We start from the raw sequence: 72,089 nt of genomic DNA, 5'->3' as shown, positions 1-72,089 counted from the left end.
GTGATCTTTGTCAGGGTTATTTTTGCTCCTTTTACCTGCGTTGACGGACACCTCCAAACATCCAGATCTTGACAGCTTGCCACGATAATCCTCCATCTTAAATTTCAGGCTCATTTTCCATCCATACCATCCACTCACACTTCCAGGCTCTTTAAGACAAGGATGAGCTGTAACAAGAGCTTCAGCTGCCATACCCACATCATTGTCACTTGGGTAAGGTTTAAAGTTGTACATCACTGTAGCCATGTTCTCCAAGATATTGTGCTTTTGGGATCTGGTTAATTTCAGTCTCTTTCCAGAAGTTGCAAAGGCATCGTTTCCCTCTTCAAGCACATGCTCCACTTCATAAGAAAAAGTTGGCACAGGGAAGACGTCAGGCCAGGACTTCTGACGCTGGCTTATAGGTACAAAAGGAAGGATGTCTGTATCAGAAGATGCACTTGAGCTGATATCACTTTCTGATCTGATAATTTTCAATGTTGCCTTGTCTGGTAACTCTTGAATATCAACTAGACAGCTGAGTTGTCCACCAAAGTCAGGATCCTCATAATGCAAGGTAAACTCAAAGTCCAGTCTTGGCTTGGCTTTTTCTCGCAGTATGTTGATTAGTTCTTTCACCGACTCTGGTCGCTCAGTCAAAGTTACCTTTATAGCAACATCTGTGGTAACATAAACACGCAGCAGAAATTTTGGGGCTGCTGTCATCTTTCTGAGGGACAAATCTATGTATGAAGATTGACATGGAAAAATAAGCAGATTTAGTAGTGCATACAAAAATGTAACAGTTTACCCTTGTCTTAAAATATGATTTAAGATCTAGCTAGCATTTTTTTAAATCACAAGATTTAAATGTACTTTCAGTGCAACACTATGAATCGTTTGGGCGTCAACAGCAATTTTCCTTCTACACTGTATGCAGAGAGGGGTGAGTTGTCATTGAGGTCTGATACACTGTGGATAGTTACATTGCCTGGGTAAAGTTCATATGATCTCAGGTGTTCAATGTACTGTGATGTGTGTCCTTGGCAAAGAAAAGTGACATCATTGTTAACAAGGAGGATCTGCTGTATTTTGCTAAACTGAGGCAGTCCCCCTTCCTGCCCCACAGATACAAACATCCCAACATCATAATCAGTACCATCAATAATGATTTTTGATGAGCTGTAAACCATGTTGCTGTCTGTTTTTTGCTTAATGTGTTCTTTTGCAACCTCAGGAAGCTCTGAAACCAAGACAGAGGAGACATTTGATGTCTGCTGATGTGGTTTGAAGAATGATGGTGCACTGAGATAGTAGGCCATCATGTGCTGATGCCTAGTCGCTAGCGTTTTCAAAACATTCTTAAAGTTTTGTGTGTCATGTACTACACGCTTGAAAAAGCGGTGTTTGCCCTCAAACCGCATAGTCCACAAATTGACAAGAGGCCCAAAACACTGTATGAGATCTGGGTAGTGTTCAACATAATGATGTTTCGGGAGCAGTGTGAACTCTGGGAAAACCTCCTGAAGCATGCATCTGTGATCCTGTATCTTTGTCTGCAAATACTGGCTAGATGCATCATCAAATGTTGGGGACAGCACAAGCTCCACAACATTTTTCAAATCCATCAATACAGTCCAAGCACCATCTCCCTCAGGGACTCTATTACCAATCATCAACGGGAGTAGTCTCAACAATGTGCAATTTTCGTGGCCATTGCCACCAATTGTCCTCTTTGCAGCAAAGTTTGTGGAAATAGGCCGTGGTTTATCAATCTTGTCTGTGTGTTGGTATGGGAATGACACAATTTTACAGTTCAAATACTCAAGATTAAAATATTTGAGCCGAATCATCTCCTTAATACATAGGGCCAACTCAACAGGTACAATACCCTCAAAAAGATCATGCAGGGCATCAGGTGGGAAACCAGTGATGGTATGAAAATACTGCAACTTCTCTCTCAAGATACAGTCCCCTTTGACGCCAAATTGGCTTTGAACAACCTCTTGCGTAACATCCTGCACATCACAGTCATGACTGGCTTTAGTCCTTGGACTAAATTCACCATCTCTGACTTCGATAGACTGAGTTTGTTCTCGTGTAGCCTTGCAGAATCTACAAATATATCCTGCTTTAAAGGATTGCATAAAGCCTGCCAATGAGTGGGCTGCCAGATTATCAGCCACAACACATAAAACAGTACCACGGACTGACTGACCAAGGCACTCAATGAATATGCCATCTTCTTCAAGAATGTGAAGGTCCCGTAGCAAAGGACCAAGTACTCCTTGATAGCCACATCTCTTAAGATCAGCTACCTTGCATAGTGCTGCTAGCTGAATCACATGCAGCGCTGATCGGTATTTAACTGGCAAATCAGCAACCATCCAGTACACTGAACAGAGTTTATGGATTTTCCTTGAAGTGCCTAGTGGATTTGCAATTTCAAGGTCATCAATGTACAAAATCAGTGGCAGTGATATCTCTGAAGATGACAACAAATCATTCTCTTGGAAATATGAGCCATCTTGATGGCTCATGTAATGGCCTTTTTCTGAGCTCTTGGTTTCTCTGATTCTGTCAAGGATGTCAGTATGTTTGAACATTTTCTGGATCATCTCGAGCACAGGGACATAAACCACTGTGCATCCAGGCTCTAATTCATACTGCACTGGCATTACGACGGGGTAGTTTTTCTCAACAAATGTTTTTCTTCGTTTAGTTGAGGACAACTCCTCACCTTTAGCTGTGGCACTAACAAAAATATTTGTGTCCATTACAGCATTCACCAAATCATTCACGATTGCTTCAGTAGGAGAGACATGATGCCTCTGTAGTATCTCTTTTATAGTATCTTTGACAAGAGGTTGAGACAGGGAAAATATCTGAGTCAGGTGATCAACTATTTCTTGAGAGGCCATGTCAGAAACATGTAGAACAGTTTGCATCTTCAAGAACAAGGACGACAAATTATGGTGTAACTGGGCCCTTAACTGGCTGGTGTCACAACTGTCAGACTCAGGAAAAGCAGATGTGCCTGCATGGTCACACTGAGCAGGATCCTCGTCCTCAAGGACATCAGTGTTAATGACTGGTGCACCATCATTTTCTGAGGCTACAATGTCATCACAAAAGTTTGAACTGCCTTCATGTGTCCTACTTTTGTGTGCATTAAATGATGAATAAACATTTGTGCGGTAGTTGCAGTCCTTAAATGGGCACGGTACATTCTCATGTTTTTTTAAATGTCCCCTTAAATGACTGAAAAGTGTCACCTCTGAGAAAGGCTGTTTGAAGTCACACAATGGACAGTTGAAAAATGTTTGTCTCAATTGTGCTCTTTCTCCTGCACCAGTTCTGCATGTGTCTTTGTGGATACGTGATAAATGAATTTTCAATGCATTAAATGACGGAAATGTACAAATACAAGAGTTGTGGAGACATGGCAAAGGGCTAACTCTTGAATAATGACTATGCTGTAAACGGTAGTGCACAAATAAATTGGCCCGGGTGTCTGAGGTGACAGCACACAACTTGCACTTCCACTCCATTGAATCATTTGACCATTAAAATGGCTTCATTATGCTTCAGACTCACTACTTCCTGCTTGTGAAATGCGTGATTACCACAGAATGGTGGGACTTCAATATTTGGAGTTAGTTGGTCCTGTCGGCACAGATAAAACAATCAATATGAAACCAGTCAATTTATGCAATCAACCTCTTTACATTAATGATACAAAATATGATACAAAATTTCAAGTGTTAATATAACTTACCGATAAAGTTGCTCCTTGGTGACAATGTAGGTCTGCAGACATGCACACAAAAACAGACAGCAAGATATTTAATTTTGATTGATTTACTCAAGTACAGAAAAAGCTCAAATAATTGTCAAAGACTGTGTTTTATAGACACTATTACAACCCACTTTGCAAAAAAACAATCAAAGTCTTCAGTGTCCTTGCATTCACTGCTGACTGCCTAAAATAGCTTAACTAATCTAGACCAGGAAAAGCAGTGAGGCACTTTATGACCAAGAGTACAAATAATGTTATCAGATTTCAAAATACAGGTGGGATCTTATGTGCTTTATGCTTTGATGTTATGAAATCACACAAAGTATTGTCTGTTTCCGCTCTTCCTATACTTTTAACCCTTGTGTTATGTTGTGGGTCAAATTGACCTGTTTAGATTTTATAGTTGTTGGAAATACTGGTTAACCCTTTTTTATCTTTTACCTTTATTTGTTTTTTGACATATACAAACAAAATTACTATTACATTCGTGATGTTCCGGGTCAATTTGACCCGCATTGGATTCAATACAATTCCTCAAAAATAACACTATGAAAAACAACAAAGATTCAGGTATAAACTGTAAACTTTTGTCATATGTTCCAATAAATATATATATGAAGATATGATTTAATGAAAATGTTTTTAAACCATTTTTAAATAAACAGTATGCTGACTTGGTTTGCATATAAATTTTGTAAACTTTATTTTTTTTTTGCTTTGCTCAGAACATCATAAATGAACAATTAAATGGAGCTGAAAATGAAAACAGAATGAAAATATTTAGTTTTGTAAACTCATTTCATAAAGTAAAGAAGTTACTTCTGACATGATGAGCACACAGCAAGAGTGTGCTTTTCTACATATGAATTTCTTGCACCCACAGAAAATGGAGTGAACACAGATGATAGGGAAAAACAGAAGAGATGCAAGGTGTGCCCATCCAAGCGTGACAGCAAAACCAGCACCATGTGTGTGAAGTCCAAGAAATACATATGAATTTACGAAATGAGATTATTTTTAATGAGTTTAGTTTATGTTTTATTATACAGCTACATTTATTTGCTTAATTTGTTCGTAAAAAAAAAAAAAAAAAAATGTACATGCAAAACAAGTCAGCATACAGTTTTTTTCAACTACTTTAAAAAAAAAAGGTTAAAAAACAGTTTCATTAAATATCTATCTATATATATATATATATTTGGAATATTTTACAAATGTTCACATTAAAAGTTTACAGTCTGAACATGAATCTTTGTTGTTTTTCATAGCGTGATTTGAGGAATTTTATTAAATCCAATGCGGATCATAAAGGGAGTGCACAGAATTCCAACATAACAGGAGAGTTAAATGAATTGTATGACAACACAGAAACCATTTTGTTACACTTAAGAGGGTGGCTAACTTGTTATTCACAAATAATAGCAAAAGAGATATTGTATGGCTAGATTTATATTCTAATCTGAATTTGGCGCCAAATTAAATAAACGGTGAAAAATAGGTTACAGCCTAAATTAACATTTGAGGTAGGCCTACCTTGATTTTGGCGGATGATCACTCTACTCCTTACACTTCGACCTATAATGAAAAAAAAAACGTTTTTAAATGTTTAATAAAAACTTGCAGAGTTCATTCAGTTACAATTATGTCTATAACCTTAACTTTGTTTGAGTAAAAAGTTAAAGCTAACGTTAGCCACTAGCTCATTTGGGTGCATGTAGAAATAACATCTCATTGAACTTGCCAGAGCTGGGTGCTTAACACAAAGAGCAGCAACACACTAAAAAACCGCAATGACTATCGTTTCTGAAAAGAATTATTGACTAACGTTAGCATTATTGCCTTGACACGACATTAACAGTAAACTTACACATTATATTACCTTGTCACTAGCACGCGGGCTGACGGTGACGTTAATCGCGCATGTGCGCGCCAACGTGAAGCTCCGCGCTTAAAAAAAAACTAATCTAGGCTAACAGTCAAATATCACAGAGCGCTTAACACAAACAGCAGCAACACACTCAAAAACAGAAGGACTATCGCTTGCTGCAAATGGTTATTGACTAACATTAACATTATTGCCCTGCCACGACATTAACAGTGCACAGGACGGTCATCGCGCCCGCGCCAACTTAAATAGTCAAATATTAGTCTAACAGTCAAATATCATGTGTAACATGATATTGTTACAATATGACAACAAGCAAAGTAGTTTTAAAGTGTTTTGGTTTACTTACGAGTTATTTCATGCTTGATAAACCAGCAGCTCCACTTCGCTCGAGAGGGTAGCCATCTTGAATAGATTTTTCAGATAACGTCAGCTAGGTCCGCACGTCGTGACGTCATATCACGTGATCGACAGTAGACTTAAAAATAGTGAGTGAACCAGCGGGGTTCACTCAGAAATGCTGAGGTACACAACAATAAAAATACACTTTTGTTCATAGACAGTAATAGTTTAAAGGTGGATTAACTCAGCAAGAGCTTTTAACTGTAGTGACCTCAGTCCTTATAAGCTAGTAGTACTGTTCGGGCTTACTAGCTGCAAAGAACGCGTCAGGTGTGATCGGCCCCTTAAAGTGTATGTTGCCGCTATTGCTGCACATCACGATGCTGTTGATGGTAAGTCTTTGGGAAAGCATGACCTGATCGTCAGGTTCCTGAGGGGAGCGAGTCCTCCTCGCCCACTCTATACCCTCTTGGGATTTGTCTCTGGTCCTTTCGGCACTTCAGAGACCACCCTTTGAGCCTCTGCAATCAGCTGAGTTAAAAATCCTGTCCTGTAAGACAGTACTCCTGGTTGCATTGGCCTCTATCAAGAGGGTAGGGGACCTGCATGCATTTTCGGTCGACGAACCGTGCCTAGAATTCGGCCCGGATAACTCTCACGTCATCCTGAGACTCCGGCCCGGATACGTGCCCAAGGTTCCTACCACTCCCTTCCGGGACCAGGTAGTGAACCTGCAGGCTATTCTCCTGGCTTTTCTCTGTCCCGTTCGCGCTCTGCGTCTGTACGTGGACAGAACGCAAAGCCTCAGGACCTCAGATCAGCTCTTCGTCTGTTACGGAGGCCAGCAGAAAGGGAAGGCTGTCTCCAAGTAGAGGATGGCCCACTGGATAGTGGATGCCATCTCCTTGGCTTACGAAGCCCAAGGCGTGCCCTGCCCGCCCGGGTTGAAAGCCCACTCGACTAGGAGTGTCGCTTCTTCCTGGGCGCTGGCACACGGCGCCTCGCTGACAGACATCTGTAGAGCTGCGGGCTGGGCGACACCTAACACGTTCGCTAGGTTTTATAGCTTACGTGTTGAGCCGGTTTCTTTCTGTGTGCTCACTTCTACTAGCCGGTAACACCAAAGTTCCCGCTCTAGTGTCGGCTTGCTGCGCCACTCCCTTCCTAGGAATGGATAAGGGCGCTTTTGGCTGCAGTCGAGTTCCCCAATTGGTGAACCCTGTGAGTTCCTCCGCAACCCCTTCGGTAGTCGGACGTTGCGGAGCGTCCGACGCCAGGCCTAGTGCTTGTATGCTTGTGTAACATGTGCTAGGCTGGGTTCCATATGTGGTGATCCCTGCGGCGATCCCATATGTGTATTCTTCCACGACCAGCTCCCTGCGGAGCCCGTGTCTTCTCTCGGCAGAGTCTGCTCTGCCGTCACTGTCGGGTTTGTCTCCCCCTTCGGGTGGAGCCACCCCAGTGACATTCCATATGTGCACTTCCCCTTCGGCCAGTCCATATGTGTATTCTCCACATGTTACCTCCCTTCTGGCAGGATGTGGCTCTGCAGCGTCCTTTCCCCTGGAAAGGTACGCTTTCCCAGTGTTATCCAAGAGTTCCACTGTGTGGGGTATAATGGAACAGCAGTTGAACTCCCTCTACGCAGAAAAAAGAAATAAAGTCCAATTCCAAAAGGATATATTAGTGCTTCCCTTACGAAAAATAAATTTATTCAAGTGTTCTATTAGTATACTTCTTTTAAACTAAAAATAAGTATACTTTCAGTCTACATTTTGTATACTTCTCATAAATATACTTAAAATTACACTTAAGTGTACCTACTTGACTTATACTGAGAGAAAAGTCCAAGTATATTTGGCGCGTACTTGTACTCAATATTTTGATCGAGATATACTTAAAAGTATAATTTAAGTATTCAAAGTATACTTGGCTTGTAGTTGTGTTAACTCTTTTGATCGAGTAGCCTGTTAAATATACCTTTTTTTTTACATAGTTTTTCATATAGTCTTATGAAACTTACATTGTTTGAAAATATTGATTAGAATATTGATATAGAACAGATATGTTTTTAATTCTGCGTATCTGAATTTTTGTGTAGTCTAGTCCACTGGTGTACATAGGAATTTACTCTAATTCTACTTTTCCCCTAGCCTGGGAAAACCCAGACAAACTTCCGGCAAATTTAGATTTGCTCTGCAAGTAGTCTGGCAAAGAGCCCATTCAAGACGATTTCTAATCCGTCCAAATCGAGGCACCAATCAGAAATGTTGAGGTGGGCTTTACACGATGACGATCGCTCTGACTGGTTTTAGGTCTATCCAATTGCGCCCAGAGGCATTTGAGCAACGTCCGTTGGTGAAGCGCACCAACTTTTAAATGCATTATTATATTCAAATTGCAAACACATGAGGACAGTCTCCATGAAAGACCCACTGGCAGATGAACGTGCTACTACATTTCTCTCCAAAACGGTAAGAAATTAAATTAGATTTAATTGAGGATTTTAAGATGACAGGATGATTGACAGGGCAGTTTACGTGACAGGACGCACGTGACAGATCTGTCCGATAAAGATAACGAAGTTGTATGTCCCAAAGCTTGCCTACTTTTTTGCTACACATTCAAAAGTAAATACCTTTTCTTCACAAAAAGAGTACATACTTTTATGGCATAGTGTAACTTAGGCGAATTGGGACGCAGCATATGGCTTTACACGATGACGATCGCTTTGACTGGTTTTAGGTCTATCCAATTGCGCCCAGAGGCATTTGAGCGACGTCCGTTGGTGACGCCCCTTTGGAAATGAGTTATTAATGAAGCTTTGCCAGACCATAACTCAGTTACTACTGAGAATGGTCTGGTTTTAACCAGGCTACTTTTCCCCACCATTGACTGAATTTTCCAGCTCTCCATGTTTTCACTGTTAAACGGAAGAGGGCGCTATGACACATCTTCTAGTACAGACTGAATCTCCGGATCAAAACACAGGAGAAGAAGCTGAAACAAGTGATAGAAGATTGCTCACTCAAATGTAAAATAATGTGTTCATCAAACATTAAACAGCATGTTAATCAAAACTGCTTAATGTTACCAAATGAAATGTCGAACCCATGAAAAGAAAACGACTGAAGCTTCAGAGCTGTTGGACTCGATCTACTCCATCTGTGTTTTGATCATCGTTCTGAATCTGATCAAGGCGTAGTCTTTGACAAAAATGTGATTTTTCTCTAACTTTTTTGTTTAAAATGCTGCCTTTCTTTATGAAACTTCCAGACATTCAAGTGTTGATATAAAAGGATGCTTGAAGAGCATAAATGTTTTTAAAATCAAAGTACAGTTAAAGGTATTTTTCAAGTATAAAAAATAATATCTACATTTGATTTGAACAGTGCAAGTGCAAAAATAATATAAATAGTAAACTATAAGTATAATGTTATGTTCACTTAAAGAAAACTTACAAGTATACTTGCACTATAAACTAATAAACTAAATATTACTGAGAGTACACTTCAGTGTGTTCTTTCTTAAACTAAAAAATGTGCTACTAATATTAAAAGAGTAAACTACTAGTATACTTATTTCACGAGTTCACACTTACAAATAAGTCAGATAGAATAAATGCGTATTTGGCGTGCTGTCCGAGGAGAGGGCTCCGGGCTCGGTATTCGGCCGAACCCAGAGTACTCCCCCCGTATTCCTGGCTGTGAAAGAACAAGCCAAGAGTGAGGAGTCGGGGTGGTGGAGGGATGCTGAAAACTGTCAAGGAAGTTAGATGAGTTGACAGAGTGAATATATATGCTTCCTCTCATGCTGATAGGGTAGACATGGTAATTGTTTGATGAGTTGATTGATTACTTGATTATTTGAACGTGCTCCTCCCGAACTTTGTTAATAAAACATCATAAGTTCACTTGTTGTACAGATGCATTACAAATGAGAAACCTAGTTGTGTAGTTAAAGTTTACAACTGTTACACTTATAGTACACTTAAACATACTTTTATATACTAAAAGTGGGCCAATTTAGTCCCAAGCAGTATTGAAATAGTACACTTACAAGTTTACTACAAGTACACGTTGATATTAGTATACTTACTACATAAAGTATACTTTTTGTTAACGACTGTTTATTAAGTTTTCTTTTTTAAAGTCAAGAAAAACAAAAATACAACGCAAAAATCTACAACCCATCCCATCCCACCCCTGGTAGACTTCAAGAAAATACAAACCAAATACAAACATAGAATGTAGACCCAAAAAACAATAAAAAAAAAATAAAAAAAAAAAAATAAATAAATAAATAAATAAATAAATAAATAAATAAATAAATAAAAAATTATAATAATAAAATAAAAAAATTTAATTTTATAAAAAAGAAAAAAAAATACATAGATGTCAAAAAAGTTGACACAATATCAAAAGCAGCATGCCATAAATTCACAGTCTTAACAGTGGATCCATGCATACGAGAGGTTGAGAGTTCCATTGATATTATGTCCAGCCAAGATACCGTCCATGTTCTTCTGTCCATTGTGTAAGGAGGGTTCCAGCGGTTAACTAACATTTTTTTTTTGCCGCTGTGAGAGCGGTTAACAGTAAATATCTTTGTTGAATGGATAAGGTAAGGTCCCTAAATTTGTTCAAGAAAAAACTATGTGGGGTCAAAGAAATATCAGTGTCCAACAGATATGATAAGTCCTGTGAGTGTTGGGTCCAAAAAGGTGAGAGAGAGGGACAGTCCTAAAAGAAGTGCAAGTATGTGCCTAGAGATCCTTGAGAACAAAGATTACACTTGGGAGAGGAGGATAGATTCATATAGAAACGTTTCATAGGAGTCAAGTAAACCATATGTAGTAATTTCCAGTGTATCATTTGATGATTGGGGTTCCTTGAAGACAGCTTAAACATCCTCCATACCTGATCCGAAAATAAAACATGCACATCTTCATTAAGATCCTTGGCCCAAACAGTTGTAATTGATAAGGGTTTGTATGAATGCTCAAGAAGATACTGATAAATAACCGAAACAGAAGAGGAAGATCTCTCAGAAGGAAGGATTAATTTACGCAGTGGGTGAATAGGTAAATGGGAGTCCCAAGGCACCCCATATGCCCGAAGGGCCGATCTTATTCGCAAATACATATAAAAAGATGTACCTTGTAAATTATATTGAGTTTTAAAGGGGTGGTAAAACACGATTTCACTTTTCTAACTTTAGTTAGTGTGTAATGTTGCTGTTTGAGCATAAACAACATCTGCAAAGTTACAACGTTCAAAGTTTAAAGCAAAGGGAGATATTTGCTTTTAAAGAAATCAATTTCTAAGAACTACAGAAACGGCCGATAGGGACTACACGACATTCCTGTGGGCTTGCTGACATCACTAAGCCCAACATTTACATAAACCCCTCCTCTGGGAACACAATACATAGAGGGGGCGAGGCCATTTTATGTTGCTTTGGAGAAGAGTTGTTGTAGTAGTAGAGAGTCGTTGCCGCTATGCCGTCGAAACGCTGTTATTTTCACCCAGATTGCAGGTCCACTTTGTTCAGTCTTCCTAAGGATGGTTACAATTTATTTTTAACTCGGTCCCTCATAATTATAATCCAAACGTCGCTCTCTGTGCTGCATATTTTCCGGAGGAAAGCTTCCTCAATCTACACGAGTTACAATGCAGGATTCACACAACGGCTTGTCCTGAAAGATCGAGCAGTTCCAACTTTAAAAACAGAAGCTGTTGTTTACGAGCCACAACCTGTAAGTATGATTTTTTCGTTGATGAGTTTTCCTGTAATAGTTCGTATTGCTAATTGTACATTGTAGCGAGGAAGTAAATGAAGGACAACGCTGTTTGTCTCCACAAACCAGTTTGTTAAATGCTAACGTTAATTCATACTTATCCGACAAACACACACAAACTTCTGTTTAATATCACCAGTGCAGCGAACTTGGAATGTTCGTGGTTGTTGTCGTTTATGCGATCACTGTAAATTATTCTTTGATTATAGCTTTTATGTATTGTTACATCTGCACTTGGCGGTTAGCGAATCACAACACACTGGGCCAGCTAACCAATCTGAGCCCATTGCGTATTTTTGAGGGCGGGGCTTCTTAGAACCAGGAAATCATCCGACCTTTTTTACAAGGAGGGACAGAGCAGTGTAGAATAATGGTTAAATATGTGAAAAATAATGCGAATTTTAAAAAACGAAGCATGAACACATGTTACAGTGCACCCCACAAACACAATCAAGCCTTCGAAAAAAGGTGTTTTACCACCCCTTTAATGTTCTGAAATGATTTTAGACCCATATCGTCATAGATCTCTCCCAAAGTGTTTACTATTTTTGAAAAGGGGCCTTGCCAGACAAAAGATTGTTATTATGGAAAATAGGTGAATGCCTATGCCAGATTGTAACTTGGTGTGTTTGCTTTTCGACTTCACTCCAAGTGGAGAGAAGATGAGTTACAATAGGATCAAACTGAGATTTACACTGCTTCAGTGGAACCCCGGAAAAAAACAAGATGCTTCAGTTCATAGGGATAAACTATAGATTCCTCAATTGCTCTCCATGACACAGAAGCATCAGGGTCAAACCAGACTGATAAAGGGCGGAGGGTAAAGGCTTGAGCATAAAGTCTAAAATTAGGGAAAGACGGACCTCCATGTAATCTGCTATGCTGTAAGGTAGTCAGCTTGATTCGAGGACGTTTCCCATCCCATATATAACGAGAAACGCATGCATCGAGTTTATTCCAGAAGCCAGAAGGTGGAGAAAGAGGAATCATAGATGAAAAGAAATTAATACGTGCAAGAACATTCATTTTAATTACAGATATTCGAGCGTGAAAAGAAGTAGGGAGACGAGACCAATTTTCCAAGTCTGAGGATATTTTTGCTAAAATACTATTCAGGTTTTTCGAGATAATTTCCTGCAGGGATGGAAAGATATCTATCCCCAGGTACTTAAAGGATTGAACCACTGGAGTAGATATGGTACATAAAGTATACTTAATAAAATTAACTTGAAGTATAGGCTACTTCTTTTTTGTAAGGGTTGCTCCACACTTTAGTTGACGTGGGATGAATAATTGATTAAACAATACATTGCAATATGGTTTCTTGCAATACATTATCAGTACCCTGGCACGAATGCAAATTGCAGCTTGCTTTACCCAAATCAAGCATTTCAGTTCCTGAACAGCTAAGAGTCAGTTTAAGATCTAAAATATTAAATAATTTTAAAAAAATTAAATGCAGACATTTGTCTATTACAAGAAACCCATCTGCTAGAATCTGAACACAAGAAGCTTCAAACCTCACAATTCTCACATATCTTCTCTTCATCTTATAGCTCAAAGAAGAGAGGAGTAGCCATTCTTGTACGAAGGAACCTACAGTTACCATCAATAAAACAATAGCTGACACGGAGGGCAGATATATCATAATTAATTCTACCATTAATAATAACAATATTACTATTGCCAACATTTATGGACCAAACATTGATGATGAAAACTTTTTTTACACTTTTTTTTCAATATTATTAGAATTTACACAATCAGCTGTAATTATAGGGGGTGACTTTAACACAGTTATCAATCCAATTCTAGACAAATCTAACACCTCAAATCAGATGAAAACATGGCACTCTACAGAAATTATAAAACAATATATGACAGATTTTGGACTTGGTGATAACTGGAGACAGAAAAACCCTACAACAAGAGCTTATACATACTTCTCTCCAGTTCATAAATCATACTCCCGCATAGATTTTTTTTAACAAGTAATTCCATTATGTCTGATATTTCAAACACAACAATTGAACCCATTATCATTTCAGATCATGCACCAATCACTCTTACTTTTTATAATAATAGAAATGTAAAAACTTCAAACAGATGGCGTATGAACATATCACTACTTCAAGACGAAAAATTTAATGAATATTTTAAAAGAGAGTGGACATCATTCATTAATATAAACAACACCCCTGATATATCTGCCACAACATTATGGGAGACAGCCAAAGTAGTAATGAGAGGAAAGATTATATCATACGCTACATTTAAACATAAAAAAGAGCAAAAATTAGAAAAAGACCTTGAAGATAAAATAAAAATATTACACCAAACATACTCACAAAACCACAATGAACAAATATTAAATGAGATAAATCAAACAAAGGATCAACTTGAAGGTATTACAAATAAAAAATTAGAATTTCAAAAACAACGACTATATGGTCTATACATTTTGAATATAAAGATAAATCAGGAAAATATTTAGCCAATTTGCTTAAACGTAATAAGGAAAAAACCCATATACCTATAATTAAAAATGAAAATCAAATTACTCATAACCTGCAGGATATTAACACAACTTTTCAGACATTTTACAAGAATCTGTACGAAAATGATAAAAAAGAAGATGAGAAAGAGATTGGTAATTTTTTCCATAACATAACACTTTCCCAATTAAGTCTAATACAGAAAGAAGAATTAGAAATACCGATAACAGAGGATGAATATAAGAAAGCTCTCTTTGCACTACCAAACAATAAATCACCAGGTTTAGATGGTTTCCCCCCAGAATTTTACAAACATTTTTGGTCAATTATTTCACCACAGTTTTTAGATGTGTCAGCAGAAATTAAAAATAGCTCATCTATTCCACAGCATATGAACACAGCATTAATCTCTTTCTTACTCAAACCAAATAAAGATCCGTTATTATGCACAAGTTACAGACCCATATCCCTTATCAATACTGACATGAAAATAATGAGTAAAACCTTAGCTTTACGATTAGAGACAGTCATCTCAAGTCTTATTCACCCAGATCAAACAGGTTTTATCAAAGGACGTCATTCATCAGTTAACATACGTCGTTTATTTAATATCTTGAATATCAACAAACCACAAAATAATACAATCATTGTCTCACTAGACACGGAAAAGGCGTTTGACAAAGTTAATTGGAATTTTCTTTTTGCCGCACTAGAAAAATTTGGTTTTGGGAAATCATTCATTCACTGGATTAGAACATTGTATAGTACACCTAAGGCTTCAGTTATCACTAACAACATCATATCACCATCATTCCAGTTGCAACGAGGGACCAGACAAGGATGTCCACTCTCTACACTTCTATTTGCATTATTCATAGAACCCTTAGCAGCCGCAATTAGACAAAATGATAAGATCATGGGATTCCCAACAAATAAAATCAATCATAAAATCTCTCTGTATGCTGATGACATTCTACTGTACCTACAAAAACCAGAAAAGTCTCTTATGGAAGTTATCAATGTCATTAAGGATTTTTCTAAAATATCAGATTACACAATAAACTGGTCAAAATCTATAATTTTACCATTAAATAAAACATCACAGTGTATAGAACATCAAAATATCCCATTTAATACAGGTAATATCACATCTGGGAATACACGTTTCTCCCAACCTATCAGACTTATTCAAGCTTAATTTCATTCCATTACTTAAAAACATAGAAGATGATTTAAAACGTTGGATGAATTTGCCATTATCTCTTATAGGAAGAATCTCTACAATAAAAATGGTCATATTAATAAACTATCTATTTACAATGATACCAATCCAACCCACTAAGAAATGGTTAGACACCTTAAATAGCAAGATAAATAAATTCTATTGGAAAAATAAAAAAACAAGAATTAGTATTACTACATTACAGAAAAACAAAGATATGGGAGGATTAGGGGCACCAAACTTTCACTATTATTATCTAGCTGCGCAATTACAATATCTCTGCAAATGGATAAACGGCAATTATACCCATAACTCATGGTTAGATTTAGAACAGGCAGACTGTAAAAAGATTTCATTATCCAAATTACCATATATTACTGATGTTATTAAGACTCATGATCTATACAATAACATGACAATCCGTACAACTTTATTAGCATGGTGGAAAAGTAATCAAATAACTCATAATACAATAACACCACACTCTTTCTCTCCTATATGGCATAACCCAGATTTTACCATTAATAAATCTTCACTTATTAATGAAAAATGGAAAATTGCTGGCATCACACATTTACATCATCTGTTTTCAGATAATAATTTTAAACATTTTTCAGAATTAATAGAAAAATATAATTTAGGGAAAGATCAGTATTTTTATTACATACAAATTAATCATGCTATTAGAACTAAGATTGGCAACCTTCTTCCTAGAACTCCACCTCTTATTGAAAAATTAAACAAATCAGTAACACAGACAAATTACTATCTAAATTATACACTATTAATAAATACAGATACAACATATCCGATACCTATTAAACAGTGGGAACATGACCTTAACATAACCACAGATACCAATTTCTGGAAACAAATCTGCTTAAATACATTTAGTTTAAGCAGAAATACCAGCGTATTAATTCAATTTAAAGTAATACATAGAACGCTCCTAACCCAACATAAACTGTTTAAAATGGGATTATCAAAATAAAACAAATGCGAACACTGTATTCTCAATACACAAGATCACTACTTTCACGCCATCTGGTCTTGCCCCCCAGTTACCAAATTTTGGAAAGAAATCACAGGAAAATTATCTGTCTACCTTAAACTTAATATCCCGTCAAATCCGTCATTATGTCTTCTAGGAGACACATTAAACATAAACCCCCCACTAGAACATACATCACCCTTACTTCTGTCTCTAGTTATCGCCAAGAAAACAATTTTGATCAATTGGAAAAATAAAAATAAAATCAGTATTATACAATGGCAACAGCTACTGTATTAATAGATCATATTATCAAAGAAAAACAGACGGCTATTCTCAAACACAAATTATTTATACACATTTTTGGTGCCATTACTGAATCACTAAACATTAATGTGCCCTGAGAGATGAATTGGTGCCTCACCGTTTATTTATATGACGTAAAAGACGTACACAATGCAAATCAATGATATTTAATACCCTCTGAATATACTTATAACCTGTATCAATATATCAGGAAATGTAAAGGATAAAGATATCTGATATATCCATGGTACTGTTTTGCATTTTAATTCTGCATTTTACTAGTTAGTTCATTACGTATGTGTAAGGCATGTGCGTATGCCTAAGACATTATTATTGTTATTAATATTTTTTATTACGTATACGGGTATATATAACTATATATGTAAGTGTGTGTATGTGAGTGTGTATATATGCATGTATTGTTATATATGTTTGTAAGTCTATATATGTATGTATGTATGTATGTATGTATGTATGTATGTCGCAATTACTTTAGATTACCTTTAACCGTCGCTATATGATTTGTATGAAGGGCTTTAAAGGCATGAACCACACATATATCTATGTATATGTATATGTATATATGTATATTACTATTATTATTTTTTTTTTCTTCTCTCTCCTCTTCTCCCTTTCCCTCCCCTTTTTACCCTTCTCACTCTATACCTTGGTCTCCTGTCCACATTCTCAACTCCTTCTTTCTCACCCTCGACAAGGTCATGACAGGACCCAACGGGTCTGTAGACCAAGACAATATATGATACCTGGCTTGAAATGCATACCCTGCTATGACTACAATTGATGGTCAAATATTATTATCATTATTTAATTTTTTTTTAATCCAAGCGCAGGCAGAGACGCGACCGGGTTATGCTCCAATGATCCGGAAGGTCCGGCCAATGTGTTTTGGTGAGCCCTTCCAAGATATCTCTTGAAACGGTTTTACCCGAGTACAGGCAGAAACGCGACCGGGTCATGTACAAATGATCCGGAAGGTCCGGCCAATGTGCTTTGGTGAGCCCTCACAAGACCTCTTGGAGTGGAAGGTGCATGTCCATATTCCATGGAATGGTGCATAAATAGCAGGAAATCAATTAAACCATGCAATAGCCATTTAAACTCTCCAATATCCCCATTTTAATTTCTATTTTATCTTTTCTGATTTTTTTTCTTCTATTCAGTCTATCCCCATCTACTTTCCCTTTTCTCTGCATATGCCTCTTATTATTTTTATTTATTTAATTCTTTCTTCCCTTTTTTTCTGACTGTATGTATGTATATATATGTGTTTATAGATATATGTATGTGCATGTATATGTGTATATATATAGGTATATGTAGCAGATACCGGTTCGCCCTTTGCCTTCTGTTTTATGTTGTTTGTATATTTGTTTATTTGTCTGATCATTTGTTTTCCTTTGCATTATGCACTTCTTTCTGGTTTGTCATTAACAAGCTTATTGGTCTGACACTTGTTTTTCTCCGCATTTATATTTGTCTATACTTATTTTTTGCTGTTGCTTTCTTTATGTATTTATATGTATTGTATTGTTTGCTTAAAAAAAAAAAAAAAAAAAAAAATAGAGTCAGTTTAATCAACTCTAGTATGTTCAGTTTATGTTAAACTCGTGCGAGAGAGATTCAAAAGCATACAGAACTGTCGCAGTACTTTTATATCATACACCGACCGGTCTGTGCAACGCTGCTTTAAGTCAAAAAAAAAAAAAAAAAAAAACCGTGAGCAACTTGAAGTGGACGTATCTTGAAGTGAACGTAACTTGAAGGGGCGTAGCTTGAAGGGGTGTAACTTGAAGTGGGCGTAACTTGAAGGGGCGTAGCTTGAAGGGGTGTAACTTGAAGTGGGCGTAACCTGAAGGGGCGTAACTTGAAGGGGTGTAACTTGAAGTGGGCGTAACTTGAAGGGGCATAACCTGAAGGGGCGTAACTTGAAGGGGTGTAACCTGAAGGGGCGTAACTTGAAGTGGACGTAACCTGAAGGGGCGTAACTTGAAGGGGTGTAACTTGAAGTGGGCGTAACTTGAAGGGGCGTAACTTGAAGTCTTGCAGGCTGTAGAAAATCACCATAAGAGCTGAATACACAGTACAAGAAGCTTTATTCATGGCCGGGAGGATCAATCACATATCAATCACAGAGAATCCCACCAGCAAAAATAATACAACAGTTTATATGGAACAGGTAGGCTACATGGCAAAGGTAAAATGACTCATTACATCATCTTTCTCTAATATGATTAGTTCTACATATGTGCAATTCAGAAACACAGCCGGCAAAGCAAATTAGTTATTTTTTTATTACTTCAGCGTGTTACTTAGGTCATGGGGTTAATATGTTTAATTAGCCGTCTAGCCATGTCCATATGCTTCCGTTATTTCAACACACTAATTTTGGCTAAAATGTTTGTAAAAAATATTCTCAAAAGCATACAAATATTAAGCATGCAAGAGAAGAGTAAAAAAAAAAAAAAAATAAGCACTGAATTTATTCAAGTAAAAAAAGTATGTACTATGCTAAATCATTTTCACAACTCTTTCCGTTGGTTAAATCAGAAGTTTCACTGCATGCATGATCACAGGTGTTGAGCAGCATTTCTGTCCGGCAGGGCACTGACCATTATGGCAACAGTATTCGGCACACACTGGATTCCCCTTCATTAGGCCATATAGCCTGTCGTTCTCTTCTACTTTGTAACATCTTTCCCAAATCTGTTTGACTACCTTGGGGGGCATTTCCATTCCCTGTGTGTCACAGCCTGACAGAAAGACTGCTCCCACATTCAAATGCCCAGGAATGTAAATCACCCTGAGGGACAGGAACTTGTCCTGATTTCAAAGCAGAACCTTTTCAAACAGTGCGAATGCAGTACGCCTTGGAGATTTATGTAGGCGACTACTGAAGTGTTGTCCACCCGCACTAGGACATAGTAGCCCCTTAACTGTTGGAGGTAGTACATCAGGGTCAGAAATACAGCCATCAATTCAAGGCAGTTGATGTGACAATTGAGATGTTGACCTTTCCAGATTCACAACAAAGATGTTTTCCCAAAGCGCAACTCAGCGCATCGAGAGTAGCTTTTGATAGGGATCGTCAGAGAGAGGTTATAGGGCAACATCCATCAAACTGACAGTTTTATTGCCCTCAAGCCCCGCCCCCTTTTTGACGTGAGAATTTTCCCACGCTTGCCCCGCCCCTTTCTACCCCCTCCCTCCCACCTCCGGACAGGTCACGTGACCGTGAGAATATTCCCACGCTTGCTCCTCCCATATGGGCGTGATCAGAACCAGGGATATATTATAAATTAAATGATATTTTAAATTATATATTTAATAATATAAAACGTTGTATAAAGTTAAAATACACATGTGTTCTCACACATTTGTAAAACACATTAGTTGCACATTAAAAACTTTAAAATGTCAATGAAAAACATCTAAAACAACATTTTATGTTAAAACATAAACCGTGGGAAATTTTCCCACGATCCACATTAAAACATTTAAAACAACATGTATTAAAATTATGCCGAGCAAATAGTTCTATTTTCTAATACATTTGAAGAAAAGTTGTACATTCACAATTACAAGAAAAAGTTGTACTTTCACAATTACATTGTGCTTAAAGACATTGAAAATAAATCATGGTTCAGTCATTTACAGGAGAGTATAACAAGTTAAGAGTTTTTTCATTACAAAAAGATAATTTTTTAAAAATGTAGATCCATAATCATTTAACTTTCACACATTATTTATAAAATGTTACATTTTACATAAAATATCTTTAAAAGTGTGTATTTTCTTAAAGATATAAAAAATGCGTTAGCATTAAAACATCTAAAACAACATTTTATGTTAAAACATAAATGTTCAGTCATTTACAGAAGAGTATAACAAGTTAAGAGAGTTTTTCATTACAAAAAGATCATTTTTTTTTAAATGTTGATCCATAAGCATTTAACTTTCATGCATTATTTATAAAATGTTACATTTTACATAAAGTATCTTTAAAAGTGTATATTTTCTTAAAGATATAAAAAAAATGTGTTAGCATTAAAACATCTAAAACAGCATTTTATGTTAAAACATAAATGTTAAAACATTGAAAAATCAATGTTCAGCTCCGGACCGTGGGAATTTTCCCATGATCCCCTTCCCTACAAACACCCCTACCCCTCCCCACATTTTTTAAAAATGTTGATCCATAAGCATTTAACTTTCACACATTATTTATAAAATGTTACATTTTACATAAAGTATCTTTAAAAGTTTAAATTGCATTTTCTTAAAGATAGCAAAATGTGTTAGAATTAAAACATCTAAAACAACATTAAACAAATATAAAAACATATCAAATGCGTAAACACATACGTACATTTAAAAACTGACTTACGTTTTTACAATTTCACTTGTTGAAAGAAGTAGAAAAGTCTCATTATCTCCAAAGATATATCCAGTTACAATAATGTTTAAACATCATATTGTTTAACAAATAACATTATGACAATATATATTAAAACTTTTTTAAGAAATGTACAATAAAGACATGATCAGGGATGAGATCAGTGTTTTTTATTTATTAAAGAAGGCAGATGTAATTTCATTACATGAAGTGTCCATCACTTTTAAAACATTAATGAAATAAGTTAAAATTGCATTTTTCTCTAAAAGAGTTATGAAAAATGAGTTAGCGTTATTTTAAGATGTTAAAATCAATAATTTACAGAAAGGTAAATGTATCCATCCACACATTATGTGTAAAATGCTACATTTAACATAAAATATCTTTAAAAAGTGTCTCAAACACATAATATTAAAACCACACCATGTTAAAAATCACAGTATCTAAAAAATAGCCTTACGTTATTGTAAATCCGTTTGTTGAAAGAGAGCCAAAAGATATATCCAATGGTGTATTCCACATCAAAGGTATATCCAATGTGTATCCAAAAGGTATATCCAAAACACGAAAGAATAATCCAACACCAAAGTAATATCCTGGGAGCTCAATGAAACATGTCCGAACAGTTACACCCCAAAAGTTAGACTGACCTGTGTGACATCTGCCCAGTAGCCACAGGTAGACCACTCCCACCCTAGACACCTCCCACCCCTAGACACCTCCCACACCAAGACCCCCTCCCAAGCCACCTATGTATCTAGTAACAGATCAGTGAGTTGTTTTAATTAAAGAAGAGTTTTGTTTCACCTAATCATTTAAAAACTTTTTTAAAACAATGTATGTATAAAGTTAAAATACAACGGTTTAGTATTCGTACGTTTACAACGTTATCTGAAAAAGCTAGAATTAATAGCTAGATTTTAGTTCAAATTAATAGTTAAAATTATTAGTAAATTTAGAGTTAATTCATGCTTTAGTTGAGTTATATTCACTAATTTACTGATTTATTCACTACAGCCCAATGGAGAAATCTGATTATTGTTTGAGAATGTGTATTTGGAATAAAAATAACGATTCTGTTCAAAACTATGTCCTTTTAACTTTAAACCGTGAAACGTAAGCGCTAGGCAAACATTTTCCACACACATGTGACACTTTCACATACAATTTTAATAATAAAATAACTTTAACTTTAATAAAATGATACAGACCTTTAAAATACAAAGGTGTATAGGGTAGTATTTAAAACGTTAGGCCTATCAGAAAAATGTAAACAATGTCTTCTTACATATACAGATTTTAAAACACTGTTAAAAACAAAAAGTCAACGTTAAATCATTTAAAACAAGTTATAGAATGTCTTTCACTAACAACTTTTAAAGATAGCAGAAAAATGGTAAATTATGTTTTAAACGTGAACATCATATCAGACATATCAAACAACAACAGTTAAAAAATAATACATGAAGTGAATAGTTTTTAAGCAAAACTTTTAAACATTACAATTCACTATAAACTTTTGTTTAGTTTTTAGCTAAAATATATATCTTTCACTGTCTCACAAAAGCATCCATGCGCTCGGAAAGCAAAACATGAATGAGAAATCCGGTCTGTGAAGCCAAGAAGAAAAAATACTTAATCAAAACATTGTTTTAAATTTTGTACGTTTTATTTAATTTAGTTATTAATTCAGTATTAGATCTTTTTACTTATGTCTCATTGGAGGCCTCCGGATGACACAGATGTGACGTGACATCACAGTGTTTTCATTAAAGAAGACATATGTGCATTAATTACACTCATTACATATTAAACGTTAAAACAACAGTGAAATAAGTTAAAATTGCATTTTCTCTAAAAGAGTCATAAAAAAAATTAGTTAGTGTTATTTTAAGATGTTAAAACATTAAAAATACAACGTTCAGTCATATACAGAAAAGTAAAAACAACTTAAGAGAGTTTTTTTCATTTACAAAAAAAAAAAAAAAAAAAGATCTAACTTCCATACAGTAGGCTATTTGTAAAACTTTTACATAAAACTAGTTTAAAAAGCTTTACGTTTTTACATAACCAATTGTTAAAGACTCAGAGTTTAAAAGATATAAAAGTGTTTCCTCAGAAGTCACCGTGGGAATTTCCCACGCCCCCCTTCGAGCTCCCAAATAGAAAAAGCGACCGCGCAGCTCCTTGGTCGGACTTGAATGGCCATAGAAAACCGGTGTTGCGGCTCAAAGAGACCACACCCCCTAACACACCCCTCTCAAAGCTGAGAGGTTATTTTCGATTTAAGAACATCCCTAAAATGACATCACTCACGGGAATCCCCCTCCCACAGCGTCACAGTCACATGACATGAGGTGTTTAAAAAGGAGCGCAAACATGACCCGAGATAGGCTACTTGTGGTTTTATTCAAGTAGAACACTATGGCTACGTCAGACGATGAGACAACCTATGGAGGACTCGACCTTATAGCGCCGCGAAAAAAAAAAGATGCACATGGACCTTGTTTAACGCGATTTCTCCTCGAGCCGGCGGAGCGCAAGTGAAATACTTTTCACTTGTCTGGAGGACGTGCGTGTAGGCTATATGTTTATGACTAAATCAATAGAGAAGCCAATTTGTTTTTTTTTTACGGGAAGGAATTGGATTTTATTTTATACAGGAGTATGGAGAGATGACGGAATGGATATGCCTCTCTTTATTGGCGAGTGGGCTGGATTAACCACGGCCACACGAAACCGACTTCTCATGGATTACGTTTACATACTTTTTTGGAATGGATGTACCTGAATGTTCGTGGTCTATTTCTGAGGATGAGCACTTAAAATAGCCTACTACGATTTAACATTCATGTTTCAATGGAAGGTTTACCTGTGTTGGAACAGATTTTTTCTAAAATCACGTAGGTTTTTTAAATGGAGCGACACATTTGGATCTGTTGATGGATATACGCACCAATAGGATTAACGGCTGCAACGAATTTCCCACGCCCCCCTTACCCACAGAAAAGCATCGATTGGCTGAATACATTTTTGTGATTATTTAATCCTTTCTACTTTGAATTGCCAGTGTATAAATTGTGTTATATAAATAAATTTGCTATGCTTTGCTTCGTCTATGTCACAGGAGAAATTATATTTAATTTACAACTCTGTACACTCAAACACCCACCCCACACCCACCTCACCTCACCCCACCCCACCTCACCTCACCCCACCCCACCTCACTTTTGGACTGAGCCCTCCAATGTGGGAAAATTCCCATGGTCCACATTTAAAGTTGTACTTTTCACAATCACATACAAAAAGACATTAAAACAATGTTTATCACTAAAATACAAAGGGTGGTAAACACACATTTGTAAAATGTAAAAAAAGTTTGAATTGCAAACATAGTTCTAGAATTAAAACATCTAAAACAACATGTATTAAAATTATATCACGCAAATAGTTCTATTTTCTAACATACATTTGAAGAAAAGTTGTACTTTCACAATTACATAGTGTTTAAAGGCATTAAAACATTGTATAAGTTGAAAATACATTTGTAAAATGTTAAAACGTTAAAAACGATGTGCTTTAAACTTTTTAAAAAGTGAAGCAATGTATTGGGTAACAGATCAGCGACTTGTTTTTAATTAAAGAAAAGTTTTGTTTTCCATATATATGTAAAACTTTTTTAAAAACACTGTTTAAAGTTAAAATGCAATTGTTTATTTGTACATTTTACAGCGTTATCTGAAAAAAGTTACAATGTGGTCCTTCACATACAGATTTAAAAACCTGTTAAAAACTAAAAAAGTCAACGTTAAATCATTTAAAACAAGTTATAGAATGTCTTTCACGAACGACTTTTAAAGATAGCCTACCAGAAAAAATGGAAAATTATGTTTTTAAGCAATGTTTCAAATGTGAGCATTTAACATATCAGACAACAACAGTTAAAAAATACGTAAAACGAATAGTTTTTAAGCAAAACCTTTTAACATTACAAATCACACTAAACTTTTGGCATTAAACATATCATGCAAAAGTAGTTAAAATATGTCTCAAACTATTTTTAAAAACATTAATACAACTCTTGCTTTACAAAAACTGGTATTACACTAAAACAAGGCACAAAATTTAATATTTCATTTACCCCTAAAGTGGGCATAGTTATTTATTTATTTTTACAGACCTAAAATCATGATGCTTCAAAGTATGGATTGGAAGTAAATTACCAAAGACACAAACGACTTAAACATTTATACATTTGTGTGTTGCAAAAGCAGAAGCCTATCTTCTTTAAATAAAGATTCACCTTTATTTATACTTTAATTTCTTTAAAACAATCTGGTGACCTGCATTATTTCTGTGATTACTTGATTAGTAATATTGCGAGAGGTTTCCTAACACTTATAAAAACTCAGATGTGTTTGTGACAAACACGTCATCTTCACTTAGAAGACTTTTTTTTTTTTTAAATGTATGACTGAACCCATTTTTCTTCTGAACAACTTACATTTCATATGAATTACCTGAGCCATTTAACAACCACAGGAAATGCATGTTGATTTCTAAGTTTCAGACATAATGCAAACATCCAATGTTCGAGAAAGCTAATATTGGTGTAATCTTTGTGAGATCTCACTCACAAACGCAAAACTTTGTGTTGGGTGATCCACACATAGCTTTACTAAAAGAAAATATTATGGAAGTCATTTTCAAACTGTGAGTGGGCTTTGCTTCAACATGTAATTATACCATATTTTATATATTAATATCATGGTTCCATGTTGTTTTAATGTTTGTTTGTTTGTTATTAACTAATACCTTTTTTAACAAACACTTCACATCCTGCACAAATTAAAGAAACGTATGAGCTAAGGATGTTCTCTGACCCCAAATAAACGGGTAATGGAGTGTTCACAATCTACAATATACAGTTAGATATTCTCCTACTTCGTATGTGTGTAAATAGTTGTGCTTATGGACTAACTTTAAAACATAATCTTTATACAGAATCACACGTGTCCAAAACATCCATGTAAGATTCAAAAGACCCAAACCTCTAAGAAAAGAGGCTTCAAAAACATAGTTTATTATAAATTCACAAAAGCATGCAAATGATGACCCTGTTTTACATTTTGTATGTTGGACCGTATGTTTTAGGTGAAGACTTTTCATTGAGAGCTGTCTATAGAAATAAATGACAATTAAGAATTTAAGTGATAGTCTTTCTGTTTGACTAAATTGATACTTCATTTAGTGCAACTTTTCCCTCTATGAATTACACAAAGTGCATGCTGTTTTACACTTAAACTATTACAACAGAATCACATCTGACTATTGCACTGAGAGAGGCATATTCATCCAAGCTCGAGACTGTTAAACAAAGTTCCACACTTTGGTAAAACCTAAATTCTAGAGGTCAACCCTCCTTTCACGTAAAAATACCACGTAATACGGTGTACATTTTAGGACATCGTCAGACCTCAGTCATACAATGACAAGGCGTCATGCCTCAGACTAAAAGGCTTCAGTCACAGGACAAAACGGCATCGTGCCTCAGACTGAAAGGCTTCAGGTCTCAGGAAAAACTACGTCAGGTGTCAGGTCTGGTACAATTAGACATCGGACAAAACGGACTCAGATTAAAAGTTATCAGACAAAAAGGCATCATCCGAAACGGACTCAGATTAAAAGTTATCAGACAAAAAGACATCAGCAGAAAAGTTATCAGACAAAAAGACATCAGCCGAAACGGACTCAGATTAAAAGTTATCAGACAAAAAGACATCAGCAGAAAAGTTATCAGACAAAAAGACATCAGCCGAAAAGTTATCAGACAAAAAGACATCAGACGAAAAGTTATCAGACAAAAAGACATCAGCCGAAAAGTTATCAGACAAAAAGACATCAGCCGAAAAGTTATCAGACAAAAAGACATCAGACGAAAAGTTATCAGACAAAAAGACATCAGACGAAAAGTTATCAGACAAAAAGACATCAGCCGAAAAGTTATCAGACAAAAAGACATCAGACGAAACGGACTCAGGTGGAGTGTCACGTGTCGCGCTGCCCCGCCCCATATGACGTCACGCGGTTCATAACAAGCAAACTGGTGTGGAACGGTAGATGATGGCAGATGGAGGTAAGTCGCTCCTGATATATTTAATTTTAACGATTTTAATTAAATGCTAAACTAATTCAGTTGTACACACAGGAGAACATGCATTTCATGAGTATTGTGTGCACGTTTAAACGTTTGTTATATTGCAATTAGCTAACGTTAGCTTGTACGTTGGCAAACTGTAGTAACAAGTTAAAGTTAAAGCGAATTATTTCGAGCTATTAGACTGCTTGATGAAAATGTAGCCTAATTGTACTATATAAAGACACATTTTTTAAATAATTAAATTAACCAGATAATCAGCTACCTAAAACGTTAGGCCAAGCAAAGCGAGTAATATGGGGCTGAAATAAGTCATTATTTCATATCATTATGTACAGTCAGTGCCTTGCAAAAGTATTCATACCCCTTCATTTTTTTTCACATTTTGTTTTGTTGCAGCATTATGTTAAACTGCTTTAAATTAGTTTTTCCCCACATCAATTTACAGTCCTTTGTTCCAATCGTCTTCCATTATGGATAATGGAGGCTACATGCTTCTGTGAACCTTCAATGCAGCTGATTTTTTTTCTAGATCATTGCCTTAACGCAAGTCTGTCATTGAGCTCTACAGGCTGTTATCTTGACCTCAGGACTTGGTTTTTGCTCTGATATGCATTTTCAGCTGTTAGACCTTTTCTGAGAGGTGTGTGCCTTTCTAAATCATACTCATTCAAATGAATTTGCCACAGTTTAACTCCACTCCAAGTGTAGTAACATCTAGAAGCAATATGAATGCTCCTGAGCTAAATTTTGAGTGTCCCAGAAAAGGGTATGAATACTTATGCAACGGGATCTTTTCAGTTTTTTATTTTTAATAAATTTGCACAAATGTTGAAAACCTATTTTTTGCTTTGCCATTATGGAGTAGGGAGTGTAGATTGATGTGGAAAAAATGTAATTTTAAGTAGTTTAACATAAGGCAGCAACATAACAAAATGTGAAAAAAATGAAGGGGTGTGAATAATTTTGCAAGGCACTGTAGATAATACAATTTTTTTATGTGTAAATACATCTAAAACAGGACCAACTGGTGGCCTGCAGTTTCTTTAAATACGGCCCGCTGGACGACGGATGCTCAATTGTAAATCCACAAACTACAGACTCCCTGGTGAAAAAAACAGCATATGCTGGTTAGGTAGTTTAAATGCTGGTTTATGTTGGTCCTTAGCTGGTCATGTGCTGGTCAGCTTAAACTAGCATTTTTAGGTAGGTTCTGGATCCCTAAACAAGGTTCCAAACCTACATAACCAGCATATATGCTGTTTTTTCAACAGGGCTGCTAAGTGAATCTCAAAAATTTCCACCAGTGGTAATATGCTAATGTCATATTGTCAAATTGTATTATGTCTTTCAGAACAAAAAAGTGGAGAAGTTGAAGGTGTACGAAAATCTCAGACAACAACTGGATAATGGTATGTAATGGGGCTTTCTGCTGTAATAATGCAATTATATTACATAAAGTGTATCTATATGTACATGGATTGGAAACTTCTGCTTTTCCTGATGTGCAGATGAGATTACTCAAAAGGGCTTTGATTCCAAAGTAAAGGATTTATTGCTTGAACGTGGTGCAGAAGGAACATCAGGTATTTTGTTTTTTATCTTTAAAGATTGGCAAGACCTATATTCTTTTAATTAATTTTCTTCTATATATTTTCTTTTTCTCTTTAACATTCTAGACTCAAGCAAAACAAAAAACCAGAAGGCATTCATAGGTAAGATGACAAAAATTTACAGTGTCCGACAGAAATGTTGTCACCCTTAAATATGAGCAAAGTGGACCTAGTCTTTAACTTTTAAAGAGGTCATGACATGCCTTTTCATCATTCTGATTTAAAAATATCTAAAACCTGTGGACTGACCTGATGAGGAGAGCTCATTAGCATAGACCTCTGAATCTGAAGAGTGGAGGAATAGTCTGTTCCTCCATTCTTCAGATTAAAGTATTAAAGACAAGCATATAATTGAGTAACAAATAATTGATTAATAGATATATCTTTGGTGATTATTTTGAATAAAAGACCAAGAAGATAAACACATTTTCCCATACCTTGATTTGCTCATGTAGAAAAAAAGTCAGTTCAGCTGTCATTATAGAAGAGTTGTTTTGTTTGCTTTATTGCCAGTTCTTTCATTTCAAAGTGGTTGTTTAATGGAAATCTAATGTCTGTTTTACAGATGCAGCACACATTTTTACCAAGGCCAAACAATTAATAAAACCACAAGTGAAGAAATGCCAGTTTCCCCTCCGTCAAAAGGGAAAATCCCTTTTAAAGGTTAGTTGTGGCAATTATTAATTCGGCTTGAAAAAGCCAATTGACTGATCTACTGCAATCTAGGCTTGTTATTGTTATTGGTTAGCTTTCTCAAGCCAAATAGCTGAATTGCTAATTAAAATTATTATTATTTAGCTGAGACTAAAATATCTGACTCTAACTAGTCCTAGGGCTTTTAAGCTAGAAACACCAAACTTGGGTCAGATCTATCTAATCTAACTGTCTGTCTGCCTATCCAAAATTGCATTATAGCTTTCATAACTAATAAACTAAAATTAAACTAAGTTTTATCAAGGGTTTTCAAACTTTTCAAACTGCCATTGTGATATGTATTTAACATGATTGTGGGAAAATTAAAGGTATTTGAAGGTAAATTAAAAGTAACCTATTATTTCTTTTGATACAAGATAAAAATGGCTCCCATGGAGTGGAAACCAAGAACTGCAAAAAAACCAGGCAGATATCAAAAAATCATCCTTGAAGAGGCTCCACCACAAATAATTGTCACAGGCACTGAGGGCTATGATGAGCTCCTAAAACTTGGCCAGGAGACATTTTGGTCAGACAAAGAGAGAGAGGGGAGTGTGTTTACTCTCTGCCAAGCAGATGGGACAAGGTGGACGAAGGAACACTTTGATCAGGAGTTTGGATCTGTAGCAGAGATCCCAACCATCTGGAAGCGAATGTTTTACATTGGACGTAGAGAAATGGGTATTGTAATGTTTAAAATTACATTTAATGTGCATGTTATTAACTTGTTCTTGTCTTAATACAGTACCAACTGCATGTTGTATCTACAGAGGTCATTTGCCTTGGTGAAAACAGTTCAATATCAGGTATGTACCATACATTTTCATGACACATTTTAAATGCAGTGTATGTTTTGTGATACATAACAGTTGCTCATTAATTAATTGTTTAGTATGTGTTCCATTTATATATGTTTCATTCCCTTCTTTTCCAAGGAACTTGTGAAAGTGAAGTTGACTCATCTATGGTAACTTCAGTTTACTAATTTGTAAATAAACTAAATTATTACTGTTGAATATTTGGATATAGTTTAATAAGACAGATGATCTTGATGGTTGTTTATAGGATTTCCAACCAAAGAGATCCAGATTTTTAGGAAGATCTACAGACCAAAGTGTAGTGAGGGGCTTAGGTTCAGGTCTGCATGCTGGGAGATCAGAAAGCACTGATCCAGTTCCAGGTTCAGAAAGATCACGTTACATACATGCATACCTACCTACATACACACCTAAATACATTAATTCATCCATTTATTCAGACAGGCATTAGGTGTTCAAATTCAGAACTGGTTGCAGTAAGATCCACTAGTGCTGATAAATCCTTGGAGTAATTCACCCCAAATTAAATTAATTTCAATTATATGCATATATTGTACATATACAGTATTAGATTTGCCACTATCAAGCCAGTTTACATAATTTTAAATACTGTAAACAGCAAAATCATAATTTGGAGAGGATTGCGGTCTGTGGGAAAAATATGTCTCATGATTTAAATAACTTAATTAGTCAGCTGTTGTATTGTAACTGTTACTCCTGGTCATAATTTTATAGTTTATATGTGGGCTTACTTTTTTACCAGCAAGTTGTTTAATGGTGAAAAACATCAATGTTTGTCAGTGCATAAAATTTAGTAGTGCCAAAAAAACGAGTGCCTGTTTACACCACAAATAGTTTGAAATACACAGTTGGTGTAACTGAACCCAGAGTACATATACATAAATTGTGTGTATGGCTAGTTTTTGTCTTTCTGGGGCTTTATGTCTGTTATCTGTCTATGTATAGATAATTTAAAAAAAAATTGTTACTTTTTCCCTTTTGTGTTTTAAGTGGACAAAATAATACCATATGCCACAGCATGAGGGTGAGTAAATCATGGCAGAACAAGGGAATTTGATTGATTTTTTTTTCAGAGCAAAGTCCAAGTGGGTACACACCTCCAGAACTTGTTGCAGAGAAACCCATCCAAGAAGGCATAGGATCTGAAGACAAAGGTGGACGTCCACAAAATCAAGTCTTTTATGTGTCGTCCAATGTTGTCACCATATTACCATCATGTAAGTAATATTGCCAAGACAACAAGTTTGCAGTATTTTTTGTAAATTAGGATTAAAGTAAGTAATATTTTAAATGCATGAAATGATAGCATTTTTTCCCTTTCAATTTTATTACATATAGTATATGTTCCACGCCTACCCTATGTGGATGAGTCCCTGATCCATTACACAGAAGAGAACCTATTGGGTGAAGGTGGATTTGGAAAAGTATACAGAGGTTACTTTCAGGGCACACCTGCTGCCATAAAAAAGATCCTATATGGCACCGCAGGACTACCAGACCAAGACATCCAGCATGAAATTCTTGTTTCACTGTAAGATTAATTTTCATAACTAATTATGTCTTATAATTAAACATAATTTTTTATTTAATCTTGTATTAATATTAACAGTTGGGAAGAATGGAACAGTTGGCAATAACAACATTTCTACAGTGCATTTCTACTGTGTGCTAGTTTTTTTTATTGTTGTCATTGTTTAACAGTTTTGCTGTGCATAGGGTTTTGACAGTTTGATAAATGTCTGTCACATTTCATTGTAATTTATAGGCGACTGAGCCATCCCAATATCGTTCGACTCATGGCTGCAGCCCGCACTGACAACGCCTTCCTGCTGGCCAATGAGTATATACATGGCACAACCCTGGATGATGCACTACACAATGACAATTCTTGTGTTAAGGTAAAAAAAAAAAAAGTCACATTTTTCATTGAACGTTTGTGAAAAATTGTCCTAATATTTAATAGGGTGCCTGTAATAATTAAATGCCAAATCAAAATTTAATATAAAAATACATTAAGAGGGAGATCCAAAGAAATGCAAAGCAGACAACATAACTGTCTTTGAATGTATGTGGTGAAGGTTATGCAGTTTTGTGTGTGCATTTCTCTCTTGAGTGAAATATGACTCAAATATATGATTCAAATTTGCATTGTATGTTTTGTTAGCTTGAAGGAGATGACAGTTATTTTGTTGCACTGGACATCTCAATGGCCATTGAGTACATTCACTCAAAAAATGTAATTCATCAGGATTTAAAGCCAGCCAATGTTTTGGTAAGACTTTTATAGTTTACCAGTAAGTACATATAGAAAAAATACTGTGGTGGCCAAAATTATTAGAACACCTAGTATTTTTACAAGTTAAATATTTTTGCTGTAGTGTGTAAGTAGGAAATATCAGTTTCCTTTTTCAAACATTCAATTTGCCATTAATTGTAATAATCCAGTGAGATGTTTGTTTGCACAAGGAGTCTGACAACAGCCAGTGCTCCACACAAAGATCTGATCTCACCATCATCCAGTCTGTCTGGAATGACGTGAAGAAACAGAACAAGACTAAATCCAGAACAACTGTGGCAACATCTCCGAAAACCTTCAAGAATCCTACCTGCAAAGCTACCTGAAAAACTAAGTTCAAGTTTATTGATAAAGAAAATCTATTCATGACATTATCCTCATTTTACAGCATTTTTAAAACAACTGCCTAAAACTTTGAACATTACTGTAGCGTTGCAGGTAGGTCTCTTGGAGAATCTTGGAGACGTTGCCACAGTTCCTCTGGATTTAGTCTGTCTGCGTTTGTTCTGTTTCTTCATGTCATTCCAGACAGACTGGATTATGATGAGATCAGATCTCTGTGTGGACACTGGCTGTTGTCAGACTCCTTGAATCTCACTGGATTATTACAATTGACCATATGCACGGAGCGTTCTTTAGAACTTCCGCATTAAGATAAGCCAGCTCGTTAACTTCAGTTGAAGCTTATTTTATATGTGCTATATATAGGTGGTCACTCTTGAGACTCCTCTACTGCCTCGAACATTCAGTTTTATATTATTTAACATATAATTTAAATGCGGAGCCTGGTAATCCCAGGAGAGTACCTGCACAGTTTTACGTTTAAATGCTGACAGCTAAACACTATCATAATGTGTTTAGGCTAACATTAGCTAGCTAGCGATACTTCTCTTCAAGGACATCTTAATTGTATTCTTGATAATCAGTAACTTCCCTTCAGTCATGAACACATTTTTAAAATCTTGCAATATTTAAAGGCTTTATTATTTTCCAACTACAGCTGTGCAATAAAATTCACTTCAAAAACTCATTTTCATTTTCAGTCATAAAGACGACATGGGAAAAAAATGCCTTTTCACGGAAAACAATGTCTTTTTTAAGCTAAAAATGATATGGAATTACCCATATAACCAAAAGATGGCAGTAGGGCGATTTATTTAAATACTATATATATATATATATACATATATATATTAGTTCACTACAAATTAGTTAAATATTAATGGTATAATACTTAAATAATGCACTCAATATGAATCAATATGAATATTCATATTAATATGAAATATTTTATTTAATTTAGTAACTACATCTTTGAAGTTTTATCTTGAACTGTAAAAGCTATTAAATAGCCTATATGTAACCAACACAAACTTATTACTGCTGTAGTTTTGTTACTCTGAATTTAGTATGAATCATTTAAGCTCTGTTTTGACATCAGCTTGTCAGATGTTTCGTCCGGTTATTACTGTCAATCGTAAAAAAAAAGCCGATTTACTCACAGATTTTTTGCGTATGTCATTCTTGAAACGGTATACATGGACGTTTGGTCCTCATAGACAAACAACGCTTTTCTTTGATTGTGAATGGATTATGTAGAGAAAACAAACAAAGTACGCTCCTATTATGGCACAGTACAGTTGACCGGAAATTACTTAGCTGGCTTGTCTAAACAAGGAAGTAATCCGTGCATATGGTCAATTGGCAAAATGAATGTTTGGAAATGTAAACCTTTATATTTTCTACTGACACTGCAGCAAAAGATAGAAATAATTGATTTTAAACCATTTTTTAGCTGGTGAAAATACTACTGTTCTAATCATTTTGGCCACCACTGCATAAATTTAACATTTTACATTCTATTTTGTTACTCTAAACAGATCGACCAGTTCTCCAAAAAGGCTGTACTGACAGATTGGGGCCTTGCAAATATAAGGGACACCGTCGTTCTACGACAAGGCAGTAGACTCATTGGAGGGGGCATAGGGCCAATGGGGGGAACTTTTCTGTATATGGCCCCAGAGTGTCTAATTGAATTTGAACAGGCTTCCAGGAGTTCTGACATCTGGTCTCTTGGAGCAATGTACCTTGAGATTTTCACGAAATCGGTACCATGGACAGCAAAAAACCAAAGAGAGTTGTCCAGTCTAATGGCCAAAAAGGTGCCACCACATGCTTTACAACATCTCAGCGACAAGTACACATTTGTTAATACAATGTTGCATTATGATGCACCAACAAGACCCGAAGCTTCCTCTGTGGTGCTGTCCCTCAAAGCAGTGGAGGGTCCAGACTTAAAGGGCCGTTATGGTTACGAATGGTAAATGTAAGGAATTTGAATACCGAACATCTGTTAGACTTTACCTCACTAACATGGACAGTGTAACATTTCTTGCCTGTTTCAGTTTGTACTAAAAATACCAATGTTGGTAAAACGTTAGCATTATGATCACTGTTCTTCTCTCTGCCTAACACTGCTGTTTGTTGTAGTATTCGTTTCAATTCATGTTGACCTCAATAAACATGTTCTGCAATTTCATTTATTAATCATTTGGACTCTTTATTTGGATTTTGTTTGTTAGATAAGCAGTTACAAAGACCCTGGCTCATTGGCCAGTAGCTGGTATATTTCATTAGCCTCTGCAAATGTGGACGGAATGGAGATGCCTCTTGTTTGAAGGGCTGTGGTGAATTTCTCCACTAACATGAGGTAAGCTGCCAAAGACCCTTCTGGTGATGATGGGAAGTTTGTATTTTGAAGAATAGTCTCTGATATTGTTCTGAATGCTTCGTTCGCCACCAACAAAGGCTCATTTACTCCGCAAACAAGCTGTTCTGCATACTTCAGGAGGTCGTCGTCTACATTGCAGAGCACATCAGCAAAGCCTGCAGAAAGATAATTTTAACATTGGCTACTGCTTTTCTGAACCATTCTAGTTAGGACGAAACAGATACCTTCAGGTGGGGCAGTAAAGAGAAGGTCTGGTTTCCCAAATGGACCTGGAACATTCCTTTGCTTGCGAATGTCGTGAGTGTTCCACAGTCTTTGCTCTATGTTCAGCTCTCTCTCAAGAAGGGGAAGGTGTGTATATTGCAGGCAATTTCTGTAGGTTAGCATGTATTGATTATTATTTTTTTATTAAATGTAAGCAGATACATGAGGGCGGGTTTTAACTTACATCTGTACAGGATTGTCCAAATCGAGCATGCCAGATTCCATCATGGCCTAAAAACAAATTTTATAGAAAAGTAAATAAATTACAAAAATGTCTTTAATTTAGCTTCAATAAGCATGTGCCATACATTCCAATCGACAGACAAAAACAGTTAGTTCACCTCAAATGTCACCTGCCATTTTTTGATCCATGTTTTTTTCAGCATACTGTTGAAGCATTCAGCTCGCTAATAAAACAAAATGTTTCTTGTTATAAAAAATATATTTTGCATGCATTATAATACATAATAGCATTTATGCCCACATGCCTGATTATGTACTGATGTGCCCACTCTGAAGGAGTCTCGTCCTTGATCACCAGACTCCCGAAAGTGAAATGCCACTTGCATCTGTCCGACGAGAAGATTTTCCTTTCCTCTGTCTGCTCTTATGAAACGTGGGCAACCTATAATAAAAACAATCAATGTTTTTAATAATAATTCTTGTGTGGAGATATGAGAAGGTCTCTCCTACCATGTATTGTACAACATCAAATATACGTACCACTGTGTTCCTGAATGGCATCAAAGAAGTACCTTGCAACAAAGGTTTGCTGTCGGTTGGAGGTGCCAGCCTTAAGCCAAATAATTTTCCGAGAAAATCTGTTAAATTGATTTCAGGTAGGTTAAAAAAAAAAAGTTAGATTACATCTCAGAGACTAAAATTACAAGACAATGAACTTCATTAAATGAACAGGTTGCATACCCATCAATACCAAGATGTACCCAGATTCCAAAGAATTTCAATTTGTCATTTCCTACAACAAATTATAAAATATGCATTACAATAAACATTTTATTTAATCAAAACATCAGTCAGAAAACTAGTTAATGCTTTACTATTTACTCTGTTTTTGATACCTATATGACTTTCTTCAGCATCTTTTACACAAATAATTTACCAGTAGCGGAACATCCAAACTCTTTTTTTTTTTTTTTTTTAATAATAATAAAGGTAAACACAGTGATATAAATCTCTACAATGTGCTATCTCTACCTTTACCAGCCTGTCGGTTAGACTCCACCCCTTATTTTAGTGATCTTAGCTGGGTCTGTCAAAGCCCATGCTGTCTAATCCTGTCAACACCTTCAATTTGCAAACATATCAGCTTAGGCTGTAGTTTAAATCAATCAATAGCATTATGTTCATACTGTAAGACAGGGGTGCCCAAACTCAGTCCTGGAGGGCCAGTGCTCTGCAGAACCAACTTGCCTCAACACAGCTGCTGTGAAGTTTTTAATTGATTGATTTTTAATTCAGATGTATTTAACTGGGGTTGGAGCTTAACTCTGCAAGATATCAGCCCTCCTACTGTAGGGCTTCCCTTAACCCTAACAAATGTCTCTTTGTTGTCCACTGAAAGAAAACCATTTGATTTTGAAATTACATGGGGAAGAGAGTTTGAGTTCATCCCTTTAATAACATTATTCATATTTACTTAACATTTAATATTTACCATCAATATGCCAAGTGTAATTTGGTCCACGGCTGAAGTAGTTCCTACGTTCAATTCTTTTTTTCCCAGGACATCTTCCAAGAAGACCACTGGCATCAAGTTGTCTCATTATCATAGCCACATCATTCCTGGAAAAATAACAGACATAACACATTAAGTATATGGGGGGAGGGGGAACAAAACAAACCAACAAAAAATCACATCTTTAAAAATAGGGATAATATAGGTACCTGTAGCAAGGCTGGATTCCTCTCACATCACGAACCCGTTTGTGCATTGCACGGATTCCTTGCCAAGGTGACCAGTGCATCATCTCACTCTAAATAAACATTATTTTGGATTATTACTACAATAAATAGTTTGCAAACACACCGAACAGGAGTAGGATTGGACAGGAACTGTCGGTGGGAAAAGTGAATGAACAGTGCTCTCTTTAACTCTCATTAACCATGACTGAGGTACAAGCGAAAAAATGGCTGGCCACTGTTCTGGGTGTGTGTTTGTTTAAACAAAGGCACAAATTCTGATTATGGGACACCATAATTAGCCACATGTCATGCCACATTCACTTAAGAAAAGCCTTATTGATAATATATTAAAGTATTATCAGGGGTTTTACCCTAATATATAAGGGGTAATTTAAGGCAGTTTGTTGCAGCTGAGCTGACTATAACTGAAATCAGAAGGTTAGTGGCTTTCCAGGAGCAGCAATCCAGAGCACTGCTTTAAGACATACTGTACCATAACAGCTTGGCGAATTTCATTATGGGGCCTGTCAAAACTCCTCCGTCTCAAACCAAGTGATTTTAGCAATCTTCTTAGGTGCCTTTCACTGCAAGATTAAAGCATAAGATACTGTAAACATTTCGCATATTTTGATATATTGTATATTTTACATCAGTAAAGCTTAATGATTACCTAATTTTGTATCCAGAAGCGCCAAGAAAAGAGCACATTTCTCTTTGTTTGAAGCCATTGTCAAATAGCAACTTTATCATTTCATCTAAATATGTTAAGGCATATTAATGTGAAGTTTTTTTTTTATATTCTGTAGAAAGTTTTAAAATTCATTCAGTAGTATAGCAAACAGAACATGATAGTATTACAGCTATCAACACATATAGCAATACATTTATAATATAAGACAGTGGTTCTCAAACCTGTTCTGGAGTACCCCCAGCTATGTACATTTTGTATGTCTCCCTCATCTATCACACCCAATTCAACTCATTAGACTGCAAGACCTTAAATGTGTGTGTCAGATATAGGTAGATATACAAAATGTGCAGTGCTGGGGGTACTTTAAGGAGAGGTTTGAAAACCACTGATATAAGCCATCTATAATGCAGGATACTTATCTCTGTATCCATTCTTGATTGACTGAAACAAACAAATACATATTAGTTGTAAGACAGAACCATTGTTTTTGCAAAATCATTTAATTCAACAACTCAAATGAATTTGCTGTACCCTTACGAAAATTAATCATGGTTTGTTTTATAGTGAATGGGTAAAAATGTTTTTTAGTGCATTTATTACCATTTGTATAACCACAGTTTTACTACAAACATGGTACAATTATGGTTAATGTAGCAAAACCATGGTTACTCTGTGCATACCATGGTTTTTGGTTTTATTTGCAGTAAAACCATGGTTATTTTTCGTAAGGATAACTTTACTACAGTTTGCCAACGTACAAACTAAACTTAGCTAGTTGCAATATTACAAACTTTTAAACTTTTTTAATACTCATGAAATGCATGTTCTCCTGTGTGTACAACTGAATTAGTTTAGCATTTAATTAAAATCGTTAAAATTAAATATATCAGGAGCGACTTACCTCCATCTGCCATCATCTACCGTTCCACACCAGTTTGCTTGTTATGAACCGCGTGACGTCATATGGGGCGGGGCAGCGCGACACGTGACACTCCACCTGAGTCCGTTTCGTCTGATGTCTTTTTGTCTGATAACTTTTCGGCTGATGTCTTTTTGTCTGATAACTTTTCGTCTGATGTCTTTTTGTCTGATAACTTTTCGGCTGATGTCTTTTTGTCTGATAACTTTTCTGCTGATGTCTTTTTGTCTGATAACTTTTAATCTGAGTCCGTTTCGGCTGATGTCTTTTTGTCTGATAACTTTTCTGCTGATGTCTTTTTGTCTGATAACTTTTAATCTGAGTCCGTTTCGGATGATGCCTTTTTGTCTGATAACTTTTAATCTGAGTCCGTTTTGTCCGATGTCTAATTGTACCAGACCTGACACCTGACGTAGTTTTTCCTGAGACCTGAAGCCTTTCAGTCTGAGGCACGATGCCGTTTTGTCCTGTGACTGAAGCCTTTTAGTCTGAGGCATGACGCCTTGTCATTGTATGACTGAGGTCTGACGATGTCCTAAAATGTACACCGTACACGTATCAACTGTAATTCATTAGCTTAACCATGTTGTTTAGTGACACACACATAATAACTGTGTAATAATAACAAAATAAGTGTAATAGTTAGACAAGTTTGAAGTGTAATACTCATCTTTCACGTCAATGTTTCGTAGACATAGCAGAAAGATGTTCTAAAATAAATATGATTTGTTTAGTCTTAAACACTCTCATACTAGAAGGACCGTCATTTAATTCTCTTTATGCAATATTTGTTCATGTTTTTCATACATTCCTATATGAACATGTTTGACCACGCTCTGTGACTATACACTTTTTGCAAAAACAGTACAAAAACAAGATGTAAACTGTAATATGTAAAATGTCAATTCAAACGCTAAAACTGATCACTATAGTGGCTTTTCTGTATTTGTTTTAAATGACTCATGATGCATTTACTTTTAACCCAGTTGACCTCTAGAATTTAGGTTTTACCAAAGTGTGGAACTTTGTTTAACAGTCTCGAGCTTGGATGAATATGCCTCTCTCAGTGCAATAGTCAGATGTGATTCTGTTGTAATAGTTTAAGTGTAAAACAGCATGCACTTTGTGTAATTCATAGAGGGAAAAGTTGCACTAAATGAAGTATCAATTTAGTCAAACAGAAAGACTATCACTTAAATTCTTAATTGTCATTTATTTCTATAGACAGCTCTCAATGAAAAGTCTTCACCTAAAACATACGGTCCAACATACAAAATGTAAAACAGGGTCATCATTTGCATGCTTTTGTGAATTTATAATAAACTATGTTTTTGAAGCCTCTTTTCTTAGAGGTTTGGGTCTTTTGAATCTTACATGGATGTTTTGGACACGTGTGATTCTGTATAAAGATTATGTTTTAAAGTTAGTCCATAAGCACAACTATTTACACACATACGAAGTAGGAGAATATCTAACTGTATATTGTAGATTGTGAACACTCCATTACCCGTTTATTTGGGGTCAGAGAACATCCTTAGCTCATACGTTTCTTTAATTTGTGCAGGATGTTGAAGTGTTAGTTAAAAAAGGTATTAGTTAATAACAAACAAACAAACATTAAAACAACATGGAACCATGATATTAATATATAAAATATGGTATAATTACATGTTGAAGCATAGCCCACTCACAGTTTGAAAATGACTTCCATAATATTTTCTTTTAGTAAAGCTATGTGTGGATCACCCAACACAAAGTTTTGCGTTTGTGAGTGAGATCTCACAAAGATTACACCAATATTAGCTTTCTCGAACATTGGATGTTTGCATTATGTCTGAAACTTAGAAATCAACATGCATTTCCTGTGGTTGTTAAATGGCTCAGGTAATTCATATGAAATGTAAGTTGTTCAGAAGAAAAATGGGTTCAGTCATACATTTAAAAAAAAAAAAAAGTCTTCTAAGTGAAGATGACGTGTTTGTCACAAACACATCTGAGTTTTTATACGTGTTAGGAAACCTCTCGCAATATTACTAATCAAGTAATCACAGAAATAATGCAGGTCACCAGATTGTTTTAAAGAAATTAAAGTATAAATAAAGCTGAATCTTTATTTAAAGAAGATAGGCTTCTGCTTTTGCAACACACAAATGTATAAATGTTTAAGTCGTTTGTGTCTTTGGTAATTTACTTCCAATCCATACTTTGAAGCATCATGATTTTAGGTCTGTAAAAATAAATAAATAACTATGCCCACTTTAGGGGTAAATGAAATATTAAATTTTGTGCCTTGTTTTAGTGTAATACCAGTTTTTGTAAAGCAAGAGTTGTATTAATGTTTTTAAAAATAGTTTGAGACATATTTTAACTACTTTTGCATGATATGTTTAATGCCAAAAGTTTAGTGTGATTTGTAATGTTAAAAGGTTTTGCTTAAAAACTATTCGTTTTACGTATTTTTTAACTGTTGTTGTCTGATATGTTAAATGCTCACATTTGAAACATTGCTTAAAAACATAATTTTCCATTTTTTCTGGTAGGCTATCTTTAAAAGTCGTTCGTGAAAGACATTCTATAACTTGTTTTAAATGATTTAACGTTGACTTTTTTAGTTTTTAACAGGTTTTTAAATCTGTATGTGAAGGACCACATTGTAACTTTTTTCAGATAACGCTGTAAAATGTACAAATACTAAACAATTGCATTTTAACTTTAAACAGTGTTTTTAAAAAAGTTTTACATATATATGGAAAACAAAACTTTTCTTTAATTAAAAACAAGTCGCTGATCTGTTACCCAATACATTGCTTCACTTTTTAAAAAGTTTAAAGCACATCGTTTTTAACGTTTTAACATTTTACAAATGTATTTTCAACTTATAAAATGTTTTAATGCCTTTAAACACTATGTAATTGTGAAAGTACAACTTTTCTTCAAATGTATGTTAGAAAATAGAACTATTTGCTTAATATAATTTTAATACATGTTGTTTTAGATGTTTTAATTCTAGAACATGTTTGCAATTCAAACTTTTTTAACATTTTACAAATGTGTGTTTACCACCCTTTGTATTTTAGTGATAAACATTGTTTTAATGTATTTTTTGTATGTGATTGTGAAAAGTACAACTTTAAATGTGGACCATGGGAATTTTCCCACATTGGAGGGCTCAGTCCAAAAGTGAGGTGGGGTGGGGTGAGGTGGGGTGGGGTGAGGTGAGGTGGGTGTGGGGTGGGTGTTTGAGTGTACAGAGTTGTAAATTAAATATAATTTCTCCTGTGACATAGACGAAGCAAAGCATAGCAAATGTATTTATATAACACAATTTATACACTGGCAATTCAAAGTAGAAAGGATTAAATAATCACAAAAATGTATTCAGCCAATCGATGCTTTTCTGTGGGTATCCATTCGTTGCAGCCGTTAATCCTATTGGTGCGTATATCCATCAACAGATCCAAATGTGTCGCTCCATTTAAAAAACCTACGTGATTTTAGAAAAAATCTGTTCCAACACAGGTAAACCTTCCATTGAAACATGAATTTTAAATCGTAGTAGGCTATTTTAAGTGCTCATCCTCAGAAATAGACCACGAACATTCGGGTACATCCATTCCAAAAAAGTATGTAAACGTAATCCATGAGAAGTCGGTTTCGTGTGGCCGTGGTTAATCCAGCCCACTCGCCAATAAAGAGAGGCATATCCATTCCGTCATCTCTCCATACTCCTGTATAAAATAAAATCCAATTCCTTCCCGTAAAAAAAAACAAATTGGCTTCTCTATTGATTTAGTCATAAACATACGTAGCCTACACGCACGTCCTCCAGACAAGTGAAAAGTATTTCACTTGCGCTCCGCCGGCTCGAGGAGAAATCGCGTTAAACAAGGTCCATGTGCATCTTTTTTTTTTCGCGGCGCTATAAGGTCGAATCCTCCATAGGTTGTCTCATCGTCTGACGTAGCCATAGTGTTCTACTTGAATAAAACCACAAGTAGCCTATCTCGGGTCATGTTTGCGCTCCTTTTTAAACACCTCATGTCATGTGACTGTGACACTGTGGGAGGGGGATTCCCGTGAGTGATGTCATTTTAGGGATGTTCTTAAAGTCCCCGTGAACCGGAAGTTGCAAACGACTTTTCTCCAGTGTTATGACGTATTTCCCAGTGAAACGGAATATTGAACAGAGGGCAGGGTTTTACTCTAGCGCTCCTCCTCTCCATCTCTGCTCATAGCAGACTAACGGTTTGAGGGGAGTGGTTAAGCATTGCCCAAACCAATTCCTCAAACCTACGTCATCAGAGAAGGTCCTCCAATGCAGAGGGGAAGGGCATTTTCAGATTTTGATTAAAGATTACCATGGTAAAAATTTTTTTTTTTTTATATTTTCTTGCACGGATTAATTGTTCACCACAAGACTAGTAATATGCGCTAACAAAGTAAATAGGGTCAATTTTGATTTCATGGGGACTTTAAATCGAAAATAACCTCTCAGCTTTAAAAGGGGTGTGTTAGGGGGTGTGGTCTCTTTGAGCCGCAACACCGGTTTTCTATGGCCATTCAAGTCCGACCAAGGAGCTGCGCGGTCGCTTTTTCTATTTGGGAGCTCGAAGGGGGGCGTGGGAAATTCCCACGGTGACTTCTGAGGAAACACTTTTATATCTTTTAAACTCTGAGTCTTTAACAATTGGTTATGTAAAAACGTAAAGCTTTTTAAACTAGTTTTATGTAAAAGTTTTACAAATAGCCTACTGTATGGAAGTTAGATCTTTTTTTTTTTTTTTTTTTTTTTGTAAATGAAAAAAACTCTCTTAAGTTGTTTTTACTTTTCTGTATATGACTGAACGTTGTATTTTTAATGTTTTAACATCTTAAAATAACACTAACTAATTTTTTTTTATAACTCTTTTAGAGAAAATGCAATTTTAACTTATTTCACTGTTGTTTTAACGTTTAATATGTAATGAGTGTAATTAATGCACATATGTCTTCTTTAATGAAAACACTGTGATGTCACGTCACATCTGTGTCATCCGGAGGCCTCCAATGAGACATAAGTAAAAAGATCTAATACTGAATTAATAACTAAATTAAATAAAACGTACAAAATTTAAAACAATGTTTTGATTAAGTATTTTTTCTTCTTGGCTTCACAGACCGGATTTCTCATTCATGTTTTGCTTTCCGAGCGCATGGATGCTTTTGTGAGACAGTGAAAGATATATATTTTAGCTAAAAACTAAACAAAAGTTTATAGTGAATTGTAATGTTTAAAAGTTTTGCTTAAAAACTATTCACTTCATGTATTATTTTTTAACTGTTGTTGTTTGATATGTCTGATATGATGTTCACGTTTAAAACATAATTTACCATTTTTCTGCTATCTTTAAAAGTTGTTAGTGAAAGACATTCTATAACTTGTTTTAAATGATTTAACGTTGACTTTTTGTTTTTATCAGTGTTTTAAAATCTGTATATGTAAGAAGACATTGTTTACATTTTTCTGATAGGCCTAACGTTTTAAATACTACCCTATACACCTTTGTATTTTAAAGGTCTGTATCATTTTATTAAAGTTAAAGTTATTTTATTATTAAAATTGTATGTGAAAGTGTCACATGTGTGTGGAAAATGTTTGCCTAGCGCTTACGTTTCACGGTTTAAAGTTAAAAGGACATAGTTTTGAACAGAATCGTTATTTTTATTCCAAATACACATTCTCAAACAATAATCAGATTTCTCCATTGGGCTGTAGTGAATAAATCAGTAAATTAGTGAATATAACTCAACTAAAGCATGAATTAACTCTAAATTTACTAATAATTTTAACTATTAATTTGAACTAAAATCTAGCTATTAATTCTAGCTTTTTCAGATAACGTTGTAAACGTACGAATACTAAACCGTTGTATTTTAACTTTATACATACATTGTTTTAAATAAGTTTTTAAATGATTAGGTGAAACAAAACTCTTCTTTAATTAAAACAACTCACTGATCTGTTACTAGATACATAGGTGGCTTGGGAGGGGGTCTTGGTGTGGGAGGTGTCTAGGGGTGGGAGGTGTCTAGGGTGGGAGTGGTCTACCTGTGGCTACTGGGCAGATGTCACACAGGTCAGTCTAACTTTTGGGGTGTAACTGTTCGGACATGTTTCATTGAGCTCCCAGTATATTACTTTGGTGTTGGATTATTCTTTCGTGTTTTGGATATACCTTTTGGATACACATTGGATATACCTTTGATGTGGAATACACCATTGGATATATCTTTTGGCTCTCTTTCAACAAACGGATTTACAATAACGTAAGGCTATTTTTTAGATACTGTGATTTTTAACATGGTGTGGTTTTAATATTATGTGTTTGAGACACTTTTTAAAGATATTTTATGTTAAATGTAGCATTTTACACATAATGTGTGGATGGATACATTTACCTTTCTGTAAATTATTGATTTTAACATCTTAAAATAACGCTAACTCATTTTTCATAACTCTTTTAGAGAAAAATGCAATTTTAACTTATTTCATTAATGTTTTAAAAGTGATGGACACTTCATGTAATGAAATTACATCTGCCTTCTTTAATAAATAAAAAACACTGATCTCATCCCTGATCATGTCTTTATTGTACATTTCTTAAAAAAGTTTTAATATATATTGTCATAATGTTATTTGTTAAACAATATGATGTTTAAACATTATTGTAACTGGATATATCTTTGGAGATAATGAGACTTTTCTACTTCTTTCAACAAGTGAAATTGTAAAAACGTAAGTCAGTTTTTAAATGTACGTATGTGTTTACGCATTTGATATGTTTTAATATTTGTTTAATGTTGTTTTAGATGTTTTAATTCTAACACATTTTGCTATCTTTAAGAAAATGCAATTTAAACTTTTAAAGATACTTTATGTAAAATGTAACATTTTATAAATAATGTGTGAAAGTTAAATGCTTATGGATCAACATTTTTAAAAAATGTGGGGAGGGGTAGGGGTGTTTGTAGGGAAGGGGATCATGGGAAAATTCCCACGGTCCGGAGCTGAACTTTTTTTAACATGTTTTAACATTTATGTTTTAACATAAAATGCTGTTTTAGATGTTTTAATGCTAACACATTTTTTTATATCTTTAACAAAATATACACTTTTAAAGATACTTTATGTAAAATGTAACATTTTATAAATAATGCATGAAAGTTAAATGCTTATGGATCAACATTTTTAAAAAATTATCTTTTTGTAATGAAAAACTCTCTTAACTTGTTATACTCTTCTGTAAATGACTGAACATTTATGTTTTAACATAAAATGTTGTTTTAGATGTTTTAATGCTAACGCATTTTTTATATCTTTAAGAAAATACACACCTTTAAAGATATTTTATGTAAAATGTAACATTTTATAAATAATGTGTGAAAGTTAAATGATTATGGATCTACATTTTTAAAAAATTATCTTTTTGTAATGAAAAAACTCTTAACTTGTTATACTCTCCTGTAAATGACTGAACCATGATTTATTTTCAATGTCTTTAAGCACAATGTAATTGTGAAAGTACAACTTTTTCTTGTAATTGTGAATGTACAACTTTTCTTCAAATGTATTAGAAAATAGAACTATTTGCTCGGCATAATTTTAATACATGTTGTTTTAAATGTTTTAATGTGGATCGTGGGAAAATTTCCCACGGTTTATGTTTTAACATAAAATGTTGTTTTAGATGTTTTTCATTGACATTTTAAAGTTTTTAATGTGCAACTAATGTGTTTTACAAATGTGTGAGAACACATGTGTATTTTAACTTTATACAACGTTTTATATTATTAAATATATAATTTAATATATCATTTAATTTATAATATATCCCTGGTTCTGATCACGCCCATATGGGAGGAGCAAGCGTGGGAATATTCTCACGGTCACGTGACCTGTCCGGAGGTGGGAGGGAGGGGGTAGAAAGGGGCGGGGCAAGCGTGGGAAAATTCTCACGTCAAAAAGGGGGCGGGGCTTAAGGGCAATAAAACTGTCAGTTTGATGGATGTTGCCCTATAACCTCTCTCTATCGTCTGAGTAGGGAAATGTAGTTTCAACATTCTTTAAAATGAGGAAGTAAAAAAATTGAAAGGCACAATGATAAAGTTTAAAGCTATTAGAAACTATTCTTTTTTTCTTTTTTTTTTTTCTTTTTAATCATCCTTAGTGGACAGAAAAGGTCTGGTTCATGCGCAGGAGCATAAAGAGTTTATAGACCTTTGTTTCTTGTCCTTTAGGTTACATTCACTACCAGCCCGCTAAAGACCGCCATCGTCCTCATCTACTGGAGATGCTGATCCAGTTACCGCCTCACTCGATGACAGAGGTCACGGTACAGTTTGAAAGGGCCCTGCTCAAATGGACTGAGTACACCCCTGATCCCAACCACGGCTTCTATGTTGGGTAAGACTCTTGCTTATCAAGCATTTTTGAAAGATATATTTTTTTTTGTAATTCAAATATATATGATAAAATGTCATTATTGTTGTAAGAGTTTGTTACTCATCTTGTCTGCCACTCCCTATATCTGACTGATGTTCCATAAATGTTATTGCAGGTCCTCTGTGGTCAGCGCCCTTGTGCCAAGTATGGTTGCAATGAACACCAACTTCACACAAGACAAACCGTTGTTTAGCAGTTTGTAAGTATAAACTGGCCTTGGCCTGTTTTGGTTCTTCGAAACATTTTCACCTCTGACTTCCAGTGTCCCAGTAAAAGAAGAATCAAGCTACTTTGTTCGAGTGTACACCGAACCCCTGCTGGTAAATCTACCCACGCCTGACTTCAGCATGCCCTACAACGTCATCTGCCTCACCTGCACGGTGGTCGCGGTGGGGTACAGCTCCTTTTACAACTTGCTGACCCGCACGTTCCAGGTGGATGAGCCGAGTCCACCGCTGGCCAAACAGCTGGCCAACCTCATTCGTCGCATAAGGGGAGTGCCACTGCTGACCTAACTGCCGAGAGCAGGTCTGATGCCTGAAATGTCCATATTAGGCAGCTGAGAGAATCATGACTCTAAAACGGCATCTGCTGGAGTTTACAGATGCTTTTCAGCCCTGGAAGGACTCGATGCCAAGTGACTGTTCTGAACTTTTGGTGAACAAATGAGCTTCCAAGACAGATGGATTAGCCACCTTTTTATGTTTTGTTTTGTGAGTCACAAACAAAGATTAGCCACTGTTTTTTTTTTGTTTTTTTTTGTCCAGTCACATAAGCAAAGACTTTTTTTCTGCAGTGTTTTTAGAAAAAACATAGTTTGAACGTGAACTTTTCTCACAGGAACTGCATGGTTCGAGCATCTGGGATAAATATACATGGAAGAGCATGATGTTAAGTCGTCTCAGTTTACGCCACCTCTTTGAGAGCGTAATCAAGTGTCACAGAAATAGACACTACAATCCAACTACTGAAAATTGATGTCTAGGAATGTGTCAAGTATTTTCCACTTTCTGTAATGCACTGATATTCAAATATGTGTTGTTTTGAAGGACTGGACTGTTTTTAGTGTTTTGCCTTTATTTTTGTGCATTTACCTGTGGGCTGACCACATAATGACTTTCAGACTGTGTGTTATTGAATTCAAATTATGAAGTAGCTCTTTAACACTGGTTAACTTTCCCATAATAAATTAACTGGAAACCCATAACGTGTTGAGAACGTTTTTTGTTCATGCCATAGGGCAGGGGTCGGCAAGTAACTTTGGCCGCGGGCCAATATTTTTTTTAGCCAGTAGATGGCGGGCCAGCTACACAGAGTAGGCCTATGGATACAAATTAAATACTCTTATATAGGCCTATAATTGCGGAATATGATGGGTCCGTCACCGTCCGTGGATCATTCATTCAATCGTTTTTTTTTTTTTTTTAAATTAAAACCAAAAATAAAAAGATGAAAAACGACTTGTTTTTCCATTATTTATTTCCTAAACTGAAATGAAAAAAAAAAAAATAAGGACGGGTTTTCTGATTTTCTGATTGTGCTCAGATCAAAAATAGAAAAAATGAATTACTGGATTAGACAAATTTAAATTTTGATTTTTAAGTTTTAATTTAACACCTTATGCATATATCAAGGAAACCATTTTAAACAGATCAAGTAGGCTACTATTGTGGTAACATATTACAGCCATTTTAATAAAGGTGTGAATAGCAATCATGCCTCATTCCGTACAGTCCGACTTTTGAACTTTATTCCTTTTTTATTATTATTATTTATTCGGGGACACACACATACACACCTAAGGTTTAAGGAGGTCTGCGTGGGACTGTTTTTTTTCGTCCCGCTCCCACAAGGTTCTATTCAGCAACCGCTTAAAATACACTCGGTGTTCACCCGCTTTATTTCCCGACCTGACGGGTCCACAAAATTTAGATCTCGTTTCCATAATCTCACATTCAAATGTCTCTAATGGAAAGAAGGAGATTGGAGTAGCCTATAATAATTATAAATGCTATACAAAAATTGTGTTCGTGTCAGTATAAATATTAGGCTATTTTAACATTGTACTGTCAGCAGAGAAAAAAAAATGTCACAGAAAAAAAATATGAAATATAAATAACATGAATTAAATAGGACAAAGCCTATCACTCAAGTTTCTAAGCAACATAAACGAAAATCATATTGCCCTACTGACGAAATGAAGTAGGCTATTTTCTGTCGAACTATTTCAAACATCCTTGCAAAAAAAGAATGTTGTTGACTGACAATGGTTTCAGTACCAAACAGCTCCTCAGAGCTAGGTGTACAGGCGGTCAGAATTAAGTGCGGATACGCTGTCAAAAGATGTCGGGAGTTGGCTATTGTCAGTCAGACCGCACGCTCCGTCCAAAGTACACCAGAGTTCTGACCGCTACCGTCTTTTGACGCGCGAATGGACACAAAGTGGTCAAGCGTATAACTAGACGCGGCAGGCGCGAATTTGACGCGCTATTCACGTCCGTTGTGAACGCACAGTTATACTTTAAAACGTAATCCCGCGCCGCATTATTCCCTATGGGCGTTTCACACAGTATGCGGCGGTGAAATCGCCGCGCGACTACGGCTTTTCTCAAGTAGTGGAAGAGTTTTGTACAGCATTTAGGACTGCCAAAATAATCCGGCGGGCCAGAAAATATTGCTGACGGGCCAGTTTTGGCCCGCGGGCCGCCAGTTGCCGTTCCCTGCCATAGGGGATTTTGAGGAAGAATGCATGTGTATGTCAAGTCAAGTCAAGTCAAGTCATCTTCATTTAAATAGCGCTTTTAACAATGTAGATTGTTTCAAAGCAGCTTTACAGAGATAAGCGTATAATTTAAGGTAACAGAGATTGTTTTGGGTTTATAGCGGTTCTTTAATAAAGTTATTTTCCAGCTAAAGTTAGTTTTGATTGATTTGCTTCCGTCGCAACGATCATTTGTTATTAAATTTGGGGCCGCTAAGACGACACCATTCTCTCTACACAGACTTTAAATGCGAACCTGTGAGAAACGCTGATGGCGTTCACATGCGCATTTAGAATTGGTTCTATAGTTATGTGCATTTGAATATATGTACGCAGGTTTGGAATTCCCTACAAGCCAAGCCTAAACAAAGTACTTGTCTTTCCTTATTAATTTTGATAAAGAATTTTATTTTATTTTGTCACTTCGGGGTAGGAATGCGAAATGAATTTTCCCGACAACGCCTTATCTGTAGAGTGGTAAAGGGATCCTCCATAGGGAGAGACTAGTTGGCACTTCAGCACTGCGTTGTCATCGGGTCCAGGCGAAAGTCCTTCATCAGATCTGGATATGGCCTGGATCCGGCAGGCTGCGGGAAAACCTCGGGATAAACACAGACACTAAAATTAGCGTAGATGCCATTCTTCTCATGATGTAACGAGTACATCAGGATTTATGGGAAGTGTTCCCGGTTCCAGGTGATCTAATCTATGCAGCCTAACATTGAATTATAGAAGTCTATAATGTATTATGTGAATGATAGGTCAAAGAGATGTGTCTTTAATCTGGCTTCCCGGTGTGTCTGCTTCCTGGACAGTGTTAGGAAGACTGTTCCACAGTTCTGGTGCTAAATAGGAGAAGGATCTACCGCCAGCAGTCGATTTTGATATTCTAGGTATTATTCACTGGCCGGAATTTTGAGATCGCAATAGACGTGAAGGACCATAATGCATTAAGAGCTCGCTCAAGTACTGCGGAGCTAAACCATTTAGTGCTTTGTAAGTAATCAGCAATATTTTAAAATTTATGCGATGTTTAATAGGCAGCCAATGCAGTGTTGACTGAACCTGTATGTATATGACATGGTAGTTTGTTATACACATATGCAGGTAATGTAGTTAAACAGATTTGTAGTAACTCACTGGTTCCACTGATCAAATCAAACTATCCAAGTAGTTCCAAGTAGCATCCGCTTACCTATTTTTGCCTGGCACTACAGACACAAGTATGTCAGTGTACACAGTGTCCTAGGCACAATACAAAACATTTCCAGCAGGAAGCAATTTGTCTCTCCAGAATGAATGTGAAACTGCTGTGCAACATGATCCAGTCCAAGCCAGAAGAGACTGATGTTCAAAGTATGGTTATGAATTGGATTTTGGACAAGTGGGATTTGTAGCTGCCAGGGCTACTCAAAATCAATAATATAGGCCTATAGCCTATGTATAGTGGTAGACATTCCCTTACGCACATGAACCTTAACCTGGCATCTACTTCTGGACACCTACAAATTTGTACTCTACTAGATGTCTCTCCACTTGTTCCACTTCAGCTCTATCACTTGAGAATGAAAATAAGATCTCTAGTGTCTAGCCTGAGACCCAGCAGTGATCAGAAAGACTCCAAACAATGCCTTTGAATATGCTTTAATCACGGCCGGGAGGACCTCATATCAATCACAGAGAATCCCACCGGCAAAAAGAATACAACAGTTAATATAGGATAGGTACATGACAAAGGTAACATGACTCATTACACCATCTTTCTCTAATATGATTAGTTCTTTCTACATATGTGCAATTCAGAAACACACCCGGCAAAGCAAAAAAAAAATGTATTACTTCAGCTTGTTACTTAGGTCATGGGGTTATTATATTTGGTTAGCCGTCTAGCCATGTCCATATGCTTCCGTTATTTCAACACACTAATGTGTTGGTACATTTTGTTCTCAAAAGCATACAAATGATAAGCTTGCAAGAAAAAAAATGAATCACTGAATTGATTTAAGTAAAAGAATTCAAAAAGAAGTATGTATTATGCAAAATCATTCTCACAAATCGTTCCGTTGGTTAAATCAGAAGTTTCACTGCATGCATGATCACAGCATTTCTGTCCGGCAGGGCACTGACCATCATGGGAACAGTATTCGGCACACACTGGATTCCCTTCAGTTAGGCGCCTAGACTGTATGGATAGAGATTCAGATTTAGTCTGGCCATTTAGTGGGATTAAGCATCAGATGTATAGCACAAAACACTCAGGACATGAATAGCTAGTTTTACTAACTGAGTGAATTACGTTCTATGTATTATTCATCATCTTTATTAATTTTGTAAAGCCACCCTATGCCTGAAACAGTGCTATAGGCTGAATTCAGGTACATTTGACAGACAATATAACATAAACTAATAATATAATATACCTGTACCTGGAGCCAAACAATGAAGTCCACATCCACTGTTGCAGCATTTCAGATTGGTGGCACAGTCACTGTCTTTGGCACACGACACGAAACGCATCTGGGCACACTGTCCTGGTTTATATTTTTTGATTGGACACACTCCTGGCTTTACTGTTATACAGACACATGACAAGCCATATCACTGAATGCTGGATGATTTTTTTCACAGTAAAAAAAAGTTGTGCCTATATGTTGTTGGAATAAGTTTTACAAGAAAGAACTATTTCAGTCTTTCTACTTTAAAATTTCATGTTTTATTTGTCTTGGGTTTTAGTTCTTTTGCTGTTGTTGCTGTAAGGACCTTTGAAATAACTGAAATTATTTGACAAAGTGAAATAGACATGTATGTAATGTGGTCAAGACCTGCCTGGAACTACTTTAGCCCTGAAAATAATTACACACCTTTGAATCTTCGTCAACCAATCAGATTCAATCATTCAACATCCCCGTAATAATATAATATAATATAATATAATATAATATAATATAATATAATATAATATAATATAATATAATATAATATAATATAATACAGAAATGTCTGTCTGTCTGTCTGTCTGTGTGTGTGTGTGTGTTATTCGCATATCTCTCGAACCGTTAGTCCGATGGATTTCAGACTCGACAGGTGTCTCGCTACGGGCACGAGTAAGTGCAGTGCCAAGTTTGACATTGTTTGGATGAGAAATGCAAAATATATTGTTAAAATACCAGTAAAAGAAGCACTTAGAAGGTTGTGGTTTAAAAATAAACATTCTGACATTAGAGGGTTGTATTGGTCAAAGGCCCCGTCCACACCACTGCGTTTTCGTTTAAAAATGGAGACCTTTTGCTACATTTGCACCTCCCGTCCACACTAAAACGGCTAAAACGGAGACCCAAAACGGAGAAGTTTAGAAATGCTGCCGACCCGTTTTTCGTTTTGAATCTCCGGAGGGCGTTTTAGTGTGGACGGGTCAAAACGGAGGACTTTAGAAACGATGACGTAGTAGAGGCTCACTCTCGGCTCTATGATTGGGTGTCATCAGTCATGGCGTATATCTTTGCTAGCAGCTGTTGTCCAAGTAAATTCTGCATTTTACAATGCTATAACTGCCTGTGACAATTCCCATGTGCATGCACGGGAAACCGAAACCGAAACCCAAGCAGCAGCGGTATCGACCGTACATAGAGCTTCGGTTTTGGGTTAACCCGGGAAGAACCAGCGCATGGTGGGATAATTTTATCAATGAAGTTTCGTTTACACCGGCACACGCATGCCCAGTGTTGGTGAATGGTCACGTGATCCGCGTTTTCAGTCGTTTTAATGTGGACGGAGTCACAGAGATCAATTCTAATAAGCAGCTAAAACGCTGGTGTGGACGGAGATCATATTCATTTTAATTCTCCGTTTCTAAACGAAAACGCAGTAGTGTGGATGGTGCCAAAGAAGCCCCAAGAAGGTTGTGGTTTAAAAATAAACATTCTGATAAGCTACACTGTTTACTTCTGAATATTATATTTTATTTACAGCCATCATTGGTAGTAACCTAGCCTGCTCCCTGAATTCAATGCATTTCACTGTTCTTGACTGAATAATTTTTGTAACTTTATTAAGGATTGATCTATTTACTATATAATTTATGTTACAATAACCTTTTGTGCAGTCTACCAGGACAAGTAAAAATCTGAACTGGTATGACTGGGCCAATATAAAACAATCGAGCGCTGATATATTGAAGGGCTGGTAAATGTGACATTCATTATAATGGGTTTATGTGAAGATTGTTTTAAGTTCACTTAACTTAAAAGTTATTATAATTTTTAAAGCCTAATAAATGTTAAATTTGATAGATTTCAATTATACTCTAATGCTGAATGCCTATAATTAGCAATATAATATAATATAATATAATATAATATAATATAATATAATATAATATAATATAATATAATATAATACCTGTAACTGGAGCCGTACACCGATGTCCACCGCATGCAGTGCGGCAGCATTTCTCCTTTTTAGGACACTCACTGTCATCGGCACACAAATCGTCATCCTTCCTGAAACACCTTATTTCTTCATTTGTTATTGGACACACTCCTGGCTTTACTGTTATACAGACACAGGTAACACTTTATAATAACGTTCAGTTGTAAGTCATTTATAAGTGGTTAGTTAATGATGAACTAATCATTTACAAAATATTCATAAATGGTTAGCAAGTGATATACTAAAATTTTATGTATGTTTTGCAAATTCCGGTACAAGTCATTTACATGTGATTAGTAAATGATTAACTAATTATTTACAAAACATGACTATGCATTCATAAATGATTAATAATTGATATGTTAATTATTTTATGCATGTTTTGTAAATTCAGTTATAAGTCATTTACATTTGATTAGTTAATGATTAACTAATAATTTACAAAACATGACCATGCGTTTTATAAATGTTTAATACATTTTTAAAAAATGTTGTATGTTTTGCTCAAATCAGGTGCACAGTAGTTAGACTCCATGTGTTTCAGAGAAGACAGCTGTCTATACCCTCACCAGCAGCAGTGCACACTACAGTGTCCAACACCTGTTATAACGCATAAATAAATAATTTACAACACTTTCTGCATCCCCTAATCTAAAGTGTAAACTATTCATCACTAGTAAATGTGTTACACATCATACGTAGATACGATTCGTTGATCTTATGCCTGAAGTGGCGAATGATGTAACAGAAATAATTTGGCAAAGTGTTATGGACATAATGTGGTCAAGATCTGCCTGGATCTACTTTAGCCGTGTGTTTCCCTGAAAACGCATTCAACTGGAAGAAGGGGTCCAAAATTCTTTCTTGCATGTCCCCCTTTAAACTCTTAATGGCGCCCCTGCCCGTAGTAGGACACACTCCTGGCTTTGCTTTTATACAGACACATGACAAAGAAGCCATATCACTGAATGCTGAATGAATTTTTCACTGTAGAAAAAAAGATTTTTGGAAGTTGTAGACTTGCCTGGAACTACTTTAGCCGTGCGTTTCCCTGAAAATAACTACACACCTTAGAATCTTCATCAACCAATCAGATTCAAGCATTCAACTGCCCCATTCAACTGATAATATAATATAATATAATATAATATAATATAATATAATATAATATAATATAATATAATATAATATAATATAATATAATATAATTAGTGTTGTCAAAGTTAATGCGTTAACACATGCGATTAATTTTAGTCCAGTTTAAGCCTGTCCTGTCTATGTGACACACAACGCACAGGAAGACGTGCGCCAGTATCGAGCGCACAGACATCGCACCAGAATCGAGTTCTCTTTCACGCTTGAATGAACAGTAACACACATTTGTGCCAAAATGTCAGTTTTGTCGAGTATCCTCATAAGAGCGATCTTTAATGAGTTAAATAAAGTCTTAAATGAACTTAAAGAGTTGTGAGAAAATGAGACGCGTGTGAGATCCGCATCATATTCGGCAGCGGCTGGTCTTAAAGTGACAGCAGCCACTGATGCTTTGTGTCATTAAAGTTAATCAAAGAACAAAGGTAACAGAGAAAATTACTCTCTGCTCTCGACTAAAGAACTTTTGTAGCTTTAATAAGGATTAATCTATGTTTAATTTATAATTTATGCAGTGCAGACAATTTGATAACTTTATTCAATTTCTGTATATTTCTTACCTGTTAGACAGGAAAATATGATATTTTTTGTTGTACTTTATTGTTCAGCCTTAGCTTATATTTATTAATGGTTTATGTGAGGATTGTTTTAAGTTCACTTAAATTAAAAGTTGTTATATTTGTTAAGCCTAATTAATGTTTAAAAATAATTATAGCTTTTAATACATTGTAATGTTGAATGGTTAATTAATATTTAAAATTGGGGGAGACATCATCTAGAAATCAGTAGCAGTATTAGTATCAGTGATGGCCTTCATTCATAAAAAATATGCCATTAAACAAGTATTTAAAATATAGTGTCTTTATACTGTCACCTTTTTCGTCTTTGTCGCCTTTTCACCTTTGTTGCCATTGGCTTGGCTTGCTTAGTTGGGGACATTAAATTAAAATAAAATAATAATATTCAACAATAATATTGATCTGCCTGCACTGACACTATTATACAAGAACTGAACTGAGCTGGGCCGGGTTTCCCGATAACGATGTATCTTAGCTCTTAAGAGCGCTTTCTATGTGCAAGGTTACGAACGCTCGCAGCAATTCCACAAGCGTTTCCCAAAAATGCACTTAACATGAACGCGCGAGAACGCGCTCTAAGTGCTACTTAAGAGTCACTGTCCATTCGTGAAGTGCTGAAACATAACCTTATATGGAATCGTATTCTGAACGTTTAACCTAATAATTGTCATCTGTTGTGGATTAGCAATCAAGACAAGTCTATATAAAGCACCTACAGGCGGAGGCACTGACAAAATGGCTGAAAAAAAAGTGAAAAGATACCTTTCAAAGAGATGAAATTAATGTCCTTTTAGAGGAGATAGAGCGAAACAAAGATGTAATTTTTAACAGATTTAAAGGATTTTTTCTTATTTTTTTGTTCATTAGGCTACATTAATTTTGATTAAAATTATTAGATTAAATTATTTATATTTTTTTGTTTTGTTTTCTGATCTACGAAGATTTTCAAGTGCTACTTAAGCTACGTTGCTTTTGGGAAACTGACCATAATATTAAGATCAGTCGTACGATAGTTTTTACGATCAACTTAGGCTTACGATACTTTTGGAAAACGCTGGACGATGATATCACGGTTTACTCCAGAGAAGCTGTATATATAGATAGATAGATAGATAGATAGATAGATAGATAGATAGATAGATAGATAGATAGATAGATAGATAGATAGATAGATAGATAGATAGATAGATAGATAGATAGATAGATAGATAGATAGATAGATAGATAGATAGACATAATATAATATAAAAATACCTTTAACTGGAGCCATACACTTGTAAGGACCACCCATTGGCCCAACGACGGAATCCAACGGCCTGGCGAAGGTTTAAAGCGTGTATGTCTTTTCAGCGCTCCAGTGAAGTTTACTTAATCTATTGGAACTTAGTTTTAGTATTACTTTAGCTCTACGTTTGATCTGACTCCAATTTCAAATGATAATCAAATTTAGATCGTATTTCTGATTAGAAATTAATCATAAACATCGATTATGAATTAATTTAGATCTTTGATTATCCTGATTATCCCATACTTTCAGTTATTAATACGTTATGGACCCGAATGCCGCACAGAGATCACGTCGGCCAATTCGTGTTTCTCACGGACACAAACTTGTTAATTCTGATTTGAGTCAGAGGATGTAGGGTTTGCTAATATACCCCTAAAGTCAGTCGCCTACTGCTTACGGACTAGAGAGTGTAGTTTATTTTAGCCATTTCCATACAACTTGCTAAACCAGTGATAGACAGAAATCAACAGGTCTCCAAGATGACGTGCCTACTGCTCCGTTCATTCATGTGCCTGTAGTTTGACCTACCTTAACTAAGTTTGCGGTAGCACCAGCCTCCTTAAATATATTAAAATAATGATTTCAGAATACTTCAGAATAAATCAAGATGTAACATTTATTTGTCAGGTAAAAATGTATTATGCCAATTACAGAAGTAATTTATTAAAAGCCAATTCAAATATACATTTACTCAAAGATGAATCTAAAAGTAAGCAATGTTCTCCTGACAAAGACACACAGTAATGTGTCAGGATTTTCCAACAGGAAAATACTGCCATGCATTACTGTGTGGGGGATGATCCCGGTAAAAGATTCCCAATGATTGCTCTGTCCCCTCACCTTAAATACCAGACCAGAACAAAAGGGGTTAAACAAATGTTGTTTAGAGTTGGTTGGGCCAATCCATGTACCCCAGGGGGGTAGCACCTGGTTTCTTGAGATATCGTAAAGAGATATCAGCCAGAGAGGAGATACAGGATTCTCCTAAGTTCTTCAATCTTTTTCATTAAACCAATGACTGCAATGAAATTAAGACCATTTTACCAATCGCACTGTGCCCTTTAAAATGACACCAAACATGAAAAGGAAAAACAACATATTCACAAGATACATCATATGTGATATATAGACATTCTTAATGAACTTTCAGTGCCTTGAGGAGGGAGAGGGGGGATGAGTTGAAGTCAAACAGGGGAACAATGAGATAAGTTTGGGCAGTACAAGGTTCTGTGCTCTGCCTTTGTTGTCCGCTGTCCAGGGTGCATTTTATGGCGTTATTGCAGGGTGAGTTTTGTTTTAACAGGAAAATCAGTTCTTACAGACGGCCCCTGGCCCCTTGGGACAGATTTAGATCAGGCCTAAGGGGACATTTTTTGGACATTTTCCTGTTTCCACATTTTTAGTGTTCACAGACCTGACCACTGTAGTTTGCAGTGTTAGTCGATTGGTGCAGGAATCCAGTCGTCACCTGAAATAACAACATTACGACAGGTTGAACATTAAAATGAAAGCATGGCAGAATGTGTGGATTCTGCAGCAGCCGGACTGGGTGTCACATGACCCTCTTGGCCGGGTTTGCTTCCACCTGCACTTGGCTGCGTTGGTATTCAGTCTGTAGAATGATCTCGTTGTATCAAGTCTGTTTGCGTTGGTCAGCATGATCAGAAAGTGTCATTGGAAAGTGTCATTATAACGCTTTGCGGAAACATCTTTGTCCTCCCTAGGATGTTTTAACTGACCATTTGAGAAGTCCTCGGTCACCTTCAAGCAGAAGGTTTCATTTGCCGGGTAGATCAGAACTCCATTGTTGAAGGAATCATTTCACTGATGACGCTCCACTGCGTGTAAGACACCTGAACAACTTTTGAATGACCATGCAATAATTGAACACTGATGTATTTGTGGTTATTGTAAGATGAGGAAAAGTTATTGGATAAACACAAGAACACAAGATAACAAAACATGATGTACTCAAAAATATGAAACCCAAAAGTCAAAGGTGCGAGTGGTAAATATGGTCTCTTCTTCAAAATCATATATTTAATGAACAGGTGTAATTTGATCACCAAATTCTTCACTACCGCAGTGATCTGGTAGTGGGATTTAGACTTGGTCTGGATGAATCAAGGACGGGTAGCAGAAAGTCACCATAACTAGTATATTTACTAGTTGTATGCATAATTAGAGTAATTAGAGTATATCACATAATTAAACATGGAAATACACAATTTCATAATTGTAAAATTGTCTACATTAGTTGTTATAAGTGCAAATCATCAATGAAACTTAATGTTTTAATCGATTCAATTAGAGAATGAAATGTATAGAAACAGAGATTTAAATTTCTGGTTTAACTTTTGTAATCATCCTCTGTGCATTTGATTTACAGGCTAGGTCACACTCAATAGTGCAGGTCTGAATTGTTCAGTTGACAAATAGAAATGCCTGCATTTTAAATTTAGCTGTTTAGATCATTGTCATTAGTCATTTGTTGGAAACTAGGGGGCCCTCCTGGTTTGCAACAACGCTAACGACTGGACATAAAAAATATTTTGTCCAAAGACCAGTTGCATTAATTAATAGGTCTCAATAAGATTTTTTATGTGGATTTAAATCAATTGATGTGTGACCACAGCCATGCATGTCCTATGCACAGCACAGTATTTACATACAGGAAGTTGACAAGACTGTAATGCTGAAAAGAAATTATTAAAATAATTTTCCTTGTCCTATATGTATGAAGGTAAATGATGTATTGCATGATGTGAATAATTTTGGCCTGGTTAGTCTTATGATCTATGCCAGGTAGAGATGTTCTAAGATTGCCATAGTGATGGTGTGTATTGTGTATGTTTGTGTACAGGAGATGGGTGGTGTTTTATCCTACCATAATTTGTGTTGCATAATTTAGTTCCAGTGCTACACCGGGAGGCCACATACAGGAGCTGCTTCTGTAGTGTTATGAGGTGTGAGCGGCCCCTTGGAAGTTTCTCCACCCCCATCTCCTAATGTAAAGTTGTGTGTCCTGCTTAAGGCAGGCAGAACCAGACCCTTGTGGAATCTGGTTCTAAAGAAAGTCATTTGTCAGCCTGTAGGGAAATAGACCTAGAGAGGAAAACACAGTTTAATCTTGAGCCTTTATACAAATTGCATTTAAGATAGATGGTCTATCTCAATATTTATTTGATGGCTTTAGCCAGACAGTTGTTACTGATGGCTTTGATCTGTTAAGATTTTACGCCATTAGAAGAAAATTTGTTTTTGTTTACAAAGACATGTATCATTCTCATGATCATGTGTTTGCAAAGAAAAGGTCAATTAAACAGTGATAATAGTCAGATCTGACTGCTATTGCATCTAAACTCAAACAGTCTGCTGTGTTGTGAGCATTAGGACCCTCAGGTCTGCTAGGGAAATCTCTTTACATGATGTTGTTTATTTACACTAGCCAGATCTGTGTTTAGAGCAATTAGATCACCAGGGGTGGTGCTGTGCTTGTTTGTTTTAGCCTTTGGAATTTATGGTGCCATTCAACTCTTGACCATTTGGATCTCTGTGGTCCATAAAGACTGTAGATTTTCTGCCTGATATTTAAATTCACACAACTGTTCTTACATGTACAGTAAAATACCTTTCCTGATCAGATCCCATGTGAGATGAAGCTCCTAGAGAGGAGTTTAACACTTGCACCACTTTGTTTGTGGTTTTGTTGCAAGAGAAAATTTAAATTTGTACCTCCCCTTGTTACTGGGTTAAAGATCTATTAGATCAAAATGAAATCATCCTGTGGATTTGGATGGACATTTAAGACATGGTAATCAGGTTGATCATTTTAGTTGGTATATACTGGGCATTGTAATTTCTCTCATTAAAGATTTTTGCACAAATAGAAGGTAAAGAAGTTCTTTCTGATTCATTCTTCCTTTCAGTTTCCTTTCTTACCAATACTTTCTCTAACCATTTATTATCTCATTCCTCCCAACACTAGTAGTGTTCCTCCTTCTTGTTCCCTACATACACGTACCATCTTTCTACATTCTGATTCTTTTAATTCTCATTAAACATTCTTTTTTCTTCTAACCCAATGCTGAATCATCACGAGATTAAAGCCATTCTTGGCCATTACAATATAAGATATATTACAATCTGGTCATAATATAAATTATATTTTATAAAATTGTATAAATCAAACCAATTTTATTTTCTGGTCTCGGGGGTTTCTACTGAGTAATTTGTCCAAACTGACTTGTTATCTTCTCACTGATCTTTTAGAAGGTGATTGGCCCTGCAGCTCCAGCTGTGCTGGCATTAGCATTGTGTACACAGCAACACCCAAACTGGAAACCAGTTACAGCTGCTTCGATGCTGTGAACATTCAATGGACTGCAGGCATTGAGAAACATGGGTCAAATCATTGCTCAATTTAAAGATTTTTGTGACTACAATTTAGAATTGGACACAATTATCTTATTTTAGGCTGAGATGTTATCAGTTGCATTCTTTTAAGAATCTTATTTAAATATGAAAGAAAGGTTGGACAAACAGGTCTCATGGAGGGCGCCAAGATTGTTTTATGGTTTGTTGCTTTTATCAGTCTCTTTTGAGACCTCGAAAGCATACAATAATGCAGTGATTGCAAAGTCTGGTATAAAACCAAATTAAAGCTATGTTTTATAAGACTGAGCCTTAAATGGTGTTGTTTAAACCATATACGGGACATCAGTCATGAACTTTTTGACACTATTAAAAGATTTTCAAAGAACCATGATTACTTTGATGTAATTCATATAGGTCTTTGTCTAAATTATCTCATAAGATAAGGACAAGCTGTGCATGTCCTCTGACACTATCAGGCCTGGTTACAAGCCTCTAGTAACACAATAATTGTCATTATATGCATCAGTTTTAAAATTTAGCGTATTTTTCCAAATTTCAGCCTAGGACTCCTGCATAGCAGCTGTTCTCTAGGACTGGAATCATTTTCCCAGATAATTTCTTTTGAAATATTCTAATTGCATTGCACTGTTTTGTCCAACTTTACACTTCACACACAAAGGATTCAAGTGAGACAATTTTACTTGTTATCTTTTAGCTCATCAAATCACAAGATTTTTTCACAAGTTAGCGTGACCATTTTCTTATTTCCAGTGTTGCAATGTTGTTGCAACAAAGCAAATAATTAAATGTAACAACATTATTTACCTCAGAATTTAAGTTTTTAGTTTTCAACCCTCTGTTGAGTACCAGAATAAAATTTGGATGATGTTATTCCAATTTAGGTTTCATCACTTGTTGCTTTGGCAAACAAGGAGGTAAAGTTAAAGCAAGGGATATCTTTTCTCATCTACACTGCCGCTATCATGTCCCTGATATGTGGTTTTATCTAATTCTCAAGCCCCACCGGATTTTGCGTTCTCCGGTCTAACTGGGTATGCCGACCCATTCTACAAATGTGTCTATGTGAGGTGCGTCTGAATTTTCCCTCAACACTTCTAAAAGGCAAAAGAGAATTGACTTACCAAACGGCTGAAGAAAGAGAAGGACATCTTTTTTCTCTTACTTGTTGCAAGTCCCAATATTTCGCTGAAAAGACACTCGCAACCTGGAGAATCACGTCGAGGTCACCACTTTGTAAGGACCACCCATTGGCCCAACGACGGAATCCAACGGCCTGGCGAAGGTTTAAAGCGTGTATGTCTTTTCAGCGCTCCAGTGAAGTTTACTTAATCTATTGGAACTTAGTTTTAGTATTACTTTAGCTCTACGTTTGATCTGACTCCAATTTCAAATGATAATCAAATTTAGATCGTATTTCTGATTAGAAATTAATCATAAACATCGATTATGAATTAATTTAGATCTTTGATTATCCTGATTATCCCATACTTTCAGTTATTAATACGTTATGGACCCGAATGCCGCACAGAGATCACGTCGGCCAATTCGTGTTTCTCACGGACACAAACTTGTTAATTCTGATTTGAGTCAGAGGATGTAGGGTTTGCTAATATACCCCTAAAGTCAGTCGCCTACTGCTTACGGACTAGAGAGTGTAGTTTATTTTAGCCATTTCCATACAACTTGCTAAACCAGTGATAGACAGAAATCAACAGGTCTCCAAGATGACGTGCCTACTGCTCCGTTCATTCATGTGCCTGTAGTTTGACCTACCTTAACTAAGTTTGCGGTAGCACCAGCCTCCTTAAATATATTAAAATAATGATTTCAGAATACTTCAGAATAAATCAAGATGTAACATTTATTTGTCAGGTAAAAATGTATTATGCCAATTACAGAAGTAATTTATTAAAAGCCAATTCAAATATACATTTACTCAAAGATGAATCTAAAAGTAAGCAATGTTCTCCTGACAAAGACACACAGTAATGTGTCAGGATTTTCCAACAGGAAAATACTGCCATGCATTACTGTGTGGGGGATGATCCCGGTAAAAGATTCCCAATGATTGCTCTGTCCCCTCACCTTAAATACCAGACCAGAACAAAAGGGGTTAAACAAATGTTGTTTAGAGTTGGTTGGGCCAATCCATGTACCCCAGGGGGGTAGCACCTGGTTTCTTGAGATATCGTAAAGAGATATCAGCCAGAGAGGAGATACAGGATTCTCCTAAGTTCTTCAATCTTTTTCATTAAACCAATGACTGCAATGAAATTAAGACCATTTTACCAATCGCACTGTGCCCTTTAAAATGACACCAAACATGAAAAGGAAAAACAACATATTCACAAGATACATCATATGTGATATATAGACATTCTTAATGAACTTTCAGTGCCTTGAGGAGGGAGAGGGGGGATGAGTTGAAGTCAAACAGGGGAACAATGAGATAAGTTTGGGCAGTACAAGGTTCTGTGCTCTGCCTTTGTTGTCCGCTGTCCAGGGTGCATTTTATGGCGTTATTGCAGGGTGAGTTTTGTTTTAACAGGAAAATCAGTTCTTACACACTGACGTCCACATCCATTGTTGCAGCATTTCTCATTCTTGGCACAGTCACTGTCATCAGCACACGACACGAAACGTATCAGGGCACACTTTGCTGCTTCATATTTTGTGCTTGGACACACTCCTGGCTTTACTGTTATACAGACACATGACAGAGAAGCCATATCACTGAATGCTGAATGTCTTTTTCACTGGAGTTTTTGTTTCTTTTGATGTTGTTGCTGTAAGGACCTTTGAAATAACTGAAATCATTTGGCAAAGTGTTACGGACATAATGCGGTCAAGATCTGCCTGGAACTACTTTAGCCGTGTGTTTCCCTGAAAATACTTTGTCACACTTTGTCAACCAATCAGATTCAAGCATTCAACTGCTCCATAGTATAATAATATAATATAATATAATATAATATAATATAATATAATATAATATAATATAATATAATATAATATAATATAATGTAATATAATATAATATAATATAATATAATATAATATAATATAATATAAGTAATAATTGACGACAGGCCGTTGAATTATTAGAAAAATAATGCACACCCGAGGTGGTAATGCGGTCACGACGCGAAGCGGAAGCGGAAATGGCAGCTAGCCATTTATTTCTCAGTTCCACATTCGATGGAATTCTGTGAAACATTACATTTGTGTATGTCCTTTGCTTGTTCTCACAACCTTTTGCTACGCAGGTAATTATCATGTTTGCTGTAACTGTAGTTGTAACTTCTCAAAATAAACAATCCAAAAGCGAAGACACTCGGTGCAGGTCACGTTTGTTGTTCTTCTTCTTCTGTGTTTTGACTCGTTGCACGCAGGTATGTTGACAGAAGTTGTGGGATTTCATGTGTTGTGTGATATCTCTGCGCCCAAGTAGCAGTGCTTCGCCTAAGTAGCTGTGCTTCGCCTGTGCTTCCCCATAATAGTCCCAAGTCAATATCTGCCTAGTGTTGAATTACATATTTTATTAAATGTTTAATTTAGTTTGCAACAGTAAAAGTTGAGTATATTGAAGTTAGCATTTTAAGGTTAGGTTAGGATAATGGTTTCAACAGTTCCTGCCAGCCCTGTTTTCTCTATTGTGTTTTAAATGAGTCTTTAATGGCTCTAGCCAGTAGCTCCAAGACGCACCTTTTGTCTTAAATGGCTCTGGGATGGCCCGTGGAACCAGAGTTTCCTGGCCAGTATCAGCATTTGAATAGGTATGCTGATTAAATTGATACTGCTAACACGCTGGGGTCTGGGGCGGGTTTCCTTAACCTGTATACCTAATTTGCATGCTTTGTTCAACCTCAATGTAAATCCCTCCCCCTAAATGTCTATAAATTTGCAAGGCAACTCTCTTGAGTTAGTCTTGATGATGATGATGAACTACAGACTACTTGGAAGAATAAATCTCTTCTGCTTATAAGATCCATCTCAAGTCTCCTGGTCTCTGCTTTGAAGAAAGAAAAACTTTACAACAGATGGTGCCGTGACCCGGATGGACAAAAAGGGAACTCAAAGAATTGCATCTTGAAACTTCAAGCTCAAAGATCTCAACAAAGCTGACTGAGTTCCAGACTGAATCTTCTGAATTCAGATTGAAAATGTCAAGCTCCAAAAAAATCTCAAAGACTGAATTTTTCCAGACGGAATCTTTCTCTACAAATGAAAGACTCGGTGAGTTTCACTCCATTAAAAGAACCAATGCAGACCAGTACAAATGTTTTCCTCTGCGCCGTTCAGAGAAGTAGTTAACAAACAGCTGTAGAGTTTGGTTAACTAAAGATGAGCCTCTAAAAAAGTTTTTCTTTTAGAGATGAAATTTACCCCCTGTTGTTGGCAAGGAAGATTAACAGTTACATGTTAATATTGTGTGTATGCTCTTGCTAGAGAAGTTAGCATCAAGTGCTAATAGTTGGTATCCTTTGCTTTAGGCAGAGAAGAATTAGCTTTACGTGCTAGTTATTTCTGTTGATCCTCTGTTCTTGTCAGCAGGGAAGTTAAGTGTGGTAATTTGGAAAGTTAACAATAGTTAAGCTGTGTTAACAAGATTGTACCCTCTGTTTGTAAGACAGTAGAGAGAAGTTTTAGTGTTTTGTGATTGTTAAGCAACAAAGGAAGTCACAAAATGGTTAGAAGGAATGCTAGGCTGATACCCACGACAGAGAAAGGTGGATTAGCTAGCCCGTTATGGACAGACAATGAGTTTAAGTCCTTGTTAGGAGAATGCATGGACTCAATCGTGACTGAGGAAGTCAGATTAAATTTAACAAAGAAATTTGGCATTGATGCAGTCAAAGTTTGGTCAATTGAAGATTGTAAGAAGGTACTAGGAGCAAGTATTCGCAAGAACGATATGAAAGCCATTATCTGTTGTCACCGAGAATTTAGCTTATCCATTGCACAAGAACAAGCTCGTTGTATTGCTACTTTAACCGATCAGAACAAACAATTGCAGACTCACATGTCCTGTCTCAAGACAAAGGTGGGCCATAACAAAGCCTCAACCAAATGTGATTTAGAAGACCAACGGTCAGATGAAAGCTATCCTGATTTACAGTCTTTTGATAGTATAGAAGACAATGTCAATGCAGATGTAAATGCAGTTGAAGTGTGCATAGCTAGACAAAAGCCTCAGGGAAAAGGTGTTGATACAGTTCCATTTGCAACCCCCATATTGCAGCCACAAGCAGTCAAAACATCTTTAGGTCCTAAAGATATTGAGAGAATTGCTGAAAGTTTGCCATCAGTGCAAAGAAATTTTTCTGAGTTTAGGAGAGCATTGTTCAGTAAAATGCATCTTTACGACATGTCGTTGCCGGAAGTTACACAGCTGATGTCACAAATTCTAACTGAATCTGAATTCAACAATTTTGAGTCTGCTGTTACTTCCGAACTGCAACATGTCAGTAAAGGCGATTTGAGAGAAGGTGTTTTGAAAATTTTAAAGAACATTGTTGGACCGAACGTGGACTGGTCAAAAATTACCAATTGTGTACAAGAGAAAAAAGAAACTGTTTGTGAGTACACAGAACGATTCTGTCAGACCGCTGCCGTTTACAGCGGAATTGCCGACACTCCAGAGAAAGTGTTAGGTCATAACGGTCCTCTAGTTAGTGCATAGCTGTCAACATTGAACATTGAAAATAAGGGAGATTTCCAGGAATCCATCCCCAAAATAAGGTTTTTTTTTTTTTACACGATTCTTACCCAAAAACTTTTTAAAAAAGCACTAATCATTAACAGTCTAAAGAGTTTATAACTACACAATATATATTACAGACCAATGGATGTTTAAAGAGCTTTATTTATTAACAAAGTAAACATTCAGGGTTTCTGCAGGTTTCAGTAAGTCAAATTTAAGACCTTTTTAAGACATTTTAAGACCATAAAGATTCAAATTTAAGACCCTACACGTGACGACGCATTATCCAAGTTAGATAGATAGTTACCTCGGGATCATTATCTATCTATCTATCTATCTATCTATCTATCTATCTATCTATCTATCTATCTATCTATCTATCTATCTATCTATCTATCTATCTATCTATCTATCTATCTAGGATTATCTGATGTGTGTGTGTGAGACAGAGGGAGAGGTAGATATTTTTTTAATAGAAAATTGTACTTTTGCATATTATACTGTAAAAACACAATTATTGTTGATTGTTGTTTTAGTTGATCATAACTAGAGGAAATGATGAGATGATTAAAGTGACCAAAATTATCACGGTTATCACAGAATCCTGTTCAAAAAGTACTAATACTACAGAATGAAGTCAATTCAACAAGTTTTATGTCGAAAAACAGCAAAAAACAAATTGATTAGCATCAATATGCACTTTTTGTTTACGTAAACATTAAAATACCATTAAAAATGATGGCCAGATTTTAGAAGAGTGTCTTGCAACATGTTATCTAGTAACATGTACAAATTCAAATAAAGTTTTGACAAAAAAGGTTTTATTCAAAGATAAACCTCATATTTCAGCTATAAAAAAAGCCTAATATTTTTCTATAAAAAGTCAAAAAAGATAAATTACTGACATTTACACATTATAGCTTATATTTATTAGTAGTGTTTGGGTGCACCCCCATCCTTCATGTTGACTGAGCTTTCTATGTTGTTTTCGAAAGGGGTGATTGGTTGGTTCCTGTCACATGACCTGCGGTGCGTTTGCGGCATTCTGAAAAGTGTAGATTATTTTCATCTCGTTGCGCCTGGTAAAAAAAATTGCGCGTCGCTTCAATTATGAGCGTGCTTGCCGCGCGCCTACATTTGAACAAACTTGAGCGCGCAAAAGACGCGATATGTGAACGGCCTCTGGCGAGCTAGCTCATATCAAGCCACGAGCTACTGGAGCACGCGAGCGACGTGTTGGAGACCCCTGATCTAGCGCTCCGCTTTGTAGGCTAAAACTCCATACTTTTTTGCTACTTTGTAACAACTTTCTGCGGCCAGCGTTTCTGGAAATGAACGAGGGTAAACACTTTTTTAGACCTGTCACCTGACTAAATGAAATTTAAGACCTAGGATGAAAATCTGGCCGTTTTTAAGACTTTTAAAAATACGGGATATTTTACGGGAAAATACTAAAACGGGAAGACAGCGGGAAAAGAGTTAAAATACGTGAGAAACCCGGAAAAAACGGGAGGGTTGACAGCTATGAGTTAGTGCATGGTCCGATGGTCTTTTGTCAGAACATAGAAATGCATTGCCTTTCTTAGATCTTACATGGTCAAATAGAACCCTGCAAGACAACTTGGACAGTTTAGCTATGTGGGAAAGAGACTCTGATGTCAAGGCAAGAGTAAAAATTGCAGCAGCGTCCTTTAAGGTTAACTCAGAGAAGCAAAAGAAACGCAAAAGCCCTAGAGAAGCCAGTTGTTCTTACTGTGGCAAGCACGGACATTTTGGAAATGAGTGTAGGAAAAGCAAAAAGAATTTTAAAGCTGTAAATAAGGTTACTCAGCTTCTGCTTAGCCTGCTTGATATTCTGAAGCAGCCCCTCCCCTCGTTAAACTCGTTGGGCAACGTGATACGGTGTTAACCATTTAGGCTGTGATTGCTTAAACCCCCCTAGTAACTCACAACAAAGATGAAAGACTTATTGACTGTCACAGCCTTTGTTTGGGGGACATTCAGTATACTCACAGCCTTAAAATGTTATACCACAGAAATATTCCAGTCAGACCCCCATGCTCTATATGATGTCTATCAGGACTGATGTTTTACTGGAGAATGGAAATGTGCCAATTTTCTCACACACAGTACAGTTGTTTCCCCTACAGGGATAGGATAGGACACATGGACCAGTGAGGAGCCCAGGAAGAACTGGAAGCAACAGGCTTTCGGGGGCCAACCCTGTGGTGAAGATTCCCTTATAGGCCTTTCCCAACCATAGTCCATCCTCACCTCACTGTTCCTTTTAGGTGTCTCAAATCAATTAAGGAATAGGGAAAGAATGAAACAACAACACTAGACTCTGAAAAAGCTACAGCCGTAGTGTTTTGAAGAAATACTGCTCTCTGTTTTTCTGTTTTCTGTCTTACAGTGTGCAGATAAAACTTGATGGCTTTTTCAAGATCCATATGCAACGACCGTCTCATCTGCATATGAAGCCCCAACCTCAAGAAGACAACCATACCCACTGCTGAACGAACTATCACAAAAGAAAATGAAAAATACACAGAAATACGCAGAAAATTCACGACCCTAATCGCATGTTTGTTTCTGTGTCAACATGCAATTACAGAAAATCAACACAGAACATGTGCGACTTATGGAAGAAAGTCCATGCATGAATACTGCTGGTCTGCCGTTTCTTTGTTTTATTGTGTTACAGGTATGTGTGTATGCCATGATGTCTTCACAAGCAGCATCCTGGTATAAAACATCACCTCAGATTTCCATGAACAAACCTCATGAGGGACGAGTCATCAGAGCGACTCTACGTGACAAATGGACTCTACAGGAAACAGACTTCACAGCTATTCAGGCGCCATGGACTTTCAAGACTTCCACTCTTATGCTACATGGTTTTCTGTGTAATCATGTAGTTTATACGACATTTTACACCCTGCGTCGTATGTGTCAACAGTTATGGTTTTGAGAAGAACTATGACACTGATGTAAATCAAGGACACTACACAGAATAAGTTATATGTGCCTGTGACGATCACCAGTTACAAGAATTAACTTTTAAGTGTCTAAATTTGTATTTTGTGAGAGTTTTTAAGAACTCTCAAAGGGGGAAGTGTTGAATTACATATTTTATTAAATGTTTAATTTAGTTTGCAACAGTAAAAGTTGAGTATATTGAAGTTAGCATTTTAAGGTTAGGTTAGGATAATGGTATCAACAGTTCCTGCCAGCCCTGTTTTCTCTATTGTGTTTTAAATGAGTCTTTAATGGCTCTAGCCAGTAGCTCCAAGACGCACCTTTTGTCTTAAATGGCTCTGGGATGGCCCGTGGAACCAGAGTTTCCTGGCCAGTATCAGCATTTGAATAGGTATGCTGATTAAATTGATACTGCTAACACGCTGGGGTCTGGGGCGGGTTCCTTAACCTGTATACCTAATTTGCATGCTTTGTTCAACCTCAATGTAAATCCCTCCCCCTAAATGTCTATAAATTTGCAAGGCAACTCTCTTGAGTTAGTCTTGATGATGATGATGAACTACAGACTACTTGGAAGAATAAATCTCTTCTGCTTATAAGATCCATCTCAAGTCTCCTGGTCTCTGCTTTGAAGAAAGAAAAACTTTACAACACTAGGAAATAACCTAGTGTTAATCTGCATCGCTATTTGTACTCGCTGTGAATACGCAGGCCACAAGAAGTAATTACGTGTTTTTTTTTTTTTTTATCACTTTTACTCAGGACATGCTAGCTGGCAACAAAGGATTCCATTCATTGTGCTAAGCTAAGCTAGCGCCGACCCTGTCAAACTAAAACAATGCATGCACTGAGACAAAAATGCATTTACACACCTATCTAAATGTAGGAAAGAATGTGAATAAGCCCTATTTCAAAAAACGGTGGAGTGTTCCTTTAAGTGCACTTTTTACAAATGCACTT

At 36.1% G+C, this 72,089-nt stretch overlaps 2 protein-coding genes across 2 annotated transcripts; one reads left to right on the top strand and one right to left on the bottom strand.

Annotated features, from left to right (window-relative positions):
• The first annotated feature begins 28,748 nt into the window (after positions 1-28,748).
• On the top strand, positions 28,749-35,369 carry LOC308703074 (uncharacterized protein). Its single transcript, XM_081386342.1, has 11 exons — positions 28,749-28,802; positions 28,902-28,976; positions 29,070-29,105; positions 29,569-29,666; positions 30,074-30,377; positions 30,467-30,502; positions 31,609-31,752; positions 31,874-32,066; positions 32,301-32,433; positions 32,700-32,807; positions 34,712-35,369. Exons 5-11 carry the CDS (start codon positions 30,080-30,082, stop codon positions 35,153-35,155), a joined length of 1,356 nt encoding a protein of 451 aa, XP_081242468.1. The 5' UTR covers positions 28,749-28,802; positions 28,902-28,976; positions 29,070-29,105; positions 29,569-29,666; positions 30,074-30,079; the 3' UTR covers positions 35,156-35,369.
• Positions 35,369-39,380, bottom strand: LOC308703075 (uncharacterized protein). Its single transcript, XM_081386343.1, has 13 exons — positions 39,342-39,380; positions 38,856-38,881; positions 38,420-38,504; positions 38,243-38,333; positions 37,732-37,820; positions 37,502-37,629; positions 36,751-36,802; positions 36,550-36,647; positions 36,315-36,451; positions 36,168-36,233; positions 36,011-36,057; positions 35,787-35,935; positions 35,369-35,717 (listed from the first exon to the last, which is right to left on the bottom strand). The coding sequence occupies exons 2-13, from the start codon at positions 38,869-38,871 to the stop codon at positions 35,422-35,424; spliced, it is 1,254 nt and encodes a 417-aa protein (XP_081242469.1). The 5' UTR covers positions 38,872-38,881; positions 39,342-39,380; the 3' UTR covers positions 35,369-35,421.
• Positions 39,381-72,089: the final 32,709 nt, after the last annotated feature.

Source organism: Scardinius erythrophthalmus (assembly GCF_964197995.2).
Source record: "Scardinius erythrophthalmus genome assembly, chromosome: 15".
Lineage (NCBI taxonomy): Eukaryota > Metazoa > Chordata > Actinopteri > Cypriniformes > Leuciscidae > Scardinius > Scardinius erythrophthalmus.
Note: the sequence above shows the minus strand (reverse complement) of the source record. Positions and strands in the feature narration are given on the sequence as shown.

Bases quoted from the DNA above. Each gene is read 5' to 3' on its own strand.
- LOC308703074 (XM_081386342.1), top strand. From the start codon at position 30,080: ATGGCTCCCATGGAGTGGAAACCAAGAACTGCAAAAAAACCAGGCAGA. The intron at 32,434-32,699 runs GTAAAAAAAAAA...ATGTTTTGTTAG, and splicing joins ATGACAATTCTTGTGTTAAG to CTTGAAGGAGATGACAGTTA. The intron at 32,808-34,711 runs GTAAGACTTTTA...TACTCTAAACAG, and splicing joins TAAAGCCAGCCAATGTTTTG to ATCGACCAGTTCTCCAAAAA.
- LOC308703075 (XM_081386343.1), bottom strand. The intron at 36,234-36,314 runs GCATGTGGGCAT...TTGTTTTATTAG, and splicing joins GCACATCAGTACATAATCAG to CGAGCTGAATGCTTCAACAG. The intron at 35,936-36,010 runs GTAAGTTAAAAC...GCTAACCTACAG, and splicing joins TTGGACAATCCTGTACAGAT to AAATTGCCTGCAATATACAC.